This window comes from Aedes aegypti, chromosome 2 (assembly GCF_002204515.2).
Source record: "Aedes aegypti strain LVP_AGWG chromosome 2, AaegL5.0 Primary Assembly, whole genome shotgun sequence".
In the NCBI taxonomy this organism is placed as follows: domain Eukaryota; kingdom Metazoa; phylum Arthropoda; class Insecta; order Diptera; family Culicidae; genus Aedes; species Aedes aegypti.
In genome coordinates this window covers 433998937-434066709 of record NC_035108.1, presented here as the reverse complement: position 1 = coordinate 434066709, position 67773 = coordinate 433998937, and the positions used below count along the sequence as shown (strand labels likewise).

The following is a 67773-nucleotide window of genomic DNA, read 5'->3' as shown; positions in this document are numbered from 1 at the left end:
AGTATTGAGAGAAATTCTCGGAGGAATTCACGAATGAACCTACACATATGTTTTTTTTTTCATAAACTCGGCTGTATGAATCTCGTTTTTTTTTTATTTTAAGAATAAATTAATTAGCGAATTGCCAAGTGGCTTAGTAACGAAACACAATTTTATGATACTTGAGATCGCTGTACATAACTCGTTTAATATTTGGCATATTAAATTGAGTTTTTATGGAAGAATTTTTAGAATCACCTCCAGAAAACACCTTTAAATTTTGTTGAGGAATCTCTGGAGAAATTCGAGGTACAGCCAGGAGCGATTTATAGAATAATTTCAGGAATAATTGGAGAAACACGTTGGAGAAATTTCTGGAGGATTATGAATGATATCTCGAGTGGAATTCCTGTGGGAAATACGAGGAGTTTTATCCGATTACTCTAATGATAATATTCTGCTGACAATAAACTTAGTAGAACCTTTTTGAGTTTCCCAACAGATTTGATAAACCCTTCGAATAATTTATGGCAAGAAGTTTTTCAAAAGGCTGATTGTTTGATATACTCCATAAGTTTTCCAATCTATTATCATGTAATAATTATATAAATATGAGTGCTGGAGACAATCTTTTAGAATACAAACACATGATTAATTTCCGTAATATTGTATTTAGCATCGTCCAAACAGGAGGAGGCATTCCAATTGCCCCCTCTGGCTTCGCCCATGCGTGCATGACATTAAACATCATCATCAATTTTAATGAAAATGTGGTAAACATGGCGAAAACAATTTTTTGATAAATTTAAAACAGGCTAACAAAATTGGGTGCAGACAAAATCGGGTCAGTACTGTATAATTGTTTACTATGTGTTAAAAAAATTCAAAATTTGACATTTTTTGTTAAAATAGGCTATATTTAGCGTTAGCATAGTTACGGTATACTTCGTAGATTGGATACTAGCAACATTCATGCTTCTTTTTAATAATCTCATCCTGACTACTTTCAAGAACAAGGCAGGGGAGTATAACTTGTTCAAATCATAAACAAGAATACTAAAAGCATGAATATCGCTATTCCCGGCCACGCCCATCTTTACCGTAACTTGGGATAGGGAAAGGAAATGTTGATGTAGCACTTACTTAATAAGAGGCCACCGACTCAGCGACACCCTCATAAGTGCTACGGAGTTGGAGGTTGGGGAAGGTATATTGTCAGGATTCGCCTAGAAAGCTGGCGATAGACCATAAATATTTGTTGTTTTCAAATTAATCTTTTGAATGCCGGAAATCAAAAGAGAAAACAATAGCTTATTTATAGTATAAATAGTATTTCGCGAAATGCTTGTCGATTGTGCAATAATATTTTTGCTCAATAACCAGTAAAAAGCAAAACCGATCCCTCCAGGGTCATCGGATTGTATAAAATAACGATACGCGTAAAAAAATCACGCATATTGAAAAATTGTACTGTGCCCATTGAAAAACTGTACTGGGTGGTACTGTATTTTTAGATAATCGAAAAACGAAAGGAAGCGCGTTCGAACTAAACACCCTAGGATACCACAGTCGGTTTTTCTGCTCAAAATTATACGAAAAGCAGAATCGATCCCTCCAGGGTCATCGAACGGTTAAAAAGCATCCACAACCGATTGTTAGTTGCGTAACACCCGTCCGGACAGAATGCGCAATCTGAACATAATTATCAAACTCCGAAAATAACATTTTCCGTTCAAGAAACGATCAGAAGTTCCACGACGCGGACAAAAACGATCCGGAAGGCTCACAAAAGAAAAAGTATCATACTGGAACAAACTCACCGGATTTTTTTTTTTTTACTTATCTCGTTTATTTGGTAGGCTCGGGCGCCATAGGGCATAACAGAGCCGAAATCATTCAATCTTTTACATTTATTTTTTTTTACATATTATATTTTGTAATTACTTTAAAACTATGTTAGTTTGGGTAACCGAAGTACTCGCGGTTGATTCGAGGTTAGGGATTACATTTGAACAATAGGAAAGGAAAGGATTTCTTAGGGTTTCTGTTGTACTTTTATAGTGATACTTAAACTACTTAGACTACTAGCTTGATAAGGTTCGATGGGACAGGTTGTCCAGAACTGTAACGAAACTAAAAAACGTATTAAACGGGGGAGACAGCGACAAGACGAGGACAATTTGAACGGGAAAACGATAGACAGGGGGACGAACGACAATCAAACTCTGACATCAATACGTTTCAAAAACATATAGATCGCATTCATGTATTCTAAATCAAGGCTCGCCAACACTTCCCTAACAGGTTTCTGTTGTTTTCCTCGGACCCGGAGTGTTTCAGTCAGTTCAGATCTGATGCCACGGTGCTCATCGCATCTCCATACGACATGTTCAATATCCTGGTAAGCCTCGCCGCAAACACAGAGATTGCTTTCCGAGAGCCCAATACGGTAGGTATGCGCGTTTAACGAATAGTGATTGGACATAAGCCGACACATAACACGAATGAAATCACGACTCATGTCCAATCCCTTAAACCATGGATTTTTCGACACCTGTGGAAATATGGAGTGCAGCCATCTACCCATTTCTCCGTCTCTCCATTTCTGTTGCCAGCTGATCAAGGTCTCCTGACGGGCCAATGCAAAAAATTCATCGAAGGTGATTTGACGCTCGTAAACATCACCTTCTATTGCGCCCACCTTAGCCAGAGAGTCCGCTTTCTCATTGCCCGGAATGGAGCAATGAGAAGGGACCCAAGCCAGGGTAATAGTGTATGAGCGATTTGACAAAGCACTCAATGCTTGGCGTATTCCATTCAGGAAGTACGCTGAGTGCTTTACCGGTTTCATTGACCGGACAGCCTCCAGAGAACTTAGACTGTCGGTAAAAATGAAGAAATGCTCGGGTGGAAGAGAACTGATGTACTCTAAGGTGTAATGTATAGCTGCTAGTTCAGCAACATATACAGAACATGGCTTTTGAAGCATGAAGGAGGCGCTATGGGAAATGTTGTAAACACCGAAACCAGTGATATCGTCCATTTTTGATCCATCAGTGAAGAACTGTCGGTCCTCGCTGACATGCCCGAATTTACTTGCAAACATGGGAGGGATAAACTTTGAACGTAAATGATCTGGTATTCCATGGATCTCTTGCTTCATGGACAGATCGAAAACTACAGAGGAACGGTCGAAGTCAGGGAAGTCACCTCGAGTGGTATTAACCGAAGATGGACTGACCTCCAGCGTCATGTACCAGTAGTACACACTCATGAAACGAGTTTGAGGGTTATGTTCAAGCAGCTTTTCGTAGTTTTCAATAACCAATGGATTGAGAACCTCACAACGGATGAGGAACCTGAGTGTTAACTCCGCGAAACGATCTGTCAGGGGCTGTACTCCTGCAAGTACCTCTAAACTCATTGTGTGAGTCGAGTTCATGCAGCCTAGCGCGATGCGAAGACAGCGGTACTGAATCCGCTGTATCTTCAGCATATGTGTTTTCGCCGCGGATTGAAAGCAAAAGCTACCGTACTCTAAGACCGACAAGATGGTTGTTTGGTACAGCTTGATCAGATCTTCCGGATGGGCTCCCCACCATGTTCCGGTTATAGTTCGCATGAAGTTGATTCTTTTTTGGCATTTCTGTGTCAGATACACAATGTGCTTCCCCCAGGTGCATTTGGAGTCGAACCAGACCCCGAGATATTTAGAAGACATGCTATGAGAGATTGTCTTACCCATGAGTGTAAGTGGAAACTTAGCAGGTTTGTGTTTTTTAGAAAAGACAACCATCTCAGTTTTCTCCGGAGAGAATTCGATACCCAGCTTTAAGGCCCAAGTAGACAAATTGTCTAGAGTATCCTGTAAAGGTCCTTGCAGCTCGGCTGCGGTTGGTCCTGTGACAGAAACAACACAGTCGTCTGCAAGCTGTCTTAACGAACAATTTTCCATGAGACAACCATCGATGTCCCTCACGTAAAAATTATAAAGCAGGGGACTCAGACATGAGCCCTGGGGGAGACCCATGTAGCTTATTCGTGAAACTGTCAAGTCGCCATGAGCAAAACTCATATGCTTCTCTGACAACAAATTGTACAAAAAATTATTCAAAATTGATGAAAGGCCACTTGCGTGGAGTTTGTCTGAAAGGACATCAACACAAACTGAGTCAAAAGCACCCTTAATATCCAAAAATACTGAACCCATCTGCTCTTTTTGAGCAAAGGCAAGCTGAATTTCTGAAGAAAGTAGCGCAAGACAGTCGTTCGTTCCTTTGCCTCTGCGAAAACCAAACTGCGTATCTGACAGCAAGCCACTCGATTCAACCCATTTATCCAGTCGAAAGAGAATCATCTTCTCTAACAACTTGCGAAGACATGACAACATTGCGATTGGACGGTACGAATTATGATCCGACGCTGGTTTCCCAGGTTTTTGGATAGCTATCACCCTCACCTGCCTCCAATCATCCGGAATAATGTTACACTCCAGAAACTGATTAAACAAGTTCAATAAGCGCCTCTTCGCGACGTCAGGGAGGTTCTTAAGCAAATTGAACTTTATTCGATCCATTCCTGGAGCGGAATTATTACATGAAAGGAGGGCAAGTGAGAATTCAACCATCGAAAACGGTCTATCCATGACATCCCTATCATCTGGAGGGGCTCGACGAACGCGATCTACTGGAACTGAATCCGGACAAACTTTCTTGGCGAAATCGATAATCCACCGCGGACTGCTCTCTCGATCTTCATTAATCGACGACGCGTTACGCATTCTTTTTCCGACGGTCCAAAGCGTTCTTAACGAGGTCTCGCGTGATAATCCTTCCACGAAATGGCGCCAATAACCACTTTTCTTCGCTTTGACCAAGTTTTTAAACTTACGTTCAAGGGAAGAATAGTGCTCATAGTTGTGAATTGTACCACGTTTCCGGAAAATTTTAAACGCGGCGGATTTCTCGCGATAGAGTTCCGTACATTCGTCATCCCACCACGGATTGGGAGGTTTTTTACGAATCGACGGACCTAGCACAGGACGACGTTGTGCTTGAAGCGCGCTGTTGAGAATCAACTCGGATAAAAATCGATACTCTTCCAACGGAGGAAGAACTTGTACCGCATGTTCTCCATCAATGATTGTTTCAGCGTACTTTCCCCAGTCAATGTGTTTCGTGAGGTCGTATGCAAGATCAATGGATGAAGGCTGATGTGTTCCATTAGTAATTGACACTACGATCGGCAAGTGATCACTACCATGGGGATCCTGGATTACCCTCCATGAACAATCCAGTGATAGTGAGCTCGAACATATGGAGAGGTCTAAACGGCTATCCCTTGAACTTCCATCTTGCGCTGGAGGTGCAACTCGCGTAACTTCCCCAGTGTTTAGAATTGTCATATTGAAGTCGTCACAAAGGTCATATATCAACGTTGATCGGTGGTCGTCATACAGTTCCCCCCAGCCTGTTCCGTGGGAGTTGAAGTCCCCCATGAGCAACCGTGGCTCAGGCATAACTGAGCAGATGTGAGAAAGATCTCTGCGAGAGATCGCAGTTCTCGGCGGAAGATATATGGAGGCGACACTGAGGCTTTTGCCTCGGATAGTCACCTGACATGCAACGACTTCAATGCCTGTCATCGGTGGCAGATCGACTCGGTAGAACGAGTGATGCTTTTTGATCCCTAAAAGCACCCCTCCATACGAGTCGGGACGATCCAGGCGAATAATATTAAAATCATGGAAAGGAAGGGTCGCATCAGGTGTTAGCCATGTTTCTGACAACGCAAAAACATCGCACTGCAAATTACTAACTAAAAATTTAAAACTATCTAATTTAGGCATAATACTACGACAGTTCCAGTGTAGAACAGAAATCACATCTTCGACCTCGGTGGATAAATTATCCATCAAAAGATATGATCGTTGCAAGGAGGGGCATTGTTGAAGCAAGTTGCTTCAAAAGAGGAGTCACACAAGGAAGAAGACCGTTAACAATGTTCTTCACTAGGTCGGAAGCATTGAAGAAATTGAGGATGATATCCACGATGCCAGAGAGCGTGAACATTGCAGCACCCTGAGATTGCTCCTGATGCTCCATATGTGGGCTTTCTGGCTGAGAAGTCTGAAAAGTTGGGACATCTGGGATTTTTGATGTGCCCGGTAGCGACGGAAAGTCTCTTTCCTCTTGGAGTTTGTATCCAGGAGGTGAATACTTGGAGACTTTCTCGGCAGGCTTAGAATTTTTCATGGTTGGTGGGTGGTCACTGCTAGACAGATTACGAGGCTTTTTTGTGGGTCTCTGGAGCCTCACACGCTTCCTCGTTGTACCCTTGAAAACGAAGGGAACCCCTTCACCAACCTCAGAGTCAGAGCCCTGATCATCTAGAGGCAGAGAAGAGTAGATGTTCCGAGAATCAGCAGACGGAGCAGCCTTTTTTAGTATCTCAGCGAAGCTTCGCCGAGAGCGCTGCACTAAAGACCGTCGCTGATGTTGCTGCCGGCGTACGTCGGGCAGTTTTCGAGAGCATGTGGAGGCCCTTCATTGCAATAAACGCATTTTGGAGGCGCACTGCAGGCACCATCCACATGTCTCTCCCCGCAAGAAGCACAGCGGGGTTTATTGCAGCAATACTGGGCAGTGTGGCCCAGCTGCTTACAATTGGTGCAATTCATTACCTTCGGTACGTACAACCGAACAGGTAGTCGAAGTTTGCCGATTACGACGAAATCCGGCAAAGCAGATCCGGAGAAGGTCACACAGAAGGAGTCTGAATTAGAATACACCTTCTTCTCTCCCACCAGAGACACCGAGTGTAATTGCTTGCACTCCAGTAATGGGACTGCCGGAAGAGAAGGGTTTTTGAAACGACCACAACCCTGCATCAACTCTTCGCAGGTCATACTTCCTTCGGTGACAACTCCCGCGATCTCGACCCGATGGCTTGGCAGATAAACATGGTACTCTCGTGTAAAGAGCTCATAGGCCACAATCTCATTGGCCTGTTTACGGTCACTGACGGTGACGCGAAGCTTACCGGTACCTACTGTGTCAATGGAGACAACGGTAGAAAACCGCTTAGTCAGATCCTTACTGATCTGACTAGTATTCAACCGTTTGCCTTTGGGTCGGAAAAAAACAACATACGGCCCGCTAGAGTCGGGCGGGTAGGCCTTGAGGCGGGGGCACGTTGGAGATGGTACATTACTGGTGTCCATTTGAGATGCACCAGATTGAGGAGGCACACAAGTATTAGGCGCATAGTTTGTGTTCTGTTGGCTCAACACATTCGGATCCAACAGCAACGACTCTGTGAGGGGATACGATGTACCCCCGCCATCGTTACTTTCGCCCATTGCGGTAGCTCAACACCGCAAAGGGTACACAAACAAATTTAACTAACACTAATCGCAGGAATGATAATTGAACCAAATTGTAAAAGAGAAAAAAAAAACAAGCACACACAAGGGAAAGGGAGAAGAAAAAAAAACTGCAAAAAATCTAATCAATTGAGACGGAGGAGGGGGGAACAACGAAGGTTACTTATCTTTTTACTCTCTACGCAGGCGTCGTCGATGCGATGAGCGCTACTATGTTGAATGTATTGTTGTTGCTCTCTGCCTTTCTCTCTGCCAACAAACAACCACTGACGTCGACCAACGATACGAGCGCACGGCGCGGGGAACAGCCGCCGTCCACGCGGTACGCGCTGCTGGTATCGAACAAACCACTACAGGCGTCGATTACGATGCACGATCACTCACTAGGTCAAACACGTGGCGTGGTGAGCCGCAGTAAATGATGCACGGATGACGAAAACCACGTCGTCTCGCGTGGCTGATTCAGCACCAAAACTTGATTGGCCAAAAGAATACCGCTTCCAATCTGAACTTAGGCTTCTCACTGCACAGAAAATAACTTTGCACCTCGAAAAAAAAAACCACGATTGGGAAAAAAACCGAGAGAGAACCGGGAACAACGAGAACTGTCGACTGTCTCGCACGGTAGCTCGACAAAGAATGAACTCACCGGATTGATTCTCTAAATTTATGTGCTGCCTGTCACTTCCGGATGGTTCGGTGAACTTAGGGCAGCCAAAAACCAACAGTACTGAGGACACAAATCAAACAAATCACTTTTTCATTTTTCACTTTTCACTATTCCATTTCTGAATGTAAAAACTGTCCTGCTTGGGCTTCACGAAGCACTACCCAGCAAGACGCTCCAAAACAGGAAAAAAACATAAAAAACTCCAGCGACGAAAACACACGCGAAACCGTGAGCTAAATCTATCGGACGACGCAAAACCGAACTGTCCTGCTTGGGCTTCACGAAGCACTCTTTTTTATTAAAATAGGCTATATTTAATGCCTTAAGGAATCGTACACAGTTTTAATTTAAAGTTATTTCCAACATTCAGTTTAAATTTCGGATCCATCATTTCACTAAAAGCAGAGCCACCGTTGTCAAAATTGCTAACCAATCAGTGCTGCCTCACATTACTTTTAAGCTTCTGACCAACTTTGCTGAAGACACGAACATTCTAAGTTGTCAGGTTCATGAGCTAGAGCCATCTAAAATATGACCAAATTACATGCACACTAGCGCCACGTAGCGGCAAAATGGCGCATTTAAAATTTCAGCTGATGAACGCCGTAAGGCTTCTGATCAACTTTGCTGAAGACCGCAGCTTTCTAGAAAGTAAGGTTTCCAAGATATTGCGTCATTAGTGTTATAGTTTACGGGTGATGCTAAACTTTTTGAGGGGTGCTGCAATATTCAATTGAAGTGTTGCAATACTAGATTATGCGATTCCATACTTATGGCGGGTAGTGTAAGTAAGGAAAATGTGATTCTTACTAAAAATGGCAACGCTGAATACGATTCCGTTGTCAAAACTTTAATAAGTATGCTCAATTAGGCTACATTACCGAATTACTGTTAAGAATGTAAAATTCCCTCAGGAAATTGCCTACCTTTAGGCGTATTCCGTGGTTCGAGGTGTTTTTAATTTTAAAATAACTCAGAAAGTAACTGACTTGAGAGCGTTTGGCCTTCATATTCGGCGTCAGGGTCCATGATTTAAGTAAGTAACGACACTTTCAGTAATACCGAACATTGTTTACATAGGTGATCAATGTTAATATCAGCTAAATCATAAAAGCGCCTTAAATATTTCTTTTCACATGCCTAAATCTTTCAGTAAACAAAATACAATATATAGTCTCGAGCTAAAGGTGGCAGTACATGTTTTAAAAATATAAAATTTGCAACATTTGCATTTTCAAATGAAATATTAAAGAAACATTCAGAAAAATGATCAATGTTACCCCGGATTACGGTACTGCTTTTTCGCATAGAAGAAATGCTTTGCACAACTTTTTTTTAATGAAAAGAACAACCAGTGTTATATTGAACTTCAAATTCTCGATAAGCAAATGTCGGTACGAACAAGTCCTAATGATTTTACATACGCTAGATTTCCGCACAGTCGGTTTCTGCATGCATGCATAATTTATTCAGCCATCAATATATATGCATTATGGATGTATGTTCTTGTTTATGATTATAAACAGCTTAACGGCAGGTTATTAAATTTTATTGCCTCTCTCGTGTGCCGAAAAGTTGCTGCTGAAAATTGCAACCATTGCATGCTTCCATCAGCGTCTGCTTCCGATCTACTCCAGTAAAGTGACGAGGGGATTATGTTTTATGATGAGTGAAAAACTGGATTGGGGCTCGTCCTCACTTAAAGCTCCATGCACATACACATGTGAAACGTCTGATAATTTTAAGTACCCCATTTAGGACCGAGAGTGAATTATGGCCAGATTCTAATATAAAGAAGCGTGTCCTCGATGGTTTAATCCCAGAGGAAAATGACTCCGCATACGACGACACAACCAACCTAATGGCATTATTTGGTTCGGTTAGATGTCTTGGCTCAGGCAGACGAAATATGCTTCGTCATTGGAAAGACATAAATCTCGGCCCCGTTTCCGGAACAACCGGAAGATGATGAACGGGGACCAAGATGGACCAACGATATCGCAGAAGGGATTTGAGTGAAGCTTTCAATAAAAGTTTTTCACTTTCCTGTTAATTGAATTGTAACTTTATCGTTTGGCTTCATGTTGGGTGGTTTGCCAAAGAAGAAAAGGTTGGTGGAAAGTCCCGAAGGGGGTAAAAACTAAGGTTAGTTTGATGACTCACGGAACTGCTCCGTCATCTATGTTGAGGGCGTTGATGGAATAGTGATGTTGAATTGACCACTAACTGAGAGGATGCAGTTTTAGTGAGCTGCATCTTTAGAAAACGCTTGCATATGGGTTCTGAAGAAAAATGAGTATACTAAAGAATTAGGAAGAAGAATGAACATACAGAAAAAAAATCGTAAAATGTGTTATTTTTCCATCATTCAGAAAAGAGATTTTTGATAGACGTCTTGTGAACTAAGCAAAACTGAAATTGTTCTTGTAAATATTGCAAATGCATAAATTTCTTTCCGGTATTGAGAGTACAATAATACATCTTTAAAATGCAATGTCAAAATTAATATTTTTATTTTCATAATATGATAACAAATCTTAATCGATTTTTATTATTGTAGATGTTCCTTACTTAAATTCAGCATTTCAATCACTATGACATTTACAACATTGTTTCCAACTAGAAACCCTCTGAAATATTTTTTGCCCCACATTACTCTAATTGGCTTCCGCAAGTTTATCAATCATTATTCTCTTCAGTTCTTTCCGTTTCACGTTCCCCTTGCCCGTCAATGGAAGATCATCAACAAAATGCACCCCTCCTCGCAGTTTCATATGATCTCTCACACGTGCTGCCACATAGTCTGCAATCGCCTCTCCAGACACTTCACTGTCCTTATTTCGCACGACAACTGCCGTGGGCAACTCTACACTCTTGTTTTCCAGCGGCAACCCAATCACGCAAACTTGCTCCACTCCTTCCACTTGGGCAATTATCTCCTCCAGGGTTGTCGGTTGCACATGATCAATGTACTTGAAAAAGTCACCCTTTCGATCGCCAAGATGCAGAAATCCATCTTCGTCAAAGTAGCCCGTATCTCCAGACCGGAACCAACCGTCGTCGTCGAACGCCGCTTTGGTTGCTTCCTCATTTTTGAGGTATCCCTGAAGTAAAAAGAGTTAGTCACAGACTCGCATGTATGCTGATTTCAACCTTTGCGAACCCAATCTGATAAAGGTGTAAAGGTGTGGATAACAATAAAAAAGCCAAAATTGGTGTGATCTTGACTTTCCAACAGCTGACCAATGATTTAAATATCCTCAAAAACAGTCATTGGGTACGCAAAGGTTAAGATGACTTACCCCAAAGGGAATCGAGCGTTTCAGCAGTAGTTCCCCACTTTCTCCAACCCCGAGAGCATTACCATCGTCATCGACGACTCGTATTTGCATATTCGGAGACACGGTTCCCACAGCCCCCCGTTTTCGCTGAAAAAGGTCCGTTGCAATCAGGCCGCACTCCGTGGAAGCGTAGATCGTGTAGGATTTCCCTTTGGGGAGAATGGCGTCGATTGCATCTCGAACGCTGTCGGACACAAAATATCCACCGATTCCCCAAAGCGCCAAGGAAGACAGATCTGTGGTTTTGGCTCGTGGATGATGTGCTACGGCGTTGGCAAACAGCGGTTGACAGTTGATGGCAGTTATGCGGTACTTCTCCAGAAGATCAAGAACCAACTCAGGCGAGAATGACTTTCGAGTGAATACTACCACGCTGTTGTAGAACAGCGCCAAATCGTAGCAGTAAGCAACGCTGATCCAGTGAATCGATCCCAGCGCCAAAATTGTCATGTTGGAGAAGTTTCTAGAATTAAATTATTTAGTCATTTTATGTATCGATTGAGAGGTTATAACATTACTGGAAAACATATGACGACGTCCTGTTGGCATGAGATAAGCAAATTCCCTTCGGTGCACCTGTCGTACCGGATGAACATAAAATGCTCCAAATGGCTTTCGTGGTATTTTCTACTCGAAGTGGTCTGAAACGAAGAAACTTAATTGTTGAAATACATTACCTGTAATGATAAATCATTCGCTTAAAAAGATATTGCAACACTTAGTTCAGTAATGAATCATCCCTAGAAAATGTTGCCACTGTCAGACACTACTACAGTTAATTTTTACAAAAAAATTTAATACAAATCAAACAAACCTTGAACCGCTCACCATTAAATCACCAGTCAGACACGCTACCGGGTACCCCCGTTGGTTTGACCACATTTAATCTGAACATTTATTGATTTTCACCCCGCTAATTTGCACATCGTTCAAATTAAAAATGGTTTAAACGTCATTTAGCTCATGGAACGGAGTAAAGTGAAATGGAACGCAGACTTAAAACAAAACAGCGAGAGAGGTAACCAGAAAAAAGATTTTCTGTTGATTGTAGGGTAACCAGAAGTTCAAATTGAAAATGAACCCCGATGGTTTGCATTAGTGATCCTTTATATGAGAAAATAGCGGAAGTAAAATTGAATGATTTGGCAACAGACCAAAAGTGCTGAGTTTGCTCAGCGTGGTAAATTATATTGTAACACGAACATGAATCTCTCATTGCTTAAAATTGTATTATGTTTCGTTATAGATCTTTGAGCTACATTTCCAAACAAATAAACAGCCCAAAAAATTAACAACTAAATATTGCATTGACAAAAACTCAATAAAGGAAAATATTTCACATTTTTATCCTGCAAAACAAATTACTGCTCAAGAAAAGTTCAAAACAAACATAACGCATGTTCGTTTGGCTCACGTTTTGACAGTTCTCGCTGCTCGATTGGCTCACTCTTTAACAGAAATGTCAGCTTCCACGTATCTCTCTTATAAAGGATCACTAGTTTGCATGAGGTACCACGATGCTGCTTGACGAACACATTTGACAGTTTGTAAAACCGATTTGATGGTTGGTCAAATCGGTTGGCCAAAATCTAACGAGTTTGGTTTAGCTCAAATACTCGGTGAGCGGAGACAAATGTTTGACGAATCGATCGTACTGTCTCTAGGTATGTTGCACAAACATCAACGTCAGTATGTCAAATCCAAACTTCGGCGTCCCATAAACTGCCATGGCAAGTCTTACTTACTTACTTTTGACGGCGCTACGTCTTTCGAGACATGACCTGCGCCACAAAGTTACGCCAACTAACTCGATCCGTGGCTGCTAACCTCCAGTTTCTCGATCGCCCCACACTTCCAAGATCCTGCTCCATTTGGTCCAAACCATCTAGCACTTTGTGATCCTCTTCGTCTTGTACCAGCCGGATTCGAGGTAAACACATTTTTTGCGGGATTGATGTCCGGCATTCTCACAACGTGTCCTGCCCATCGTACCCTTTCAGTTTTGGCGACTTTCTGCATACTGGGTTCACCGTAGAGTTGCGCAAGCTCGTTATTCATTCTTCTCCTCCATATGCCGTTCTCACATACTCCGTTTAAAAACCCCTAGCGCTCGCAGGTCCACTTCGAGCGTTGTACACGTCTCATGCCCGTAGAGGACTGCCGGTCTTATCAAAGTCTTGTACATGGTACAATTAGTACGGAAGTGAAATTTACCAGATCGCAAGGTCTTGTGGAGTCCGTAGTAAGAACCGGCAGTGAAACGTCTTCGAATTTCTCTGCTGCAGTTGTTATCCGACGTTATCAATGACCCGAGGTAGACAAACTCATCCACCACCTCGAACTCATCCCCGTCGATCATCACGCGTCTTCCAATGCGAGCTATATCGCGCTCGGTTCCTCCAGCCAGCAGATATTTCGTCTACGACGTATTTACCTTCAACCCAACCTGGTCTGCTTCACTTTCCAGCCTGGTATACTGTTAAGAAGCCACCTGGAACGTTCTTCCGACAATTTCCACGTCAGCAAAACATATGAACTGGCTGAATTTATTGAAGATCGTGCCCAGCATGTTGAAGCCCGTTCGTTTCATAACACCTTCTAGCGCATTGCATATTGAACAGGAGGCAGGATATACCAACGCGTTGTCGAAGTCCTTTGCGTGTTTCAAATGGGTCCGATACACGCAGAAAATTCTTGCACGATTGACATAACTTTTCCGATAGTTGCTTTAACATACCTGGATACAATTGTTACAAGCATATTATCGGTGCTTCTAAACTGACAGTATGGTTTGCCCAATCGTTTTTGCTTTTGTTTCTGTCTTCCATCACATGAATATTTCAATTATATTATTGTTGAATCAGCTTTCCGCACATTATTACCTTGGAACGTTATTAGCTATACCGCAAAAAAAACGCTGATTACCTACAAGTGATGTTGGAGTAGATGTATGTTAATGCGCTCTCACTCTCAAGATAGTGGTTTGTATTCCTGCTCCCATATTTATTTACATTTTGTCGCATTTTTGCAATGTCGATAAAGAAGATTCGTGCCGGTTTTGACAACACAACATCACCAATAATACCATTGTCATGATTGTATATTAATATTGAGTCAATCATATCTATGGTTGATTCAATTATTTTGTGTAGTTAAACCAATCATACCAAATAGTTAAACCAACCATAGATATTGTTGAATCAATTTTAATGTATGGTTGACTGAAATTCAATGTAAAATATGATTGATATACCAGCAAATATGATTGACTGGACAATTCTTTTTTCTCCGTGTAATGCACCCGATATCTTCACACAGCATTATTCATCGTTGCCTTAATCAGTCTAGTCAGTTTCCCGGGAAAACCGTTCTCGTCCATAATCTTCCATAGCTCTTCGCGGTCGACGGTATCATAGGCCGCTTTGAAATCGATGAATAGGTCGTGTACAGGGACTTGATGTTAGCGACACATTTGGAGGATCTACCGCAACAAAAAGATTTGGTCTGTCGTTGATCGCCCGTCCACAAATCTGCTTGCCAGTGGCGATAGACGGCGGAAGATGATCTGGGAAAGTACTTTATAGGCTGCGTTAAGAATGATGATCGCTAGATAGTTCTCATATTCTAACTTGTCAACCTTTTTGCATATTGGGGATATTATTCCCTCCTTCCACTCCTCCGGTAGATGTTCTGTATCCCAGATCCTGGCTATCAATCGGTGCAGACAAGTGGCCAACCTGTTCAGGCCTGTTGGCACGTCTCCCTCATCCACCGTACTGATGAAGCCATTACTCCTGCTGCCTTGATTCTCATCCTCTGCACCATTTAGGTGTTCATCGTAATGCTGCTTTCACCTTTCAATCACCTAACGTTTGTCTGTCAAGACACCTCCATTCTTATCCGGGCACATTTCGGCTCGCAGCACAAATCCTTTGCGGGATGCACTGAGTTTCTTGTAGAACTTACGCGTTTCTTGAGAACGATACAGCTGTTCCATCTCTTCTCACTCCAACTCTTCCAGGCGGTGCTTTTTAACCCGGAATAGATAATTTTGCTGTCTTTGCTTCTGTTTGTATTGTTCCACGCCTTGCGCTGCATTCTTCTCGTCCAAAACTGTCTGACACTCCTCGTCGAACCAACCGTTCCGTCGATTTCCTTCCACGAACCCAATGGCACCTTCCGCTGCGTTGTTAATGGCTGCTTTGACACTACTCCAGCAGCCTCAAGAGGGGCTTCAGTGAACTCTTCCTCTTCCGGCAACGCTGCTTCAAGGCTTTGCGCGTAATCAGTTGCGACTTCGGGTAGCTTGAGTCATTCCTGATTGTACCGTGGCGGGCATCGGTACCGAATGTTGTTTAAAACGGAAAGTCTTTGGCGCACTTTAACCGCCACGAGGTAGTTGTCCGAATCGATGTTTGCGCCGCGATAAGTCCTGACGTCGATATTGTCCGAGAAGTGTCTTCCATCAATCAAAACGTAGTTGATTTGCGATTCAGTCTGTTGGGGTAATCTCCAGGTGTACCGATAAGGGAGACTTGGCTGGAAGTAGGTACTACGTACAGCCATGCTCTTGGAGGCGGCGGAATCAATCAGTCTAAGGCCGTTTTCGTTCGTAAGCGTGGTGAGCGCTGAACTTTCCTATAATCGGTCTGAATTCCTTCTCCTGGCCAACTTGAGCGTTGAGATCTCCGATAACGATTTTGACATCGTGGCTTGGGCAGCTATCGTCGCCTCTGCATTTCGTTCATCACGATAAAAACTGTGCCAAGCTCATGTCTGGTGTCGCAGTTCTGGTAGATGGTATAACCATCCCTATACGTATGTACCGTCGACCCTTTCCAGCAAACCTCTTGCAGCGCCACGAAGTCGAACTTGCGGACCTTCAATAATTCGGACAGAATGCGTACTTCCCAAGAAATTGAGAAACTTACAGTTCCATAATCCGAGTTTCCAACCGTTAGTCCATTTTCGATGCCTGGGTCTATGCCGATTGTTCCGGTGTGACTTTACATTGTATGCTTCCTGTCCTGATGATTTTTACGGCTGGCTTGTAAGGCCTGCACCAACCCCCTGTCTCGCCGGAGGACCATTGTGCATAGCACTGTTTAAAGTCCCACGCTGGCACAAGGACGATGATCAGCCGCCCCTAACATCGAGAACAGACGCTCTGATAAGCTCCACCCTCAGAAGAGAGGAGCCCCCCTTCCATGTCAGCATACGACCATAAGGTCCCACCGGGGTTGGTTACCCGATCTTCCCTACGATTACTCTTACCCCAGGCGGCACCACGGGGACGTAGGGATAGGAGTTACTGGACAAGAGGATAAGGGTCACAAATGGGGTCTATTTTATACACGGTGTCATTTTCATGTAACTTTATAACAAAAATATCGGCATGTCTCAAATTTGGACCAATGAAAGACAAGACCTTTCTCTTCCATTTGCTGCTAAAATCAAAATAATTCATCGGGGGGTCTAGGGCAATTTTTTTTTAATTTTGTTGTTTGTAATATTATGTTAAATGCACCGTAAATTACTAAATTTTGGTAAGGTGAACTGTTGAAACGGATTTAGATGAAAATGGTGCAAAAATCTAGTGCCAATATCTTGTAGATTATATTCTATACAGCTCTAAACCTAAAAATTCACAGGGCGCGGCCGAAATTTAAATTTTCGACTTGCCTCTCCTTTACTTTTATCCATTGTTGAAATTTGCATTGCAAGTTTGTCAAACAACTCTTTTCGATTTTGGTTTGTAACTGAATATTCATCTTTCTGACTTGGGATCAAACGATCGAAAGACAAAAGGTCGAAAGGACAAAAAGTCGAAAGACAAAAGGTTGGAAGACAAATGGTCGAAAATGCAAAAGGACAAAAGGACAAAAGATTGAAAGTGATTTGCATTATGGGAAATTAAATCATCTCTGAAAGAAATTTTTTGACCTTTTTACTCCTCTTTATTCGTCGATCTATTGCCCTTTCGACCTTAGATTCCAGAATATTGACAAGTTCACATTTATGCTAATGACAGATGCAATATAACATTTCATAAATCCGATATTCCAACCCAAAAGAAGTGCAATGTCGACACTATTGTCCATGTATATGTAGTGAGAATTGACAGAACATTGCTTTTGTTTGCGATGGTAAACAAACATTATTGTTGACAAATATTCTCAGATTAGCCAGTCTAGGGTTGAAAATTTCTTAAATAAAGATGAGAAAATTAATAATAATGCTGACGAATATACACTTCCTTGTTAAATTGATTGTAGAAAAACTGCAAATTATTTCATACAAACATCGATAGGTTTCATTCATAACAAATCTACCTGTGGAAGATTGGTCGTGTGATCATAACATTTCGCTTAGAGATCTCAATAAGTACTGTAATGTTCAGTTATAGCATAGTTTTATGTGAGTTGTACGGAGTTCTATTGTAATTCATAAAACAAATAAATTCAACCAGCTTTAAAAATGTTATTCAGTAACTTTAGCTAGCTTAATAACGAAATCATACGAAGCTTTAACAAATATATTAGGTGAATCATAAAAGTCTCCGATTACACCAAAAAAGAGCCAAAAACCTTTACTTTACAAACTTGTTTGCCATTGATATACAGCAGATCTCAAGTACTATGTTTCGTATAGCTATGTTGTGTTCAAAACTTATAAATGCGCCATATCGAATGGCTTTTGAATCAAAAGTTTTGATGCTAATCTTCCATCAAAATACATCGTTATGAGTTAAATCGTCGTTTGGGGCATAAATCCGAGAAACTTCATAGAATTTTTCAGATTGGTCACCTTCCAGGACTCCAGTAACCGGTTCTGTATGGACCATACTGGACCGAATTTTTCAAGGGATGTGCGCCAGTAATTGATTCCTTATCACTAAAAAATGTTATGCCAAAATATCGATCAACCGAATAGTACCGATGTGAATTACAGATACAGTATGGCCCATAAAAAAATGCGAAAATCGTCATATTATGTTTTATGGTAATTTTTACATACAAAATATGAATGAAACATAAATATTATTCATTACTTGTATTGTTTAATCTATTTAGACTCAGTTTTCGCCTTGGACATGATTTTTATCTGTTACTTTCACCTTACCAGAGAGGAATTGGAAGCATACCTTCAAATTTTGTCATGCGGACGTCGAGTTCATTATCTGTGTGATGAAAACTTCTAAAACATCAACTATGGCGTGAAATTCTTCACAAGCCTTGTCTCCAGCATACGCCCATATCAAATGATAGAACTGGTTCATACCTGGGTAATTGGAAACTTAAACATATTTTCGAAAAAACGGCTCATTTTGGAGAGCTTTGATTGAACCTTCATATAAGTGTGATAAGCTACTCCGTTTTGCTCAAAACCTATGAGCTAGTATTTATATGAGTTGTCTCTAACCGAAGGAACAAATTTTACCCTCAAAAATCTGTTATAGGCCTCCGTATTTATTTTTTATTCAACTTTAACAAACAATAAAGGCATATCAAACCCATAAGACGCAAATGCCTTCAAAACTATGACCCTGGCAAAATATTTTATTGTGATCATGAAGAACACGTTCTCTAAGAACTCCTCCATCCTCTGATACCAAACAAACTAGAATTTTCAACAATAAAGTGTGATTTTTGAAGGTGGAAAGTTTATCACCAGAGTACACGACAATCAGACGCTGTTTCTTGCTTTGGGCGGAAAAACTCTTTGAACTTATTTGCTCTATAACATTATTTAGAACAGAAAGAAAAATATGACAAAAATTGTCCTGGATAGCGAAGTTGTGTCAGAATATACTACAATAATCAGAAACTTCATTCACTATCAAAAACAATGAAAATAACGCCTGTGGATGCTACATTCACGTTCAAATAATTTTCGCATTTTTTGATGGGCCATACTGTACAAAACTGCGATGGATGTTCCGGGTTTCCGGAACTGGGTATGAATAAATAAATGATTTGAGAATCCCAGTGCACATGAATATCAATTCAACAATAGGAGGACGGTTCAGATTACTTCTTTAGTTGCGAAACTACAGGTCGTCAAAGTAAGGGTCTCTAAAGGGACATTTTTCAGATGTATCAAGTTTCCGATGGCCACAGTGACGCAATTCCGGATCTCCGGGAGGGTTTCTGAAACTAGACTTGTGTACCTTTCATTTGAGCCCAACAGAACTAAATTCGGTCCACACACTGAATTTTTCGAGCTGTTTGAATATTCGGGTCAAGAACGACGCTAAGTCACAATTTGTAGCTTTTTTTATGGACTATTGTTTCCGCAAAAATAAATGTTTCCACAAAAAAAAATGTCAGAAAACTTCAAATTGCTAGATTATTCCAATCAGAAGTTTCAAAGTCGATGATTTAAATTTTGAAATGGGTCGAAAAAGACCCAAAGTCCTTTCTACACTGAGGCAAAAAAAACTTAATTATTTCTTAAGGAATAATTATGATTTGGCGCCACAACGATTATTGTTGAAATTTGTAAGTTTTACTTATGATTTTGGTGAAGAATTTCAGTAATGAATTTCATAAGTCAATCAATGAAATTCGGTAATAAACGCAATGGTATTAACTCAAATCGTATTATCAATCGATAATGTTGTTCGCCTTTTATTTCAGGCGTGCACAAAAATTGACATGTTTTGATAACATGTAATCTGTTTTCGATTAACTTGGAGCCAACATCGAAAGCGGAGTTGTTCTTCTAGCGATTGCTATGATAAATATTTCAAGTAATTGTTGTTAAAAAATTCAAAGCTCTCACTTATGAAACTTATGAACCCATTTTCGAAATGTTTAAGCGTGCAATGAAACCATAATTTGGCTGTTTCATAAGCTTGATTTATAGAAAACCTAAGTATTTTTGCCTCAGTGTAAGGTAACGTTATATCCTAAACTCCGTAAACAAAAATTGAAAAAAAAAATTGTTCTAGACCCCCCGACCGATTATTTCCGTTTTAGTTGCAAAAGAAAGAGGACAATCCTGGCTTTTTTGTGTCAAAATTTCAGACATGCCGAATTTTTTGTTTTGAAATTGCTCTACGAAACACACCGTGACAAGTGTTTATGGGAAGGATTCGTATGTATTGAATCAAGGTTTTCACGTGTTTATACATAGATCCTAATGATCGAAGAAAACCATGAATTCGTTCTGCCAAAGCGCACCATGTTGCTCCCATTTGGTGCACCTTTGCTGATCAAGTTCACAGTTCAATGCGTGAAGAGTTCACCAGGAATCACCATCTTTTCAAATGTACATTTACCTGCTTATGGTTTTCTGCAATATAAAAATAATCACATAATCTAAAAGTTGTTTGATTTCCATCACCATCGGATAGAAAATCAGAAAAAAAAAAGTTTCATCGTGATTCGAACTCTTGCCTTCTGAGTGGTAATCTAGTGTGCTATCACTAGGTCATCTTCACTTCTTGAAGGAATGGTGATAAACTTGAATCAAGTAATGTGCAGTTTGTCTGACGGGGTTTGATGGCGATAATGCCATTTTCTGAACAACTAAAGCGCACCAAGTCCACCTGAGTTGTTCACACAGCATCAGATTAAATTAATTCGTTTTTTTAATTACGGCTTACGTGTGGTTTGATAAACATATTATATAACAAGCTAGTGCAAGTATGTATTGCATGTAAATGCCTTAACTCCATGTCTAAATGTGATTTTCAGATAAACAGTACTTAGTGCGGTGTGGCTGGATAAAATTTGAAAGAAAATAGATCAACGCCACCGCAGCTATATTTAATTTTATTTAATCAATTGCTGCCCAATTTCATTGGCCTCTGTTTCTATGAGTTTCTTGGAATGTAAGAATATAGAAGGAAGATGAAAAAATATAGCTGTAGGGTGATGTGCTAGTGTCCATCGTATTAAGCATTGATCAGTGAGAACTGCAATTTTCCCAGTATTGCAGTGAATGATGCTGATACAAACCGATGCCAAACAATTCTTTCTCAAAACGGCTTCAGCATTGTACAATAACATTTTGATAAATCTTGATCTATTTTTGTAAATAATGCAAATAAAATGCATCTTACCGTATTCTCAATCCGTCGTATCGTTTTCAACTCCGTCGCAATCAATTTCCAGATTCGTCTCTCAACTTACGGCTCACTGTGTGAATTGAGTGGTTAAAACACAACATATCAACGCTTTAATAAAATGTTTTACTAGAATATATAGATCTACGGGCATCTCCGCATTCCTTCAGCATGATAGTACTAATACTAATTTCCTTTAAAATTAATTGTTCGTCATCAAAATTCAGCCCAAACATATGAACACAATTCCCTTTGACCGTACAATTATGGCATTTGCTCACAGTACAGCGCAAACAACACAATCAAAGGAACCGTATTTTTACGTCGAGCGTCGCGCACACATTGATGCACACAAGCTTTTTTTTTCTCAGTACGACGGATTGAACTTTGTTTACATTCTCAATTATATGCGGCGGAATTATAGAACTTTTACGGCGTGTGATTGAAATGAAATCCTTCAGTGATGAAGTACGAAGGTTTTCCATAGTGAAAATAAGTGCCCGGCGAAGTAAGTAACCCACGGGGGGCGGAAAGAAACTTGTGTTGGAAAGTGGTGTGGCTCACTCGATCGCTAAGCATTTCTCTCAAATCGTGTTCGTCCATGCGATTTCGGTGAAAAAGTGTAAAGTGGATAATTGAACTGAAGTTATTTACCTAAATACAGTAGTTTTATTGCATTTTTGGTGTACAAGTGTACAAACCATAACATCTTTCACAAAATTACACTTGGATAATGGATCTATGTTGCAGGTAAGTTTCAATATCCGCCGTGGTGGAACATTTAAAGTTTGATACGACGAATTGTAGCGCTTACGACGAAGTAGAACAAAACCCTATATCTGAAAAATGAATTCCCTCTGATGACGTGCGTTGGTTTATGGTTCGCTCTGGCTGAACAAAATTACAGTTTTACGTGTCCATCCAAAGAAATTTTTTGATGTGAGATTACAAGAGACTCTTCAAATCACTTGATATTTTTATGGTAGAAAGGTAATGATTATTTGAGTCCTCTGGTGTAAAAAAGTCGATTAGGGAAAAAATGGCACTTGGTGCGGTTTAGCAGAACCCCGACCATATGGTAGTCGAAATACGCGTATCTGTTGAAGATAAGCAATTAGGCCGGAATTAAAAGGTACACGGTACTTCAATCTACTTTTTTTGTTTCTCTATTAAGATTCTGCTGAGAAAATTTGAATACATTGAAAAGAGATTAAATGAAATAGTTTGGCAACAGACCAACAGTGCTAAGTTTGCTCAGCGTCAAGAGTAATATTGTAACACGGACATGACTCTCATATTGATAAAAAGTGGTTTTTGTTTCGTAATAAGTCTTTGAGCTGCATTTTCAAACTAATAAACAGCAGAAAAAATCAATAACTAAATGTCACATAAACAATGAATTTTTTGGAAAACATTTTATATGTTTTTTCTACGCAAGACAACTTTTACCGGAATAATTTCAAGCGGATTACATTCAGCTTCCACGAATCTCTCTTATAAAGGATCACTAGCGTTTACTACCGAAAATTCAGTAAAATCAACTTTACTAGGGTAGATGCACCGGTTTTGAACAGCCTGAGAAGGACATCCTCATTTTGATCTCTCAATTCTTCTGAAGTCCTCACACTTGTAGATAATCTGCATCTTGAGAATCGAGATACAGTATCATGAGTTATGATGTACCTATTGAGGAAATGTTTAACTTTTCAAAGTGATTAAACATTCATGTGAGTTGCAATACATTTTCAAGCGAGTCCGTACAAATGACGGGTAGGATATATCAGTTTTGAACTTACTCAAATTGGTCTTCAACGCCCGTTTCATCCAGCAACTCCAGCACCGATCGCGCTCCTTCCACAATCCCATCCATTACAAACACTACCAACTCTCCTTCGATTGATTTTTCCGCAGCCTCTCTCACCAGAGCATAATTGGAAGCATCGCAAAACAGTAACCGAGATTGCGTTTGTCGCATCAAGTGAACCATTTCGCCTTCGGTGTAATGCGGGTAAAGGGCATTGTAGGGCACTGCCAAAAACTGCAGAGCAGTCGTCAACGGCATCAAATTTTCACTACCCAAGGCAGCGATCGTTACAATTTCATCGTATTTTTCACCCAGCCGAAACTTGTCGCGTAAATTTTGAGCAATCCGCACCGCTCTGATTCGAAGTTCATCCCGGGTCAGCATCCGTCCACTATCACCATCGATCTGAACCGGTTTCCCCGGATTGCGTCTCAGCAGTTCCATGACAACATCGCCAGCACTTCGACGAAGATCAAACATCGGTTCAAGCCTTGGTCCACTCCACACGCGACGATCCTCATCGTACGAAGTCATCGTGAATACTGAACGGGAGTGAGATGATGGATTTCGCGCGCTATCGGTGAATGTACTTTGCGCGAGTGCGGTTGATAATTGTGATGATGGGCCACTTTAAATACCGGCTTAACAAGTAAGATGTTAAGTGGTGGGATGGAAGCGGTATTTATATTGAAATAATGATTACGGATCACCGGCGAGCTTGCCGTTATTTGATGCATAATTTGCCAACGCGGAATAATGAATCTTCCAACTGTTTAGTGAAATACCTATGAGTAAATTTCATGAATGCTTTCAACTGTGATGATTTATTTTCCGCTATATTATTTATTAAGCAGCTAAGACGGCGTTTGACGTTTCGGAATATATACATATATATCGCCTTCTTCAACTTATCGACTTTTTGTTCGTTTTTATTTTTCGCCATTTATCAGATCGTATTGATTTGTTGGTCAGTCAATGAACTTGCCAGATATTGTTTTGATCTTATAATATCTTAAGAAGATATGATTCAATACTTCTCCGTACTATTGTTTTATATTATTTTTGATCTTCTTATCTCCTTAGCCGTTCTTAGCTGATTTTGAACGTTAGTAGTTACTTTAGAACAACAAATTATGACCTCGATCAACTTTATCCACGATTCTTTAACTAAACACTTGATAAAACACATTTTATTAGGCCTGTTTGGGTGTAAACCTTACTTATTAACGTCAGGCTACCGGTTACGCTTGTAGATATGACAGCCATTGTTCGGATGATTTCATAAGTAACCTTTACCCATTCTTTCCAATCAAAACTTGATAGATTAGTTTTGTTTCAGTTAGCTCGCATATGAATCTCATTCATAAACTTCCAAGAGTTCTCGCGGAACATTACTAAAGGACCTATCTAACATTGAGAGGCTCTCTTTGTTTACTTTCTCTTTCATCAATAACTGAGTCACATTAACCTTTCCTGTTGCGTTTTTTGTATGAAACGCTAGTCAAGGAAATTGACTCTCGATCTATAGTGAAAAACTTCCCAAAATCTCTAGTATTCCACTGTTATAATCGAAAAAGAACGAGAGAGGAGAGAATCTCTCATTTGTACATAGGTTCTTTAGTAATGTTCCGCGAGAGTTTACCGGTTACAATATAAAGTAGAATCTTTGTACTCAAAGAAGATTTATAACAACAGGAAGCAATCGTTCAACTCAAAACATGATAGGATATCAGTGTTTGGATTTCGATCAGAATAAGCCGATCGAATCATATTCGGAGAGTGTTACAGTTCGCGAACCATAACACTTCGTGGCACATCGCATTCGGAGAGCCCTATGAATGTAAACATTCACTCTCTCGTTTGGTACGTGGCACGAGAGCGTTCGAGAGTAGCAACTCTCACAGACTGCAACAGTATCGATCAATTCGGGTGATTTATGTTTTGCATAAAATTTGTAATAACGTTCATATTTACTTATAATGCAGCCTTTAACAACCTAATTACAATCTATTGGACCATTGAACATCCCTCTGGTTGCAAACATAACACAGAAAATAAAAAAATATTCGCCTCTGTTTCTTGATCAGAATGAGTATGGGTCAGCGAATGTTACAAGTGTTGACACACAGTGATCGGGGCCAACCAGTGGGTGGTGTGTGTCTGTCTTGTTTTCGTTCATGGTTCGTTATCTTTAACGAACGATAAATGTCATGCGTGTTGTATGAATGCAGGCGGATAAATGGGCTGAAAATATGGCTCGTGTGTCAATGATCGTTAAATTTTCCAAAGCCTGACCGCAAATTCTCCTGTGGACTGCTTCCTCTTCTTCTTCTTGGCGGCGGCAGCAGTGATGGCTTTGGCTTCGGACGGCATCTTCTCTCGCTCGCTCGACAGTTTGATTTGAGCGAAGCAAGACAAACGGGGGCTCCTTCGCTATCGATGTCTGTGCCTGAGAAGCACGCCCGGTCAGATCAAGCCAGAGGTGCCAGATGATTTGATAGAAAATCTGTATCCACGAGATTAAAAAACCTGTGTCCCATACAAAAATATCTGTGCCCATACAAAATGTATTGATAGAAAATCTGTGTTCCATACAAATTGAATCTGTGTCAGCATAAAAATATCTGTGTAATACAGAGAAATCTGTACATCTGGCAGCCCTGGATCAAGCCGACCTATTGCCTGCTGAGGTGCGATCCAAGCGGAGAATGAAAAGCAAATGAAGTCAACTTTTCTCTAGCACCCCTATTTATAGTTTTGCTTGAAATCAACGTTCTCTTTTGAAACAATTATTAAACTATTAGGACAGGTATGTGGGATTCAGTAAGTAAACGACAAGAACCTTTGATGTCTTGTCTTGCGATTGAGGTGCTAAACAAGGAATTTCGTTAAGCCAGCTAAAAGTTGTAAACGTTTAAAACCCAGACACCTTCGGCATGGCTTTGCTTTGTAGCCGTGGACTCTAACCACTCGGCTAAGGCAGGCCCCTTCAAATTCTAAAGATATTAAATTGAAATAAATAAGGTCGTGTATATTTTTTAGCTTGACTCCCACTAAACATAAGCAGTATGCGTAATTTTATTTTTTATGTCAAATTGAAGAGAAAACACAGAACAAGTTTTTGAAAAAGATATCTTTTCCCCAAAAGTGGGGCAAGTGAAAAGTTTGTCGTTTTGCACAATAGATTGAAAAACTAACAGTTATATTTAATTTGTTAAGGAGTCCCAGTGAACGATAACAGATTGCATATATGAGTACAAATGCTGTTCATAAACGCTTGTAGATCTGAGGATTTTATTCGTACGGAGTTTTTAGCTGACCTAGATCACCTATGCAAATTAGCATATGGCTGACATAGCTTTACACAAGCTTTGTCAAACAACTCTTATGTGTAGTCTATTTTATTATCTATTTACTATTTTAGAAATTTGATGCAAAACGAATTTCGTGGGCTTGCGTAAATACAACAAAAATTCAATCTACGTAAAATTCTTTTCACGTACCTTTCAGTTCCTCCTCATTAAGCAAAATGAGGTTTGAGTGTAGAAACAGTGGTTTCTGGGAGCCCTTATTATAGAATGCAGCCACCCGGCAGTGAACTATAAATGATGAGGCAATTTTTTATCTCGATGAACTATGTACGACGCTGAGCAAACATCCAAAGGTTCCCCACTGGCAGATATAGCGATGCTCTTATCTTGCTGATTGCTGTTTAACAATTATCAATATACTGTAGGTCAGTCATATCAGCCGAAGAGTTTTTTCCTTTAAAAATAAAAACAACCATCCTGAGCCAAACGGAAATCATTCTGATTGCTGTCGTCTAGCTCCCAACAATGACTTCGTTCGTACGATCCAAAAGGACGCATATGGAGTGGTCCCAAAATTGGGACGCTGTTCGATCCCCGCCGAAGTGCAGGCGATGTTCTGATGGAACTATTGAACCGTTCTCCGGAGAAACCCATTCTGATCGATGGCGATAGTGGCCGGGTTTTGACCCGAGGCGAGCTGCGTACCAGAGCTGTTCGGATTGCACAGAACTTGAAGAAGTTGTTCAACTGCGGTGAAAAATCGGATGAAGTCGTTACGGTTGCAGCCCTGGGTAACGAAAACCTGATTCCTCTGTTGGTGGCTCTGCAGTTTTTGGCTGTTCCATACAATACACTCTATCCGAATTATGCTGAGGATGAAATGGCTCACATGATGCGGCAGACTCAATCTCGTTTAATGTTTTGTGATTCTTCGAACTATCGTACGGTGAGCAAAGCGTCGAGGAAAGCAATCGAAGGAGATGTGGTGATTTTCTCCCTGGATCAGTTCACGGAAGGAGCACGGTCAATAGAGGATTTGTTGGTTGAAACGGGCAGTGAAGATGAATTCAAGTAAAGAGATGTGAGTTATATGAGGTCTGATTCAATAGTAATTTAGTGAATTCATTATTTCCAGACCAACATTGGTGGAAGACACGACCAAAACGATTTGGAGTATTTTCTGTTCGTCCGGTACGACTGGCTTTCCGAAGGGAATCAGCTTATCACACGCTAACAGAGCTTCGTCATTTTATCCTCAGTATTTAATTTTATAAGTCTCTCTGATGAAACCAAGCGATTAACACAGCTTTCACTTCCAGGGGTATGTCCAACTTGAGCATATTGGTCACAGGATCAGTTCACTGGATTAGCGTAGTCTACACATACGACATGGCTCTGTTCTATGACAGCGTAGTAGTATTCACTCGAAAGCCGTACTCGGAGGATCTTGTGTTCGATCTGGTGGAGAAGTATCGCATCAACGTTGTCAACGGGCCGCCTTTCTTCGCTAACGCTGTGGCAAACCATCCCCGAGTCAAAACAGCAGATCTATCCTCCATTGCGCTTTGGGGTATCGGAGGATATTATGTCTCGGACAGCGTACGGGATGCGATGGACGCAATCCTTCCGAACGGAAAGTCGTACACATTCTTCGCTTCAACCGAATGTGGCCCGATTGCAATGGATTTGGTTCAACGAAAGCGAGGAGCTGTGGGAACGGTATGTCCAAATATGAAGGTTCGGATCGTTGATGACGATGGAAAGTCGCTTGGAGTTGACGAGATTGGGGAGTTATTGGTGAAAAGAGCGGTTCCATTTATTGTAAGTTGTTTCTTTTATTATTTCTTATGTTAAGAAAAATGTAATATGCTATCATTTCCAGGGTTATTACAGAAACGCAGAAGCTACCGAATCAGTGCTCGACGAGGATGGATGGTTCCAGACCGGTGATGTGGGATACTTCGATGAGGACGGCTATCTATACATAGTCGATCGGAAAAGTGAGATATTCAAGTATATCGACCCGGTGTCCCCTTCGGAGCTGGAAGAACTTATAATGCAGGTACCGGGTGTTGAGGAAGTTTGCGTCGTAGGTGTTCCCCTGGAAAACAAGAGTGCAGAGTTACCAACGGCCGCTGTTATTAGACAACAGGGTTCAGAGGTTTCCGGCGATGATATTGCGAACTATGTGGCCGAACAAGTGAGAGACCACATGAAGCTGCGGGGAGGAGTTCACTTTGTTGAGAAGCTGCCAGTGACTAGCAAGGGAAATGTGAAACGAAAGGAGGTGAAGAACATGATAATAAATTTGTCAAAGTGAAACAAAGCTTAAAATTTGAAAATTAATTACTTCAATTCATAATAGATGCACAAGTATCACGGAAAACGGAGAGTTATAGCTGAGGGTGCAGAGCTACTTGGGCACTTTCATGATTCTCTTTGACATGGGGGGCTTTCGTCGGCCAAATTGTTAAAAAAATTTGGAGTAAGAAGCATATTGTGGCCGAATATGAGCTCAGTAGCTTTCAAAAAACCCCACTGCCGAAGTGAATCAAAAGTGCCAACAATAGGATCCGGCTCCCTATTTATCAAGATAATGAGAAATGTTAGATACTTGTGTCGATTTCCCCGGGTACAAAAAATTACGTGTTCCTGAAGGATAAAAGGTCTAAATACAAATGATTCAGGATGCAGGCGATCCATATACTGTAAAACAAGAACAATAGGGTAACGACTGTTTATTTCATTCTTAAGCCAGCGGCAAAAAGTACAGACAATAATCTTTCGAATATTCAGTTTCTCTCACTGGCCGCCGAGCGACGACACTGTTGTTTGTATTCCACTCACTGATCGCGCGACGCTGTATTCTCAAATTTCTCAAACTTCCAACACAAGGGCATGGAAGAATGGTAGTTTAGAACTGTCAAAACGTATGGAAAATAATGAAAAACGTAAATTATTAGCAATTGGAAAACTGGATCGAAAAAGCTGCGATTAGATATCAAGCGTAATGTGAATAGGGGAACTTACGTATTGTCGGCAGCCTAAGCAGCTGAACTTTTAAGAGGGCAATTTTACGCAACAATTGAGCTCAACAATTAGCAGCAGACACCTTGAGCACTCTTCATTTGTTAATTATTATACATAAAACACTATTTTATTCTCTTAGGGTCGATTTCTTCACCTTCGCTTAAGCCGTAAACCACGTTTACCCATATGATTAAACTAGGTTTAAGGCCTAAGCGGGGGTGAAGAAATCGGCCCTTAATCTTCAATTTTTCCTCACCAAAGTCACGAAGCACTTGTTCTTTTATCGGCAATGCAATTACTATTGTCGGCAACAAAAATGTTCACTTCGGCAATCCAAAACTGCGCAAAAACTAGTTTATGTATTGGTAACATTTCGTATTTGTTGACAAACCCTGAAATTAAACGTCACTCATTATGTTCTACTTGTTGAAAGGGCCAATGCAGAAAAATACAGACTACACTGAGAACAGAATTGCAGTTATAAATAGAATAGCAGAGAGTCAAATTGAATACACAACGCCACAAATTTATGCAGACTAAGGCACCGTCCACAAATTACGTAACGCTCTAGGGGTAGGGAGAGTAGGCTCAAACGTTGCGGCTCAAACACAAAATTTATATTTTTTTTTTCATGCAAATACCGTTGCGGAGGGGGGAATGGTCGAAAATTGTACATTTTAACGTTATGTCATAAATGGATGCTGCCTAATTTCATTTTCATTTATTTTATCGAATATTTTTGGTATTCAATCTCATTATGACAGCATTTCGGCTGTAAAAATTGCCATGTCATGGTCTTGCAGCAAGTGCGAATCCAGCCTAGAAGTTGCAGCGTGACGTCATGGTTAATTGATTCATAATATTGTGCTCTGCAAAAAAAATCCACGGAACACGATTATCGTATAACTTGAATTTCAGAGTTGCGTTTGAATGGGTTACATGCATGCCCCTATTCGCTACTCACACTACTGTTTATTAGGGTGCGGCTTATTTTTAAAAACCTCTCAAAACCAAAAATTCTTGTACTCTTATGAATTCAAATCGTATTAGAAGAGAAACCTCATAGTTTGAGCCAAAAATATTAAGATTTACCATAACTTCGGTAATTTCTAACCAATTTTGAAACTTTCAGCACCATTATCATAAGGGGGCAGGATCCGTCATTGATTTCAAAAGCAATTTTTTCGTTCAAAATCAAGAAAATTTACAGGAAAATGTGTTCACTGAATTCTATTCTCCAACCGAAACACAATGAACACATTTTCATCGAATAATTTATTGTTTTGAACAGAAAAACTGCTTTCGATTACGATGACGGAGCGTTGATCGTTAAAAACTAAATATATGAAAACTTTGTAGAATATCAAATTTGTGTAAAATCAAAACTAGTTTCAATAAAAAGTAGTTTACTCCAAATGTTTCCTCATTTTACTAAAATAATATCTTTGTTTGACCATAACTTCATGAATACTCAACTGATTCCAAATCTTACTTAATTAGTTTCATACTTTTCATTCGACACATTTCACTAAAAAATGATTTGACCAAGTTATTCAACAAAAACTGCACAAACCCATGTTTTCTTAACGAAAAACGTCAGTTTTTTTTTTAATTTTTGTCATAAATAATCCAAAGAAATTCGATTTTTTCTTTAAAAAATCATATTTTTGGATAGTTTTTGTTACAAAACTAAGCCAAAAACATTTTTTAGAAACATATGTTGTATGAACAGCATGGAAACAACTAATTATAACGACCATTTTAATAGCGACAAAAGCTCTCTATAGCGACATTTTTCGGTCCCTTGAAAAAGATTTTAATGTTATCACTATTCTCTATAACGACATTTCTCTATTACGACGCTCCCATGTCGTTATAACAAGCTTCGACTGTACAAATATTTGAAATAGGTTGAGTGTTATGGTCAAACAAATATGAATTTTCCAGTAAAATGAAGAAAAATTTCGAGAAAACTACTTTTAACAAAGATTTGTTTCGATTTAAGACAAATTTGATGTTCTAAAAAGTTTTCTAAAATTTAATTTTGAATATAATGATGCTAAAAGTTTTGAAATTGGTGCGAAATAACCGAAGTTATCGTGACTTCACTGAAGGCCATATTTTATAACTGAAAATTCACCTACAAGACGCATGCGCCACCCCTAAATTGTTAATAGGATAAGAGATAAAATTTAAGTAAAGTACATAATATTAAGTTTTCAGTCTGTGTGACCTGTAGTCAAAGACGGAGAATAAATAAATGTAAAAATCTAAATATTTTTGGCTCAAACTTTGCGGTTTCTCTTCTAATATGATTTGAATTCATAAGAGCACACGAATTTTTGGTTTCGAGAACTTTTGGAAAATAAGCCGCACCCTAGTGTCTATGCGCAAAAAATCGCTAACAGATAACGCGAAATTGAAAATTCTACAGGCTATTTTTACATTTTTTTTTTTACGTTCATATTATTTTCAGTGTATGAGAAAATCAGAATAGGCCCTTTGCATATTAATGCACTTATGACTTGACACAAAAACATCATCCTCTGATTGCCTGTAGAACAACAGGAGTGTTGCCAAAATAGTTTACCTATTGCAAGACGTATATTCTATATGTTTCTCAGTATATTGAATTTTATGCGCTACAATCTTCAGAAAAGGAAAGTATTGAAAGGCTCAATTATTACCAATGCATGCTTTGTTGCCTAATGCCAATGCATCAATTAGTTGTGTTCAATTTTTTTAATGAATTTAAATTGTGAATAAAAAATACACCGCAATTGAATATGGTTTTCTGGCAACCTATTCCCGTAATAAAAAGTGATTGCCGAGGAAAGCAAAGTGTATTAATTTTAATATGTGATTTAAAGCATAAAAATTCAGTATTTTCGAGTGGTTTATAGACCAATCATAAGTTTAATAGTGCATGAGTGACGGGTGCGTAGCTTTTGTGATAAATTGGTATTGGAGCGGAGAATTGGACCTTTCAAAGTGGTGAGTTTTTCTTAAGCTGTTCTTGTGTTGTTTTATTCGGCAGCTCACGAATGACGATAATTTCTTGAGCTTTTATTTTTTTCAATGATAAAACCCATGTTATATCATATTTTTGTGAAAGATGAAGTTTACATGGAAGATTATAGTTCAAGGAATTTATTGAGTACATTGAAGGTAATTCTTGTTCCGTAGATAAATTTTAACAAGGAAGATAAGTTAGTGCTGCCGAAAATACCCTCAGGGTGCCGAAGCCATCATTTATCCTATATAACTTTTAGAGTTTGGTTCATCTTCCATGGTGCTTCCTTTGCTTCAAGATTTACTACTACTGGAAAAGAGCCATCTATTGCCTTTTAAGTTTTGAATATCGCCCTATTCATATGATAGTGTGCAACATATAGTGAACATTTAAGAGTTGACTACTTTAATTTCAGGCTTGCCCTAAATGTGTTAAAGAACTACACGGGTTGAAATCAGAATCGAAAAATATCAGAAAGAGCTTATGAAGAAACACCATGATTTGGACTCAAGATATCATGAGTCAAATTGCCGTAACGGCAACACACGCGTTATGTTTTTGTTACGGATTGCTCGGAATCATGAATCACATGCCTAAAATCATGAGCCGCGCTTCCGTTTATGATCGACAAATAAAAAAATATAAATAATAAACGCTAAAGTGAGATTCGAACCAAGAACCTTCTGAATCAGATCCCATACGATACTACACTACCATTTGAACATGTTGAAATCTGGGTGCATTGGCGTAGCTAGGATGGTTTATGGACAAAAGGTCGAAAGACAAAACGTCGAAAGGACAAAAGGTCGAAAGACAAAAGGTCGAAAGGACAAAAGGTCGAAAGATATTTGCTTGGTGGGAAATTTTTCCTTCTTTGAAAAAAGATTTTCGACCTTTTGTCCCTTCATTTTTGTTCTTCGACCTTTTATCCTTTCGACGTTTTGTCTTTCGACCTTCTGTCCTTTCGACCTTTTGTCATAGATTCAGCTAGGATTTGTTCCTGGAGGGGGCCTAGGGGGGCCTAGAAAATTCTTGATTTACAGAAGTAATAATCATGATTTTCGCAAATTTCGTAGTTTGCGAAAATTTGCGTTGATTTTATCTGTTTGTGTTTTTGTCTCATATCAGCTATTATCTCTGAATATCAGTAATGCTTGTAAATTACAATTTTCATTACGGAAAATTCGACACGAATGCCACACGTATGGTAAAGTGTCCTAAATAAATATTAATATTAATAATAATAATAATTACGGAAAATATCAATTCTTTGTCTAATCCATTAAAAAAATCCTTCAAGAATTTTTCAAAAGAACTCACGATGAATATCCCTTTGAAGTTCTTGCACAAACTTTTCAAGTATCAGGGATCTCTTCATGAACTATTTCCGTACTTTTCCAGTGCAAGAACACCTTTACCAGTTTTCACTCAGTTTTTGCTGGGACTCCCACGGAATAAGTAGTTATCATTAAACAGATTTTTCCCGGAGTTTCTTTGGGCTTTATAATCTGGAATTTTTCGAAGAAACTGTATCAAATTGCTCAAAAGAAGACATCAGAATTTTAAATATTTCTACGTGCTTATCACACATAAATTTTAATTGTTGAAAATATCATTAAGTTGTTCATTAATAATGTATTAAGGATTTTCTGGAAATACTTAGGATTTCTCCAAGAAATATTACAATAAATACTACCAAAATTGTGTTCAAAAATCTCTCTGAAATTCTTAAAGTCCTGGAAAAACCTGGAAAGTCAGGGAATGTCAGGTAATCCAATTTTTGACCTGGAAAGTCAGGGAATTTCACTACAGGTCATGGAATATTATCTATCAATACTATATTACAACATCAAACGAGTTGGTTATCTGCAAATTATTGAATACCATAAATTTGTTGGACGAAATGGGTAATCAATCTTAGCTATTAACCATTAATATACTAATGTTTTGAATCGCAGAATGAACACAAAAAATTCCCCAGATATTCTGGAGATTCTTCTGAAACTCTACTTAAGTGTTCAATCTGCGATTCTTTGCAATTTGTTATGTCTAGATCATCCCCGCTATCATAAATTTAATTTTATTGACAATTTCATCGACCTTTTCCGGTGAAATTAAAATTTTAAAATTTATGTACCGAACGTTTACCGAATTCTTGTGAATCTGAAATTTTAGTGCTTTTCCTCTGCTCCAAGATTTTTAAGAATCCAGAAATTCTCTAAATAGAATTTCTGCTATGAATTTATGCTGCTATGAATTCTGCTGAAATTTTATGAGATTTCTTGAAGATACTCTTAGAAGAATCGATTATTGAATTCTTGGAGCAGTTCCTCACAGCATTGCTGGAGGCACGACCAGTTTTTATTAGAACAATAATAAATCTCTGAATGAGTTTTTAAAGCATGAATTCTTCGGGGAAGAAAACCAAGGCATAATTCATATGGAAAGTCCAAATTTTTTATTAAAATAAATAAATTGTAACAAATCTTCGTGAAAAATTATTTGAAGTACCTATTCGAAAAAAATGAATTCATTTGGAGTGAAAAAAAAATTGAGACTCTTGAAAAAATCTTCCTAAGTATTCTTGAAGAATTATTCACATTAGTTTATGGAGGAATAATGTAAGATTTTCTGTAATAGTTTATGAACTAGCATCTCCTAATATTAAACAAATACATGTAGAGAAAAACATTAAGAATTTTAAATCTTGAAGATTTTAACCGAGTATGATTAGTAAGTAGATGACTCAGGATTTTCTGGGTATCTACTCAGGTTTCACTATTTTTTGTTTCATACGAAGCTTTAAACTTTGAAAGAAAACACTCAAGTGATCAGTTTAATCATACTAGCTTTAAAAAACACGCTCTAGAAAATTATCTAACAGTTGTATTCGAGTAAAGTGAAAGCCTTTGCTAAACTGAGCGAAAGCTTTTTCTTTATACGACCTATTACGGTCCAAATAAAGACCTAAATTTTCCTTGTAGTTGCTCAAAATTTGACGGCACTTGAAGTAATACATCAAAATCTAGAATGTCGTAGAAAGTGTACTGCGATATGCCAAACTTGGTAAACAAACAAACTATATTTTTATTTTGTCTTTAAACCAAATTCAGTACTCTGAAATGTTTCTGAAAAATTACTGGGAGGTCGGGGAAAGTCAGGGAATTTTATTTTCCAAATTGAGTCGACACCCTGTAGAGGATTGCTTGAAAAATTCACAGCAAAAATGATCGATTCTCTCTTGATTTCTCCTAATATTCCACAAGGTTTTCATAAATAATGAAATAAGGTCTAACTGGGAACATGTTTTTATTGATTTCTCAGAGAAGTTTTCAACAAATCTATTTGCTTTTTTTCAAAGAAAATTGTCTAAGTGTTTCTTTAGATTTATCTAAAAATCAATTTGATATTAATCCCCGAATTCCTTACCCATATTTTTTCAATTCAATCATTTCAAAGTTTTTAGTGGAATGGATTCAGCTATTCTTTAATAAACTCTTCCGTGCAAATATTCAAAAAAAATTTCGAGAAATTTGTTCAGAGATTTCTCTTTTTTTATTATTAAAGTTTAAATTGAATTTGGAAAAATATTGAACTCTTATCGGGAAACTCAAGAATTAATCGTAGAATTTTTAGAACTTTCTGACGTTCTGACGATGTTACTCACAGAAAAAGCTTTGGCGTTTTTTGTAGGATTAACTACTAAAAATCTTGTTAATTTTTATCGTCTTTATAATAGAGAATGGTTTATGTTAAAACAGATGGAATTTTTATGACGGTGTTTGTATCTTACATTTAAGAAAATGTTTTGCATGAACTCCGAAGCTTTAACATGGCAGATTAATCTAAAAACTTTTAACTATTGTGGTAGAACTGTAAAAGTTGTTTATATCAAGAACACTGCTAAAAATGTTTTATAACAAAATTCATAATTTAAACCTTTGAGTAAGTTTTTGCATAACTTTGAAAATTCGTTGAGGAATTCCTGATGGATTTTCAGAAATCAGGAGCCATTCGTATAAGAACTCTGAAAAATTTTAAAACTCCTGGAATTCATTTTTCTCCTTTAGATTCTTTACAATGTTGCTTTTTGGAGTACGAATTTTTGTACGAAGGTGCCTAAGAATACGTCATGTGAAGGAAGGAGAAACAACAAAATGTTAAATCAGATCGAAACAACCAAAGATAAGTGATTATCTATTTTTTTTTCTCTAGAGGTGAATTAATGGGCTGGATAAATAAACAATATACTGCAGAATAATTGAAATCGCTCGAATCACATTAAAAAAAAAAATTCTCAGGGAGCTCCTTCAGAATCTTTATAATTAAGCCAAAAAGCCTCTAGGGATTCCGCCTTGAAAATGTACAAGAATTCAATTCCAGAATATATATTTTTTGCAGAATTTATAAAACAATTTCTGAAACATTGTTTTAAGGAAGATCTTCACAAATTTCTTCATGAATTTCTTAATTAATCCCTGCCCAGTTATTTTTCTAAATTGCTTATTTTGGAAGTAAAAATATGCCTGGGATTTTTCAATAAATTTCTTCTGGAGATTCGAAGCCAAAAGACATTCCAAAAATACTTTTCGTATACAATTCCTGCAGAATCTGGGGATTTGAAGTAGAATTTACAAAACAAAAAAAAAACAAAGGAGAATTTGTAACGCAATTTACAATGCATTTTAAAAATATTTCTGAAGGACTTATAATGAACTTTGCGAAAAAGTTTTTAATGACTTTTTTGGGAAAACTAGGGTCATTTACGGCTTCGGAACCATTGGACTATTATCGGCAACCAAATTTCAAATGCCAGATACACAGATTTTTTTCTTCAAAACACATCAATGAAAACATTCAGATGTTTCTTTGTTTTGTCAGCTTCCCGTAGACGAGACTAGACGAACAAATTCACCATAGATGCCATCAATTCAAATGAGCACGCCTCAAAGTGTGACTGATTTGGAGGTTTGCCTACAGTTCTTATGGAAAATCTGCCGAAGAGAATATTTAAGGCTGCCGACATTAGTCACACGGATATTGGTTGTTCGAAGCGTTATAAATAAGTTTCCAAGAAGGTTTTAACAAGTCTATCGGTGTGAATTGATAGAGGATTGAGCAGCGCATACATGTAAACAGGCAAAAACGTAATTTGTCTGCTGATGTTCGAGAAAATTGCAAAAGAAGTGCGACATCGGTTTGGACTGCCAAGAATACGTAAATTCCCCTATATGAAGGAATTTGACAGAATCAACGATTATTTTGAAAAAAAAATGTTAGGGCAAAGTTTGAACTTTTTCAAGGTTTAGCAATTTTTAGCAAATCTCAATATTATTTGACTACTTTCTAAAAGATTTGAAGCAAAAGGTATAAACCACTCTTCGATATACATTAACGAATTTGATCACTGAAATTCTTGAGACTGTAAAAAACTTACTTGGTAAAACGTAGTTTAGAGATAAATTAAAAAGTTCATTCATACGAAATTATTAAAAAAAAATGAAGCGAAAACCCAGAAAGAACATATTGCTGGAATAAAAAATTATGGCCGTTTTATACTTTTTTTTTTTTTGAAGCCTTAGGTAAGTTCGAAATTCTTTGAAGAGATATGTTTTGAATTAGGCCTTGTTTTTCGCCAATAATTGCAGCTATTTGACGTCTTAGAAGTTCCTTTAGTAATTTTGCCTATTTATTTCTTTGCCGAGACCTTTTTTATCAATGAATTTCTTTAAAGAAATCTTATGGGGACAATCATCATCACCGGACACCTCGATCAGGACAAGGACACAGAAAATCGTAATTCAGGTAAAAGGCTACACTATGCTAGAACATTTGAAACAGTATGGTTTGCCCAACTCAGAAAATACGAATTTAAGGAACCGATTTTCTAGGATACTGACACTTTTTAGTATCACAGTATTTTGAAACGGAGATGTCGAGTGACAGTAGGACGATTAATTTTTCGATGGTCGCACATTTCAACGAATTCAGAACCGCCACACTAATGCTGTGAACGACAATCTGGGTTTTCCCACTATTATTGAACAAAATAAAAGAACGTAACTACTGAAGAATGTTTATCAATAGATTCAGAATATTTTACTTCACTTTAGAATTATGTAAACATTTTTCATTCAAAATTCTGGAGGGGGCCTGGAAGACTCTGGGGGGGCCTGGCCCCCCTGGCCCCCCCTGTTCCTACGCCAATGTCTGAGTGATCGAAACGAATGAAATGATGCAATGCATCCTGTTTAGTGTTGTCAGTCTGGATGTTACGCTTAGAAGGAATCATGATTATGACTCCAGGAACCATGATTTGTGGTTCTGGTATTATATAGTGCACAATTTTTTTTCAGGCTTGTCTTAACAAAACTAGACAAGTATTATTTTCCGCCCTAAACCTACAAGTCAATCGAAGAAGTCACCAAAAAATGCCCTGCCACCAAAAGCTAAAGTTTTCCCACCCTCCATTTGTATTCAACTTCGTTCATGTCCCGTTCATCCCCATCGAGCCAAGCTCGGAAACGAAAATGACATCGCTTTAGTTGGCTGGCGCTGAGCATTTAGAACGAAATTGTGCAGAAAAGACAGAAAGCTTCGCTAAATCCCCGGCACGAAATCCCGAAAATCCCCGTGCAAACAAACAAAGCAATAAAACTGCGAGGAGGGGAAGTCCTTTTTTCTGGTGAAGGGGGGTCGGATTCTGGATGTGTTCAATCGCTAAGGTGTAGGTAGTTTTCCGAACACAGAATCTTGTGGAATTCGAAATTGCGTTCCTTCGGATTTGGAGAGCCCAGTGAAAGACAAAGGATTGAAAGGAATTTCACCTCCAGGCTCTCCACAAGTTGGCTTCGAGGTGACCCTTCGGAAGGGACGAAACTTGTGGCGCAAAGGCCAAACAAAGACTCAACAATTGTGTATGGGGGATTCGAAGATTCTTTTTTCTCGGTGACACGCCAAAATCGAAGGGGACGGAAAACTATTTTCCGAAATAGACATGAACTCGTTTCGATCCAATGTGTGGCAAAATGTTGTGAAGTTTTACGACATGCCCGGTGGCAAGTTGCAACGAACGATGACGATGACTACAGCGCTAGGGGAAGAGAAGCCGAACTTCAGTGAAAGTCTTTGGGGGTTTTCTTCGGAAAATGGTTGTTTTCGTCTTGTCGATGGCTTTGTTTGTACACTTTCGGATGAAACATGGCTCAAACGAAGGCTCAAAGAATTTAGAAGGGAATGTTGACATCAACTGGCAGTTTTAGCTCATATCCGTAGTTCTGTCGTTACCGACGATTAGCCTCGGGGCGTTTCGTTTCCTGCCTCATCGCATACATATGTGCTTGCTACGGATAGTTTAATCCTGCTAGATATAGTTTTATGAAACTTTATTTTCGGAAAACATGTTCTGTTAGCAAAGTTTGTGATGAGCAGTGGCTCCAATCTTTTTCTTAATAGAAAGTAAATTCTATAGAGATAATCTAGTTGTGAAAAAGTCTTTTTGCAATTTCTCATCGTAATAGGCTGTTTTTCATCACGCCAATCTGTCATGAAACGGCCTACTTTCAAGCTCTGAAGTATGTAGTGCGGAAATAGTCATTACGCAACTGAAACCAGTGCTGTAATGATTCATTGCGCAACGCTTTATCATAACACAATAATTTTTCAGAAATTGTAAAATAATGGTGAATGCATTCCAATATAATTTCTGATACCCTCAAGTGGTCTTCTACGAAATTGCAAAAAATGTTGTACGTAACTCGTTCCAGAACTCGATTTTTCGGCAAGCCTCGTAGGATAAATTTACGACTCATGTTGTAAAAATCATCATTCTGCAACTTGTTCCGTAAACTACTATTTTACCACCGGTAAAAGAAATACGTGTATCTATCAAAATATAAGCAAATAGAACGAAATTAAAAGGTACAATACTCAAGTCTAACTTTTTTTTTCGCTTTAATAAGTAAAGTTAATTCGAAGTTGATTTTTTGTATTAAGCATTTACATCGATTGTTTTTTGAATTTTTGAGTTCAATATAAATACGTGTTTTCGAATACAATATCAAAATTGAATTTGCTTCCCGAACATTTATTGCCATACATAATGCCACCCTTTCACTGCTTAATGCTAATGAATTTCACCCACTCCCTCAGCTTTGTCCTGTGCTCTATCTCAATCTCATCTGCCTACGCAAATCTAAACTGGAGAAAGCAATCACACAACCCCCGGGGCTCACACTTGTTTTGATGATTTGAAATAATTCATAGAACCCGTACCTCTCAGCCGGAAAGGAGGAACCCTATGGGAGCCTGTGCGGTTAGGAAAATCTTTTCGTATATTAACACCCCCTCCACTCACTCATCACCTCACAGTTCTCACACACTAAGGACTGTGTCGAAATAGTAGTTTACGGAACAAGTTGCAGAATGATGATTTTTACAGCACGTGTCATAAATTTATCCTATGAGGCTTGCCGAGTAGGATAATTACGACGAGCGCTGTAAAAATCGAGTTCTGCAACGAGTTACGTACAACATTTTTTGCAATTTCGTAGAAGACCACTTGAGGGTATCAGAAATTATATCGCGATGCATTTACCATCATTTAACAATTTCTGAAAAATTGTTGTGTAATGATTCATTATGTAACTCAAAACAGACGCGTAATGAGAAAGCGTTGCGCAATGAATCATTACAGCACTGGATTTAGTTGCGTAATGACTATTTCCGCACTGCAGGAAAGTAGGCCGTTTCATGACATATTGGCAAACAGCCTATTACGATGAAAAATAGCAAAAAAAAAACTTTGTTCAGCCCAAAACTGCTGAAAACGTTGAATTCTTGGTGAAATCTCTGGAGGAACTCTTTATGAAATCCCTGAAAGAAATCCTGTTGCTTTTCCTTGAAGAACTCCTGATATAATCTCTGGAAGAATTATAGGTAGCATTTCTGAAGAAACTTCTGATGGAATCTCTAGAGGAACTCTACTGGAACAATTCCAGATAGATTTCTGATGGAACTCCTGCTAAAATCATTTGAGGGGCTCTTTATGACATCCCTAGAAGACATCTTGATGGAATCCTTGAGGAACTCCTCGTGTAATCTCTTGAGGAACTCCTGATATAATATCTGGAGAAATTCCAGATGGAATCTCTGAATGGACTCTTGATAAAATCCCTGAATGTTGCAAATTTATTTTCGATCCAATCCTTAGGTTCCGGATAGCGAACTTCCTCTTATCACCAGAAGCAATCGTACAGGCAATAAAAATCTCCGACAAAAACACCCAGATTAATTATTTGATAAAATAATATTTTCTCCTCGGTCGTCGCTCGGTTTACCGGATTCTCAACGGAACACGGTTCTGAAACTCAGCCAGAACACACGAGGAAAGGGTGCTGCGAAGGGAAATGAACGATTTATGAAATATTCATTTCTGTTCCGTGTTTCGGTCTTCGTTCGCTCATGGATTATTTGGGGATGGTGTGCTTCCCAAATATTTGCCCCTTGTATTTTGTACGTTGATGATGCTGGCTTTGTGCGGGCTGGTTGATTAGTGAGGAAAGGATTGATGTTGGTATCAGATAATGAAAATATGTTTCATTCTATGTTCACAGCAGTGTGCCCTCTTATCGGGTGTTAATATGAATTACAAGTGAAGTGTTATTAATTTTGTGAAGCACACAGTTGAGATCCAAGGGAAGCCAGCTTGCTGTGCTTCACCTTTTGTGATGAACTTCTAAACGGTTTTACATGGAGAATATGATGAACGATTCACAATACTTTGTTGAATAAATGGTTTAAAGTGTACCGGAGAAGTAATAAACAAGAACTTCAATTTAAACTACGCCAAAGTGATGAACTGTCGTGCCTATTATGGAAGTGCTTGGAATTTTGTCACTAAATTTTCAATTTGTGGCCCGTGCACGGCCACGAAGCGGAGACGTTGAACGGTGAACATGGATGAGCTAAGGACAATATTCAATGAGAGACTATCAAAAACGGTGTGCGACGTAGATGCAAGAATCATGAGTTATACTGGCAGACTTCAGTGGGCTGATCACTGGTCGCACGACGCAGTGGAAGCATGCCCATGACAACCATATATCGATACACAGTGTACTTCGTAGCCAGGATGTCCCGGGCGATAAGTGAATATCGCCCACTGTCAGTTACTATGGTTTGATTATCAATTTTTGATATTGTCAAATCAGCTAATAATGTGCCAAAAAGTTGAAGCATTCAACATTTCGAGTGTTTTGGAAGGAGAGCAAACATTAAAAGGCATCCTGCAAGCCTCCAAATAAGCAATCAGTGATTTGATTGCGACTCTTGCTCGATTATGGATCATAAACAATAAACAATAAAGCTTCGCATTCTGATTGCACTCTCGATTCAAATTACCCGAAAATGAGTAAAACACAACACATGGAGATGTTGACTACGCTAAAAGTCGTCCCGTGCCATGGGCCTGAGTGGAAGAGAACCTGAGAACTCTAAGCTGCAGAAGTAACGCCCGAAGCTGAAGAAGACCGAGCTCTAAAAACAAAGCGTGGCTACGTTTTCGACATAGAGTTGTACATATTGGGCGGTATGAATAAAAAGCGTATGCAAAATGGTAAAGAATGATAATTGTATTAAAAACGACTACTTCATAATTTCTCAATAGTAGTGGAGTATAACGACATGCACTAAACAAATGGCACGGGTATACCACAAAAGATCAAAGAAAACTGGTCGCAGTGGTTCATCCCGAACAGAAACAGAAAAATGCTGATGCTGCACATTAAGAAAATTCTATTCAGTGTGCAGAGTGATGCTGCACATTCCATTCAGAATGACACTTAAAATCAATTAAATCTCGCATATATGCCAAATTTGTCGCACGACAAATCATGTGAAACTATGAATATTACTACATTCCAGCTATACGTCGCCTAATGGATCTAGGACACTAATTCATGTAAATTATGTAATTTTACACAATTTGAAGTATAAATTTACGATAAATCTAGCATTTCCTTTATGTGCATGTGAATTTTATAATGATTTGACATCAAGGATTTTTCTGAGAATTTTGGAATTTTAGCTAGAAATCTGTATCCAATGAAGAAATCTTCAGATTACAGAAATTGTGGAATTATGAAGTTCCTAACATTTTTAAGATTCCAGTACTGAGAAATAGCGGTAGAATTTTGAACTTCCTCTGTGAATAAAAAAAAACAGCATGTTGAACTCCGATGATGGATAGTTCTTAGTATTTCTGTCGTATTCTCGTTATTTCCTGGAACTCTTAGAAATAAAAAAAATTCTCACAATAGTAGTTGAATCAAGGATTTTCTTTTACATTTTTACATTCAAATATTCAGAGGTTTATACTATTATTGAAGATTTCCTCTGAAATCCCAACGGAACTGGAAATCAGAGAAATCTAAAGTTTACAAGAGTTCCAAAGATTCGGACCAGAGTTTGTAGGAATCTCTTTGAAATCTCAGGGATTCTTACAGAAATACCGTCTTGAAGATACCCAAATAATTCAAAAAGATTCATAGACAGATCAAATCGTAGGCCTCGTGGCCGTGCGGTTAGAGTCGTCAGGCATTTAAGCGCATCGTGTCATGGGGTGTGGGTTCGATCCCGCTTCAGTCATTGAAACTTTTCGTCAGAAATGTTTCTCGGCTGAGCCACTGGAGCATGCTTGTTCATTGTCTAATGTTAAGTTACAGTCTGTGCAGCTAAATTGCTAAAGACGGTGTCCGTGTCTTAAAAAAAAAATATCGGATTTACCCAAAAGCAGTGATGGCATTTTCCTCAGTGCGAGAAAGAGCAGTGCGTTTCCCTGCACACACTCTCGTTTTTAAAGTGAGAGCACTCTCATATGGTTCAATTCACCACACGCTAAGCCTGCTCAACGCAGCGCATGTGTTAAAACTACACAGAATTAGGCAACCAATGCAGGACTCTCTGGCTGAGTAAAAATTCTGTGTAAGTCGCACTCATGCTATGTGTAACCGATGTGTTGGCCATTGGCTGTGCGCGGATCGATGGAAACGGAAATGTCAGTCATCTCCCGCACGGCAGCAAACAGTTGGCCGTTGGTAAGATGGGAAGTTTTCTGGGATTTTTTCAGCGAAAAGGCTGAAGATGGTTGCAAATGCGGAAGTTTTTTCCCCATTTGCTTCCGCTTCGGCTATTCGAATGAAAAAATCTCTGAAAACTTCAAAATTTGAATGTAATTTCAATGTTTTCAGAAGCAAAAACAAAAATGGAAGCGTATTCCGCATTTCAAGCGTTCCTCCTCTGTGCGCATTTCACTCATTCGGTTTGTTTACCACCGTTGCACAAAACTGTGTACAGCCCCCTTTGCACAGAATCTGTGCTGCATGAAGGGAGGCCGATTTTGTGTACTCGGCACTCATTTTTGAGCGGATAAAGTTTAGCGTGTACGCGGCACGAGCGGCACGAGAGCGTCCAAGAGCAGCAACTTTCACAGACTGCAATAGTATCGATCAATTCGGGTGATTTATGTTTTGCTTAAAGTTGGTAATAACTTTCATATTTTCTGGTAATGCAGCCTTCAACAACCTAATTAAAATCTATTGTATCATTGAACACTCTTTTGGTTTGTTCTTGATCAGAATGAAATTGGGTCAGCAAATGTTACAAGTGTTGACGCACAGTGATCGGCGCCAAACAGTGGGTGGTGTGTGTCTGTCATGTTTTCGTTCATGGCTCGTTATCTTCCACGAACGATAAATGTCATGCAGGTTGTATGAATGCAGACGTATAAATGGGATTAAATTATGGCTCGTATGTCTATGATCGTTAAATTTTCCAAAGCCTGATCAATATTCATATTTGCGATTGGAAATAATAGAACTTGTGTTCATCTAATTGTTGAAGACTTTTATAACTTCTTATTTACCAATCAAAACGTCAATTAATGAAGAGTAATATGACGCTATGACCACTTCAGGGCTGATAGCGGCTAAGTGTATAAAAATATGCACTCTAGTATCCTCATGTCAGAAAAACGTGACTGAATAGGAACCACGTTTTAATAAAGATTCCTAAGAAAATTCAAAACAACATCTCTCAAATAAGCTAAATATTTCTGTGAAAATTTTTCGTGACGTTGCGCTTAATATTAGAATAAGTATTTTATTATTCTTTCCGAAATTTCATCAGAATGTAATTTAGGTATTTGATGGAAATTTCATTCAGCTATTTATTCAAACATTTCTTCAAGAGTTCTTTAAGCTATTCCTTCACAAATTTTAAAGGAATCATTTCCATAATTTTGTTCGAGATACGTTTACGAATTCGTCCAGAAATTCTTCCAAGAATACCCTCAGATATTAATCAAAAGATTTCACCAAAAATACGTTCCAAAATTCCAAGACATTCAGCGATTCCTCCATAGATTTCAGAAATTACTCCAGAGATTTTCTCGGGGATTTTTTAGGATCTTAACTCATGTTTATTCAGAATTTCTTCAATTTTCCAAATAGAAATTTGTCCAAAGCTACTTTGAGTGATTTCTACCAAGTTTCATTTAGGAATTCTTCAACAGATTATTTTTTCTAGATAATTCATCCAGGATTTCTCTTGGAATATCTCCAAGGAAATACTTTGGGTTTTTTTTTTCAGAAATATTATGGGAAATTTCTGAAAATAAAATTTTGGAAGGTATTTCCAAACTAAATCCAGGAGATGTCACTGATCATGATAAAAAAACATGCTAACTTACTACAAGAGAGAAATCTTTTGAAAATTTTCGAATTTCTTCTGAACTCTTAGGAAAATCTTGAATAATTCTCACGATAAATTGAAGCATCCATGGGAGAATTTACGTCGAAAAATATTTAATAAATCTTCGAAAAAACTCGTAACTTCAGGAAAAAAAAAATATGAGAAATCCCCGGGTCAATTTGTTACGGAAATCATGAAAGATTTCATAATTGATATTGTGGAATAATCCCTGAAACAATTGAAGAAGCAATTCCTAGGATAATCTCTGGAGTAATTCTTGAAGAAGCGGTTCTAAAAAGATTGAAAGCATCACTGAAAAAAAAAACGACATGACAGCTTTTCGAGGAATTCTTGTATGATCCGTCTGAAAAATTTCTACATGAATTTCTTCAACCCTTTGTGATTTTTTCTGGAAGTAGTCCTGTAGGAATAATTCTATATTTATTATTCTGAAGGGTTGGTAGCTATCGCTTCTGTTTCATAAGCAGAAGGTCATGGGTTCAAATCCAAGCCAGTCCCTTCCCTCGTACTTTGTAGTTAAATCTTTCACTTGCTTCTGTCTTCCACTCCTAATCTATCACAGTTGATCTATCACAGGTCATAGCATTTGCTAGAACCAGAAACGGGCAAAACAATCGTTTCCATACGCTTCCATTGTACCATCATTATAGCACGTCTTTCCTTACACCTTATACATAGGCAGTCTGCTAACCAAACAGCAAGCTCTTCTGGCATAAAATTATTCCAGCCCTACACCTCCCCGCATCAACTGACGTAGATGCAGGGGTTTATCCGGTCTACTGTGGACTAGTTTAATGCAAATTCTCCCCCTTCCGCTCATCCCCCCCCTTGTGTAAGTGCAACTGATCTGGCGATATTGGAGTAGCTAATCAATCTCAAGCTCAAGCTCAATTTATTATTCTGAAAGTCATACTGAAGAAAACGTTAGAAGATTTTTTGAAAGAATCTTTCTAGAAAATTCTGTAAAACTTTTGGATGAATTTGCGGAGTAATTCAATTGTTGGACTGCTGAAGGATTTCTTGGAGCATATCTTGAGAATTCATTTAACAATTTTCAAGACAAATTCCTGGGATATTCGTTAGAGTAATCTTAATAACGATTTATGGAGAGATCCCTGAAGAATTCTTTGTACGTATTCCTGAAGGAAACTCTAGATGATTCACTAGTAGAAATCCTGATAATTTTCATGAGGAATTCCTCTGGAATCCCCAGAATACATCGGAATGTATCTCAATACGAAAATTGAAAAAAAAGTGACTTCAGATATTGTTAGTGTAAAAAAGAGACTATAGAGATCTTTGATCGCGTTATAGTAAAATGCTTTGGTATTTGATAAAGAATGTATAAAATATTGAGTAAAAACATTCGTTTTGAAAGGCATGGGCTTGGTTCATAATATGGCTTAAAATGAAAAAGGGCCGCGGATATTCGATAATTAACAGAATAATGTATATTTGAATCCAAAAATACTATGTTCTGTTTAAAACAGGGCCCCCTACATTCTATCAATTCAGGTCCCGTTAAAACCCGTATATAGTTTTGTTTGCTTAAACCGAATATCTATCGCAATGAGAAATTTTCATCATGATTTTGGGGCCCCTCGGGAAGAATTGGTAGAGAGATCTCAAGAATAATTTCTGGAGAGGTGCCTGTATAAGACCCTGAAAGTATTGTTAATAAACTCACTTTAATAAGTCCTGAAGTTTTTGCTTTGGGAATATGAAACGAAAATCTTGAAGAGCATGTTGAACTTTGTAATATTCTCTGAAGGTTTCTCAAGAATAACTTTCAGGAATGCTCACTGAAATTTGTTCCATAGATATGGTTGGCCATATATATTTTTATGAAATCATCCATTAATTCATTCAAAAATACCGTTTACCATTTTTTACCATTTCTTTTTCTAACGGTTAAAGAAGTTTATTGTAGAAAATATTACAGTTAGTCCCAGGATTTACACTATATATATATAGTCTCAATCGTTCTTCTCACGAGCCAGAACAAGCTGTACTAGGCATGAAAAGCCTTATTGTGTCTTACATCCTCCATAAGAATAAGTTCGAATGACGTTACAAAGCATTGATCGAGTTTGTATGTATATTTAGTTTATTTTTCAAGCTTTCTGCTGATCTTATATTTTGATTGTTTCTTATTGGATTGTGGGTAGGGCAAACCTTTGACTGTCCTACCCAGGTGTTTTTGTTCGTAGTACATGTCCTACCTGTCTTGCCCACTCCCGCGCCACTGTAAGAAACGAAGCTGAATGATTTACTTTGAAAAGGCATCGAGTTGTAGTCCACAACCGAAAGTAGCTTCATCATCGCAATCAACGAAATCGCCCACTAATTCCCAACATTCAAGCCTTCATCGTAGACCAAGGCTCCCTCGGGAATGTCAGCTTTGATTCGCTTCCCGGCAATTTCCGTCGGTATCAAATTGTTTCGCCGCCGTAAACTTCTTACTATTGAACCAACAAAAAAAGAACACCGAAAGCAGTATAAGGAGTATCAACAATCGCATCAAATTTCATTTTCTTATAAACCGCCCAATTTACCAGAAACAAACCCACCCCATAGATTTCCTCTGTGAAACAATTGGAAAGTAAATCTGCTCAGCTTTCCTTTTTTTGGTTGGTCCTCGGGTGCGGTTTATCAGTACTCAGCAGAATGGCAAAGCTGATGGTATCTTTCCGAGTGGGTATGAACATACACTTCAAGCTCAGTTTGCGAACTAGATCGGGGATTCCTAAATTGATTCGTGAAATAAATCAGTTTGTAAAACGAGGGTTTACCTTTTACAATCTACTTGTTAGAAGCTCATTTTTATTGTTTCAAGAAATTATGTTTTCAAAGTTTGTGTGAGCATGTTTTTGATTTATATCCTTAATCATGCCCATATGTGTGCAAGTTAAGGTATTCCAACAATTTCTTTTAGTTTGAGATCTGAAGACTAAGTCCATTCCAGAGTATTCTGGAATTTAGGGCAAATTGGACCAATAATAAGTGGTAATATTTCATAGATTAATCACTTCTCAACAAAAATACAAAGCTAAAAATGAAAAAAAAAAACACATTAACTTATCATTCTCACAAAAATTTCCGTATGAATAATATTAACTCAACTTCGTAAAAAAAAGTTACGTAAATTGAAATTACGTAGAAAAAGACTCTGGAAAATGAGACTTCGTAATTTTGTGTACCTCCGATGTAGGTGGGTGACATGGAATAGGCAACAACAGCTCTTCCTGCTCCGGTTTGTGCGTCATTTGTGCTCGAGGGCTGTTTGTGGCAGATTGCGGTGCGGAATGAAAATGGCTTCAAATCATAGGCGAGCGAGCGAGCGAAAGAAAAACGGTTTCATGAATTGCTGCAAGTTCCTCCCACCATTTCCCAAGCGGGAAAAAAGGCAGTCTCTTGCGCTATGCGTCCTTGATAAGAAGATTGTTTCTGATGCGAGCGCCGACTCGGCATGTTGGGAGCAGAATGATACACCTGAAGAAATTACACCAACTCCCAGCCCGATGTGGTCTCGTTTTGTCGTTCCTAATTATTTCCTAGCTTCGAGGCAACTGCCTACTTCACAATGGACGACAACTGGAAGGATCGCCTACACGGTGCGCCGAGATGCCGGGAGAAGGCTCCCACATTAGGGTGGTTCAAATAATAAGTAAGTTTTAAAATCCCATCTCCCATATCTCCCTTACAATCTGTATGATGAAAACAAAGTTCAGTCAAATTTGATTGGACTCCTAAAATTCACCAAATAATTAATAAATTGGGCCTGCACTTCACGGCAAATCCTATCTCCTGACAATAGACTGAATTGTGACATCGGGTTCGATCCTCAGAAGCCAGACGCCGATCGCGCATTCCCGACGCGAAATAGTCACAATTCTTATGCTCTCCTACTCGATCGCACTATCCACGGACGCATGCTATACTTTCTTAATCTCATAGGCCGCGGCCCGTAAGTACACGAAGCCGAACTCTCTGATGGGTTCGTGTCTAGCCACTAATTCTCTTCTTGTTATGCAGCCCACATACGCTCAGACGGTTTGACCAACATTGACTCCGCCTCCTAGGTTGGTGCTATGTTTGACCGTGTGTGAAACATGTTTGACGGTTGACGAATCGGTCGGCCAAAATCAAACGAGTTTGATTTCATTCAAACCGCTGGTGTGTGGAGGCATGTGTTTGACGAACTAATCGTACCATCTGTAGGGATGTTGCATCAACAAGTTGTCAAAGTTCAGTTTGTTTATGCGCTGCTAGTCATAAGCTAGAACAGAGATTTATCCAAGAATTTCTACAGGATTTCCGTCAAAAAATCCTCTCGGGATTTTTTCAGAATGCCAATCTATCTATCTATATAAATAAAAATGGAATGGTGTTTGTATGTCACGAAATGGCTTACGAACGGGTCAGCGAATTTGGATGATTCTTTCTCCATTTTGTTCGTCAAGGGTTCCGACGTGTTTGTGTGTATAAAAGTTTCAGGACATTTACCGAGAAAGCCAGAAAAACGAGAGTGAACGGAACTGTAATTTTGTATGGGACGAATCGTAGCGGTTTTCAACAGCCTACTTGATGGCAAGACGAAGTTTGCCGGGACCACTAGTAAGAAATATATTCAGAAATCATTCCAGGGCTTCCTCCAAACGTGTCTCCAGGGGTTCTTGTATAAATTCTGGCAAGATTTCCTCCAGTGATTATTTCGGAATTTTATACAAGGATTAAGAAATATCTCCAAAAAATCTTCCAGGAATGATTCAGAAAATCCACTTTTTTCCAGAAACTACTCCAGGGATTTTTCCTTTTATTTTTACTTATAGGGTTTACTTTAGGAATCGCTTAAGAAAAGTTTCAAAAATTCCTGTAGAGATTCTTTTGAAAATAACGTCAGGATTTCGTTTAGAAATTTCTTCAGATATCCTTTCAGAATAATTTCCAAGGTTCTCCTAAAACTTCCTGCGGAATTTCATTCAGGAATGCCTCTAGGGACACCGGGGTTTCTCAGGAAATTCCTTCAGAGATCGTACCACAAAATTCAGAAATTTGTACCATTGCACAGTGGGACGGATTGGGGTTTTAGGAGGAAAGATGGAACTCACGCCTTCAATTGTGATTTTACGTAAAAATGATGTTCTACAAAGTTGTTTCTATTATAAAAACAATTTTTTTGGTCGGAACGAAAATTAGGGTGGCCCTTTGCAAAAAAAGATAACCATCAAAACTTTTTTATTTTAAGGAATATTGAAATAGTTTGTTCTACAAAGTTGAAGATCGGAAAATTTTAAGCTGATTTAACAAAAAAAGTTTTTTCCTAGCTCAAAAATTGACCGTTTTAGAGCATTTTTCGCTATTGATGTAGGGTGGCCCTTCAAAAATAGGTTTTTGTGTGTTTTTTTTAGATTTCTCAGCAATGTTGTCTTCCCTTCATCTTTAGAGCCGATTGAGACGCATGTTTTGAGGTCTGTACAATTTTGTAGGTGATAGTTATAAACATTTTTCATATAAAACAAACGTCTCTTTTCAGCAATAAAAATAAGGAGAAAAGTCTTTTGAAAATAAATTCTAAATTTACCACACGGTTGAATTTCCCGGCATGGCTCCTCCCAAACATCCAAGTACTTCTGTTTTGGGATTTGTCAGGTTTTTTGGCAAACATTCTGATTGGAAGTTACGAATGCTTAATTGCTGCAAATCCGTTTACAAGTAATTTGTCCACCGTATGAGATATATCGTATCTGAAACGGTATATTACTAAAGTACGATTCCTGATTATGACGCTGACTTTCAAGCCTAGATTAAGGAGAATAACTAAATGCATTATTTGATCATGTTTAGATGTTTTGACTAATGAAGGCTATAATTTAGAGATAGTTAATTTGAGAGTTCTTTTAAAAATCTGTTATTAACGGTTATTAACATATGAACCAGTCATATCGTTAGCAAACAGATCCACCGAAGAATACTACGATTTTTATTCACATTTTCAAGCTATCGTCATGTCAACACATTTTTTTTTCTTGTTTTCCCAGCTAAACCAACATATAGAAAATGTTTTTTTTTGTTATTAAGAAGTCTTTAACTTTTCATCAGAAAAAATTGTATCAATATTCTTTTATTTTGGCAATGCGTCCCCGCTGGAACAGATCATACTTCTCAGGTTATTGTTGTTAAGAGAACTTCCACAGTTTTTAACTGAGAGCTTTCTTTGCCATTTTTGTCATTTTGCATTCGTGTATCGTATGTATTAGTATCGATGATACTTTATGTCCAAGGGAGTAAATTAAATTTTCATTACGAAAACACTCTTGTATCTATTTGTTTCCATTAGCTATATCTTTTATTTTTGCGTTTCAATTAGCTCGAAAAGTGATGGGAAGACAGTTTTGCTGAGAAACTTGAAATAATAAAAATAAAACACAACAACCAATTTTTGATGGGCCACCCTACATCAATAGCGAAAAATGCTCTAAAACGGTCAATTTTTGAGCTAGGAAAAAACTTTTTTTGTCAAATTAGCTTAAAATTTTCCGATCTTCAACTTTGTAGAACAAACTATTTCAATATTCCTTAAAATAAAAAAGTTTTGATGGTTATCTTTTTTTACATAGGGCCACCCTAATTTTCGTTCCGACCAAAAAAATTGTTTTTATAATAGAAACAACTTTGTAGAACATCATTTTTACGTAAAATCACAATTGAAGGCGTGAGTTCCATCTTTCCTCCTAAAACCCCAATCCGTCCCACTGTGCATTGTCCTACAGCATTTTTATAAAGAAATCCTAGAGGATTTCCTCTAGGATTTTTTCCAGCTATTCCTCCTAGAATTATTATTGGGATCCTTTCAGGGTTTCTTTGTGATTCTTCTTGGGATTCCTACCCTAATCTGTTTAGAAATTCATCCACGAAACTCGCAAGGGATTCATCTAGAAAATCTTTCAGAAAATCCTCCAGGAATATTTGCAGGGATTTCGTGCGGTGTTCTTGAAGAAATTCCTTCGGAGAAGTATCTCAAGGGATTGCACAAAAAATATCTTCAAGTAATTATTGAGTTCTTAGTTGCAATTCATCTTCATTCATATTTCTAGAACAATCGCACTATGGAATCTTACAAAAATTCTTCCGGAAAAGTTTTCAGGAGAAATTCCTGATGGAATCTTTGGAGGAATTCCGGAAGAAATACCTAGAGGAATTTGTGCTTAAATAAATTAATTTGAGTAATTTAAGAAAAATGCGAAGTAGTTCATAGAGGAATATTTTAAAAACGCTGGAGAATTTCATAAAAGAATTTCGGATGATTCATTGAAGGAATTTTGGGGGAAAGTTCTGGAAGGATCCCCGAAAGAACTCTTTGAAGTATCACAGTAAGAATCCCATGAAAAAAACATAGGAAAATACCTGAAAAAATTGCTTTAGAAATTTTTACTAGTATTCTGCAAGGAATCTCTATAACAATTTAAATTCTGAAAGGCTTTGAAATCCCTTGATAGGTCTTGACAGTTTTTGAAGATGTTTCCGAAGAAACGCCTAAAAAAAAGCATGAACAAAATTTTGTAACTACCGTAATCCGGGGTATCATTGATCAGCAGGGTAACATTGATCGTAATGACTCATGTCATCAAAAGTTCGTATTATCATTTATTTATGAAACATTTCCAAATCATGAATGGAGCTTCTCTTTCTTATATTTATGAGCTAATAAAATCTAATATTTCTGCGAAAATTGCGTTTGCCTTATGCGTAAATTTGTCAACTTTTCGAAATAATGATTTTAATTGTTAAGGATGACACTACCGAAGATTCATGTCTCACGTAAGTTCTGCAAACGATATAAGTAAGGAAAATGTGATTCTTACTAAAAATGGCAACGCTCAAAACGATTCCATTGTCAAAACTTTAATAAGTATGCTCAATTAGGCTACATTACCGAATTACTATTAAGAATGTAAAATTCCCTTAGGAAATTGCCTACCTTTAGGCGTATTCCGTGGTTCGAGGTGTTTTTAATTTTAAAATAACTCAAAAACTAACTGACTTGTAAGCGTTTGGCCTTCATATTCCTCGTCAGGGTCCATGATTTAAGTAAGTACCCAAGTAACCACCAAGCTGTAAATGCATGCATTATTTTTGCTCTACAGTGCAATAAAATGTATGCGATATAAAGCTTTTTTGTCTCATAGTCACCTTTAAAGTAGATTTAAAGTTGAAAAAGGCCCCACAATAGTTGATTCATAGCTACATCGGCAAGCCACATGTCAGCACTTTGTAATGCACTATTAGTGCATGTCAATAAATTGCTCTTGATAAAGTAGAATAAATGCATATGTTGTATAAGAAACTTAAGAATGTACAATAAAAGCATCATGGCATCTAGCAGAAAAAAAAATTAAACGATTCGAAACCAAAAATATATTCACTCCATATATTTTCAGTTTTCATTATCAAGTTATCAAGTTATGTTATTGGTTACAGAGCCGTGATTCCATTTGAAGCAGAGAACTTGCAGTTATTAAACATCATCAATATTATTTAACATTTACCTGCATTGAGATTCGAACCTACGTCGTTCCTGAGTATCGATGAAACCGGCTTGCGCGCTAATGCTCTCGTCCGTTGGGGCTACAAACCAGAGGCAAGAAATTGCTCAATTTAAATTATGCCTTTTTCTCAACTGGTATTGTTTGGATATCAAAACATAAACCGTTCCATATCCCTTTCGGGACGAACCAGCACAATTGTGCTGTTCGGCACCCATGACATTGAATGATTCTTTTAGCCAATAAATCATTGTTTTACTAAACTTTTTTGAATTCGATTATTGAATTATCATTGACACTTGTAATCAAGCACAAAAGCTTTTGTTTACATCGTGTTTAGAAAACACAAGCTCAGGGTAAACAAAATGTAAACAAACACCGTAAGAATTGAAAAAGTTTTATCTGTCGCAACTTTTCAACTATTCGTTTTTTCTAGGTATGCACAGATACGAATCGAGAGTGAAAGAGTCATTCTTTGAAATGGTGAAGACTAAATGAGAATTCATTCACACAGCAAAGATTTCTGGAGGGACAAAGTGGGACCAGCACAATAGGCCAGGAGAAGTGGATGAACTTGTCATTCATTTTTCTGTCAAATCTCATACAAAATCTACTTTTTCTTTGACAGAAATTCACTCTAGGTGAACCACTTCCCCTGGCCTATTGTGCTGGTGCCGGCACTTACCCGGTCGATGTTCGTTGTGGACTTTCAATTTTCATTTTCAGTATTTTGATCAAGTTAAGCGGCTGAATCTGGTTCCAATGTCCACAACAGTGCATAGTATTGCATTGAAACATGAATGAGTGATTAAATACGAATCATAAAAATTATGTACCGTACAAAAACTATGTAACAGAAACTCATAGCTTTGGTTTCAAACTTTTTTTTATGTAAGTCCATATCTGAAATAGATTGCAAATCACATTTAGTGTCTTAAATCTCCTATAGCAATGTTTAAGAAACAGTAAAATGTTTGAGGAACGTTCAAAAATTACGTCAATCATTTAGGGGAATGGAGGTGTACGAAAGTGTGATAGTGCATGTACTAGGGGCTTGGAAAAAAAAACGTGATAGTGAGCATAGGAAGAATTTAGATAGACTTAAAAACAATGGACGTAATATTTGAATGTCCCCTTGTTGCTTTGATAATCTGTCAATATCATGTTGAAACGATAATCCATTTTGGTGTTCTACAATGCATGCTGGTTCAATATCTGCTGTAATATTTATGAAGTTAGATAACCGGAGCTAAAAATCTTTACTTACTATTTGTTTCTGAACTACAGAGTCTTTAAAATGGCATACTATTGATGTATGCAGCCCATGCTGGAATTACTCGCAAAAATGTTGTTTGTGATGTTGATGAACGAAATGCGTTTTAAACTGGGAAACTTTAAACTTTGCAGTACTATAAATACTCAACTAAACTACTAAGGGATGGTACACAAGTTATGTCACGCTAAATTTCGACTTTTTTGAACAACGCAAATCGCGGGACACCCTGTCAGACCTAGTTGCCAATCGAACATTATTTGTATTGGATGTGTATTTTACACTCATTTCTAGCCTAAGTCATAATCTAAATGCTCTATTCAGTCAAACAATTAAATTCGACGCTGTAATCTCATGTTGAAAATTGGACGTCTGGACACTTTAGGGTAATATGAGCACCGAGGCAGGGCGTATACTATCGGATTTTATTCCAGATGCCGAGAGTATACCCGAGAAAAATACAAAGACTGACAAGGACAGCCATTTAAATTGGGGCGGCTATACATTCCATCGATTGCAGAATGTCTGAGAAATCTGTATTAATCATGTACCAGATTCCGAAAATCATGCCGCTACCGCAAACGTGCAAATACTCAGCAATACCATGCTGAGGGTCGTAGGTTAGAGTCCAGCTGGTCCAGGATATTTTCGTGAAGGAAATTTTCTTGACTTCCCTGAGCGTAGAGTATTATCGTACCTGTCATACGATATGCACATGCAAAATTGGCAGGTTGAAAAAAAGAGCTGTCATTTAATAACTTTAATAACCGCCTTGGGGACGGACCAGCACAATTGTGCTGGTCTGAATTTGACCCTAAAAAGTTCATGGATTGTTAGAATAGCCAAAATAAAGAAAGTTTTGTTCTACGAGATGATGAGTTTATAAGGTAAATTTTGAAATAATCACTCAAATGTGGTCCGTCCCGAAAGGGATATTGTTTTGATTTTCATTAAGCGTAGCTATTCGATGAATTAAAACCACCCCTACATCGCCGCATTATTTCATTATTATTTATGTGCCACAATGAACCGTTGCACGAGTTCACTAATTTGACGTTTGAGCGGTGCCGAATTCACTCGTTGCCATGGTCACGTATATAATACGGCACCGCTCAAACGTCAAATAGTGAACTCGTGCATAGGTCCATACATTCTGGACTGCATAACAACACTTCTTGTCATTCTGTTGTGCAGTTTGTTTCATTGATTATACATCTATCACCGTTTTTGCAAGAAAAGGTAAGTTTATTCACCCCTATTCTGGTTTACGACCGTATCTGTCTTTCGAACGAATGTATCTATTCGAATGTATTCGAAAATGGTATTCTTGTTTTCGTTCGTATCCGTATCGACCACGATTCGTATGCGAAAAAGTGTTGCCGTATCAGCACTCTTTCGAACCAATTCTAAGCTGTCAAAAAAAGTAAACAGAATGTTTTTTTCTTTTATTTGCCATTACTCAAAACTTCGTCGTTTGTGGTTCCTGAATAACATTGTGGCCGGAGATCCGGATTTTTAGGCATTTAAGTGATTGAACGGGATGGAAACATTGATGCTGGTCGCTGTGGGAGACGAGGATGAGATGGAGCATAGGAGACGGCTATGATCCAATTTCCGGGAGCAGATCAATGTTGTTGAAATGCCTGATTCAGAGTAAGTTCAGTAGATAACGATTGTTCTGATTCTAATGCCGAACATTCCAATTCATTTCAGGTTTACCAACAACTTTCATTCAATTAGGCGGCATATCAGCCAACCTTGAAGAAATCAAGGATAAATTCTTCCTCGAAAACAAGTGGGTCTCAATGGTGCACGGGCCTGTTGATTCTTTACGTTTTGATGCGGGAAAGGGCTTCGTTCTGGAAAGAGAAAATTCCCAATGGTGGAGAAGGTTCAGATGTCGGGCGAAAAAATACGCCGGACCTCCTCCAGCGGTTATTGACTGTCCTCTTCCGGAAAACACTACTTGATTTAAGCCTAGGAGTGCCTTTGGCGTCGAAACAAAACGAGGAGTATTGGCAGACACCCTTGATGTTTCATGGTGAAATTATGGACATAAATTATGACAAAATACAAAATAATTAAATAAGGGTAGTACATCACAAAACGTTGTAGTTTTAGTTTTCTAGTTGGAATTAAATGATGTACGGTTAACTCTCCCTTCCTCGATGCTCCGTATCTCGATATCGATTTAGAGAACCATGGTAAAAGTTGGTTTTCATGGCTAACTCGATGGTCCCTTGGATCGCTGTTGCACTGTTTTAGTGTTCTGTAAAGCGAAGTATGCACTTCAACAGAAAAGTAATCGCCTATCTCGATGCGTGGGAAATTTCTTGCAAGTAATACTCAAGAAATGCATTTTTCTTTGATCGCAGTACGCAGTTGAAAAGAAATGTCAATTCAAATGGAGGTCACTGTAGGAAATTTCTTGGGCAGAAATTTTTACTTTTCTTGAGCGGAACAGCATACTTAGCTTAAGTCGATACCTCGATGGTCCCTTCAAAATCGAGCTAGGGAGAGTTGTCTGTGGTACTAAACTTGGTCTCTTATGTACTTCCTATCCAGTACTTCAAGTCTTACAGAAATTTTATTTTATTTTATTTTATTGATGTACAAGGGGGTCAGGGGCCAAGTCTCCAGCATAAGTTTGAAAACTCATACCGTCCATAATACACCGAGGGATTTGGAGTTTTGGAAGTAGGCAACGCAACATCTTTGACCAGAAGGTTCTTTAAGTTTTGCTTTTACTCTAGACTTCCCCTACACGTATGAATGATGCAAGGTCGAAAGAACATGAATCAGTCATACATATAACGGTAGTGAAGTGTTTTGCCTAAGGATATGTGAAAGGAGGGATTTTGTGTGGTGTTTTGTAAATCGCTCTGTGGAACAAATTTGTTATTAGTTAAATAATAAGTTCATTTGATTTACCTTTCAATTAGTATTCAATGATTACAGAAACTTTATACTTAACAAAGGCGTGGAGTGCAGCAAGCTAGGTGGGCGGATCAAGTGCGCATCGATTTGGCGAGCGTGGGGCAGAACCGAGAATGGAGAGATGCGACCGTAAACCGACGTTTTCTCGGCCATTACGCTGCCATGATAAGAGATGCCTTTCCTCTTCGATGAATTATTCCTCGATGCGGGTTAGATATGAAAACAAGGATAAAGAAAGAATGAATGTTAGTGATTGTTACATGCTTGATGGCAGTATTGGCGTACATTGAAGTCATACAAAATTCGCTCTTTGGATTCCCACGATAACAATCCCTGAAACTAATGATAAACAACAAAAAAAGAATCCGAAAGAGCGAGAACCTTGATGTTTCAATGTATGACAATCCAGCTTTATTGCATGTAAGAAGTTCTTGGTGATATTCTCACAACGGCCATTCAGAATGGATCGACGGATGTAAATAAAAGATCATTAAGATAAAATTAACGCGACGACATGTTAGTAAGCTCAAAACGATTATTGTATTTGCAACTGTTAATTTAAATAGTTAAGCTAAGGGTCAGTCATTGTATATAACTTTATAGATAAGCAGAAGTAAATCACGAACGCGAATCCATCCCATCTTCAAATGCACAACACTTCATTCTGGAACTTTAGAACGTCCATGTTGTAACTTGTTCACACAAGAAATCTGCCTCGACCGAGTTGGCAGAACGCGCCCATACCCCTTTCTGAACCAAAGGACAGAGAACGAATACCATGATACCTTAACTACAAATACAAAAGCTACTTCTATGTTATTTCCACTACTACGCTCACAGTAATTATGTTATGATCATTAGAATAAAAACGATAGAGGTTACTACTACATAATACTACTCAAAGAACGCTAATGTCGCCAGTGTTGGTGTGATAAATGCAAAGTAGTGCAAGAATGCTTAGAGAATTAAATTTGTTATAAATTACAGCATTTTGTTCAACAATATTATATTATATTATAAAAAGATAGTTAAAAAATGAAACATTTCAGTAACAACAGTGCCATCGGTTTTCTAATTATTATACATATATCAGTAACACTACTAAACCATCTCTAATACCGCTACAACCTACCTTACTAAATAACGCAAGACCGTAAAATGCCGTAATTCAGAACATTTTGCAATATTTCTCAAAAATCGTAAATTATTGTTAATGATAATTTTGATTGGAATTATGATGCATTACCAGCATATACAAATAGCGGTATGGGTAAATTTCAAATTCTTAAATTTCAACAAATTTTGGACCAAATACGCTTACGGATTTAGGCGATGCGCTGAATTACGGCACCTTACGGTATTACTAAGGTAATAATTACTACATTGTTAGTAAACCTAACATAAATGCCTATTTTCAATGACCTGTGAGACGCAGAGACCACCCGCACCCACTCTTGCGCCTCGTGGTCTACTGAAAAAGATTTATGTATATTGAACTAATACTACTATTAGAAATAGTGCTACTGAAGAAGGTGATCGTTGGTTTCCCAGTCTTGTTAGTGATTTGAGTGTTAGTAGAGACTGGTAGTAGGCCCTGCCGGTCCCTCCAGCATTACGCGTAGTTATCTGGTGTTAGATCATGCGACAGTAACTAAACTCATGCTGAAGGTGTGATAAATCAAGTGTTAAATATATTTAAGCATTGAAACACATGTCATTATTTAACTTAAAACTATTAGACTAGCTTACATTTTATAAGTTATAATTACGATAAATTTTCGCGATCAATATATTAGCATTAGAGTAATTTTTCACAATATCAACAATATGTAATCACTTGATGAATCACCGTCAATCCCATCACCTATGAACAGGGAACTTCAAGTGTTACAGAAATTTAAGAATAATTATGAAATAAATGCATCTTGATTGATTCAAGGTGCCTACTACCTGAAAAAACCTGGAATTCTCAGGGAATTCAACAACAATCAGGGAAATTTTTTTTCAATTAATAATGCATAGTAGAATATGTTCTTCACGTGGCAAAAAATCTTTTAAATCCATCAAAACGCCAATTACGTTGTTGAGTTTTTTAATTTCTAATCTTTTTTATTTATTCGGCATAAAATATGTTTAAACAATGAAGCAGAACTTAAGATTGCTAAGTTAGTGAAGGCTAGTACAGTTCTCAGTTCCAGTTGGGTGTCGTTCATGAGCATATATTGTCGCACCGCCACCAAACCGGATCGCGCCAGTGAGACTCGCGATGCGCCTCAACTCGCGCGATTTTGAAATCAGTTTTTTAGTGTGGCGCTGCATTCTTACGATTTTTATGAACACAGCGCACTATTCACATATTAGCTGCGACGCACGGGGCCCGAGAAAACAATAATTATAAATAAATGTTGGTCTCGATTTCTACCGGATACATAATAAAACATGGTTGAGAACATTCCAATTTTTTCGCCTATTCTACAAAAGTTACAACAAGTACGAAAAATAGTACATTTCTCAGATAAGCAGATCTCGTTTTAGAGTCTTGTTCGCTTTTTTAATGTAAGTCTCTAAAAAGTCTTTTATTCAAAATGGTATCTAAAGTAACTTTTAGGCCTTAACCTACATGCAGTGAATACTGGTGCAAAACTCTTAAGGCTCCAGATAAACCTTCAAAGACTATTACGCGATTATTCCACAAGTTCCTAATGATAGTTTTCTCAGATCCCGAGAGATGGTTCAGGATCTCTAAGGATTTCACAAAAGATTTCTTCTGGAATACTTTCAGGGATGCTACCAGCGCAGCGATTTCTCAAAGGATGCTTAGAGGAATTTCTTCAGAGTTTGATCCAGAAAATCCTAGAGCACTCAAACGCTTCTGCCGTGTTGAATGAAAAAGCCCACTGTGTAATTCTCACAGAGATTACTCTGAAAAAATCCTAGCAGGATTTTCTCCACATCTTTTTTCTACTGGTTCTTTGACCGGCTTTTCCAACTATTGATTCTCGGAGATTTCCCGTGGATCCTACAGGAGTTTTTCCACGACGGTTTATTCCAGAGTTTTTGAAAATAAAAACGTTTCGGCATTTTTCCAAGAAATCCTACAATAATTTTCACGCATTTCTCTAAAAACTCTTTCAAGCATTATTCGATGAAATCTATTATAAACTCTACGAAGAGTTCCTCAATAAATTTGATCTGGTATTGCTCATTAAGTTTCTCTAGCATATTTTATCAGAATATTATTGCTACGATTTAAATAAAATTTTTAAAATCTAAATGGATTCTTCACAATTTCATTTAAGGTTCCATACCAGTTTGTTCTGTCACCATTCAACCGCCCCTCGGTTGCAGCGATGGAAAAAAGCCGAGTGGAAGTGCAATTGGGTTAAATGGACAAAGTTGATGTGAAATTTGCGAAAAAAAAAAGTTACACGTCTTCTCGGCGAGAATCTCTAGTGAACAGAGAGTCGTGAGTTCGATTCTCACCGTGAAGCCGTGTAATTTTTTTTTCGCAAATTTCACATCAATATGTCAATTTAATCCAATTGCGAAGTATATGTAATGTTTAGTACTACGGTAGTTGTTCAAACACAAAGGCAAAGTTGGAAAAACTGTTGGTGGAATATCTGAAGAATTTGTGAAGAAAACCATTTCTTGATGATCTTGAAGATAATTTTGGTTCTCCTATATTTCTTGTACTGTTTCTTAGATATTTCCTTAGTAATTGAAGAAAATCGTAATGAAATTATAAATGAACTACTCGATGATGTTTCAAACTAACAATTGGAATTTATATGTAATAATACGTACTTATGAGGACCTTCTTGGAGAAATGTTTCGTAGAATTGTCAAACCAATCTCTAGCGGAATACTTCAAGAGATTTTTTTAAATAATTTGATAGAGATTCTTCGAGAAATTGTCTGGAAGGATAAAAAATCCTAAAGATACTTTACCCGGGCAGATGGAAAAACCAAAATCACATCTCGAAACGAACAAATTATGAACGCATATCTCAATTTGATATTGAAAAGATGTTCGAACATTTTATAAATCTCGGCGCTATAGCTCAACATCTGAAAATATGTAAACAAGATCAAAATGAGTTCTTTGACATTTTATAAAACACATTCGATAGCAAACTGAAGAGTGTGACGTCAGGACAACCTCAAGGAGCAAAATTTAGTCTCAGACAGCGAAGAGAATGATGCTCTTATTTCCTCCACCTTCCATATGGTCGGGATTCTACTAAACCGCACCAAGTACCAAATCCATTATTTTGCGATATTTAACTTAAGTCCACTCACCTGGGAATAGATCGCGAATTACTCTTTTCAATATTTTATCGCTCACAAATGACTAACAGGGTCCAATCAGTAAGTCAAGATAGAATATGCATGAAAATCATAATATATTTTCCATGTAATTAGATTTGATTTCAAATTAAAAGGCACTTGGTTCGCTCTGGCTGAACAAAAATTGAAGAAAATGGTTTTCAGTTCGGTATGGCTGAATGCGTTTCATGATTTCTAGCAATACAAGAAAAAAATTTGATGTGGGTAATGTCTATTACATTACCGCGAGGTTGACGTAGAACTACGATGATTAATAATTTGATTTGTCATGTGTATGAATTTGTAAGTGTACTAGTTTTGTGTTGTTATTGATCGGTTGAAGTTTTCAGAAGTTAACTCTTTTTGGACTCATTTTGGTAGTCCTGAAAAGAACCATTTGTCGTTCTGTGGTTCCGAGAACCAGTTTTTGGTGTTCCAGGAATAATGCCAGATGATTGAATTTGTTTGTTTGGTCGTTGGTTGGGTGATCGGTTTCTGGCTCCAGCTGTAGTTCGCCAAACTCCTCCAGTAGATTAGATGTTTGATAGCTCGGGTGCTTCGATCGTGAGAATCGATAGTATCGGTCCAGTGCTTTGGTCTGTAGCAATATCCATTGCATGAGCATGTAGGCTCTGTACATTGATACTCATCAATATGCAGGCATGGCCGCTATGATCCAGTATTTCACGCAGTTCGTCTCAAAGCGTCACTAATCGATGATTGCCTAAGCGCTGCAGCTCATTCCTTAAGTCAACCCTCTTGAGAGAATTGCTGCCTTTGGCGTGATGGGACTTGAAAAAAAGTAGAGTTTGTCAAAAATAGTCCTTGCCATGAAGTAACCCGCGACAAACCAACATATACCAATTGTTGATCCTGGTTTTTGTCATAGTCGTACACGACCTCAGGGAAAGTTCCACCTTGCGACTTATGAACAGTAAAAGCACAGGCACTAACCATCGAGAACTGAATGCGTTGCATTTGATTATGCCGCACAGTTTGAGAGTAAAATAAAAATTCTCTATACAGGAGTGAAATTGGAATTTCAAAACCAAGAGCGTTACGTTGGCATGAAATATTTTGAACTCTTATAACTGTTTGCTGGTTTAACGAAATTCCTTGAATGGCACCTCAATTGAAAGGCAAGACATCAAAGGGTCATGTCGTTTACTTACTGAATCCCACATACCTGTCCAAATAGTTGAATTACTGTTTTAAAAGAGAACGTTGATTTCAAGCAAATTTATAAATAGGGGTGCTAGAGAAAATTTGACGTCATTTGCTTTCCATTCTCCGCTTGGACCGCATCTCAGCAGGCAATAGATCGTCTGGCTCTGACCGGGCATGCTTCTCAGGCACAGACATCGATAGCGAAGGACCTCCCCGTTTGTCTTGCTTCGCTCAAATCAAACTGTCGAGCGAGCGAGAGAAGATGCCGTCCGAAGCCAATGTCATCACCGCTGCCACCGCCAAGAAGAAGAAGAAGGGGAAGCAGTCCACAGGAAAATTTGCGGTCGAACTGTGAACACGGTCGGGCAAGTCATTCTCGCTTTGTGCTTCACCGCTTGTTTGCGTTCACCCAGCCATCGTCATCGCCGCCATCATCAGATTTTGACTTAAGCCCGGTGATCCACTACCTGTTACTGTTGTGCGCCATCCACGCCACGAAACTTTCGGTTCGTCGTATAAGCAAATAACTTGCTCAAATTTATACATTTGAGTTGAGGATTCCCCGTTTGACCTTGGCAATCAACTGATAACATCCCGCAGTGTTATTTATCTGTAAGAGCATCAAAGCTACCAAAGCCATCGGCCCTTTTCAGGGCCATCAAATTAGTGGAAAAGAGTTAAAAGAGAAATATTTCCGACTTTATATATGACTTCTAATATTCCTAAAACAATTTCACAGCTTCATACAAAATTTCATTTGTCATGAATAATTTATGACTCAACATTTTGAGACTGTAATCGCGGACGCTGCTGCAGTGCCGTCGGGGTGAGTGCTCAACATTCCACAACAATTGTAAAATAGAGTGGCATTTCCAACAGCGTCTTTGATGTTCCATATTTTAAGGGAACACTTTGATTAGGAAAATTATCACATGCAACAAAATTGCGACATATTTAGAATGCTTTTGAAAAGACATTCTCATTGAACAATTGTAATAATTTTGGCACCCATGGATCAGAAATTTACCGTCATAATAAAGAAAACTATTTATTAGCAGGCTTCTAGCAGCGAGGTACTTCTCGCTAAGCAAGTTCGGAGGAGCTCTTACCAGCTCGAAAGCGGAAATGGAATGAAACTGAATCCAACGAAGGCAGCATGTTTTATAACCTTGGAATAGCAGATGATGCTCCTTCCTTTTGTGCTCTTCGCTTTCTGATCGACCAATCTGGGAAATGGGTATGTGCCAATAATGTGTTGGGCTTGGAATTACTTGAAAATTTCGGAGAATACTAATACGTGAGAAATTGGTCGAACATGAATTGTTGGAATGATTGACATTCCCTAAATATTCAATACGAGCTATTGATAATTAATAGTTTTCTTTATTATGACGGTAAATTTCTGATCCATGGGTGCCAAAATTATTACAATTGTTCAATGAGAATGTCTTTTCAAAAGCATTCTTAATATGTCGCAATTTTGTTACATGTGATAATTTTGCTAATCAAAGTGTTCCCATAAAATATGGAACATCAAAGACGCTGTTGGAAATGGCACTCTATTTTACAATCGTTGTGGAATGTTGAGCACTCACCCCGACGGCACTGCAGCAGCGTCCGCGAGTACAATCTCAAATGGTTGAGTAATAAATTATTGATGACAAATGAAATTTTGTATGTAGCTGTGAAATTCATTTAGGAATATAAGAAGTCATATATAAAGCCGGAAATATTTCTCTTTTAACTCTTTTCCACTAATTTGATGGCCCTGAAAAGAACCGATGGCTTTGTTAGCTTCGATGTTGTTACGGATAAATAACACTGCTCGGACCAGCAAAACTCAGGGGGCTTCTGATATTTGCTCCTAACGGGATTACTTCTTGACCACCAATGATGATTTCATCACGAGTCGAAATTTTGAAGCGCGGGTCAACAGCTCCTCGGCCGATGAAATTTGCGGCGGCGATGACGATGGCTGGGTGAACGCAAACAAGCGGTGAACCACAAAGCGAGAATGACTCGCCCGACCGTGTTCACAGTTCGACCGCAAATTCACCTGTGGACTGCTTCCTCTTCTTCTTCTAGGCGGCGGCAGCGGTGATGGCTTTAGCTTCGGACGGCATCTTCTCTCGCTCGCTCGACAGTTTGATTTGAGCGAAGCAAGACAAACGGGGGCGTCCTTCGCTATCGATGTCTGTGCCTGAGAAGCATGCCCGGTCAGAGCAAGCCGATCTGTCGCCTGCTGTGATGCGAGCCAATCGGAGAGTGAAAAGCAAATGACGTCAAATTTTCTCTAGCCACCCCTATTTATAGATTTGCTTGAAATCAACGTTCTATTTTAAAACAGTTATTAAACTATTTGGACAGGTATGTGGGATTCAGTAAGTAAACGACATGAAGCTTTGATGTCTTATCTTCCGATTGAGGTGCTAATCAAGAAAATTCGTTAAGCCAGCGAGAAGTTATAAACGTTTAAAATATTTCATGCTAGCGTAACGCTCTTGGTTTTGAAATTCCAATTTCACTCCTGTATTCGTGATCAAACGTCAACATCCCACCGCAAAATCGCTAGTGTTTGGAGGTGATTTTAACCTCCAACTTTCCAAATAACCTCCAAATCATCACCTCCAAGTTAGTTCTAATACCCTCCGTTATATGAAATGTGGTGGCGCGTCGATCGTCGCAAGTTTATCGTTAAACAGTCAATAGAGAAGAAAGACGTACTTCTACGTCAAAAAAGAAGACAAACGGTTCGTTTCATCGCCTTGCATTATGAAATGCATGTTACAAATGTTTATACACTACGAATGGAAAGGATTTGTAATTTCCCATAGAACTGGCCCACAATGTTATGTTGGGGACCTATGTGAACAATAAATTTGTACAAGGCACCCAAAAACGTATTCTGTCTGTATTTCTTTGGGTGGATTATTTTACCAAAAATTATGTTACATTAAGATTCTCACGCGTTCAAAGATTCGAAAGGGACAACAATGATATAGTTGAGAAATGTGATGATCGAAGAAAACCATGAATATGTTCTGCCAGAGCGCACCAAGTTACTCGCATTTAGAGTACCTTGCCTGAATAAGTTCACAATTCTTTACGGAAATGGATACCAGGAATGGCATGAAAATCTCATTGTAT

The 67773-nt window shown here is 38.4% G+C and overlaps 2 protein-coding genes and 2 long non-coding RNA genes across 5 annotated transcripts; 2 read left to right on the top strand and 2 right to left on the bottom strand.

Annotated features, from left to right (window-relative positions):
* Nucleotides 1–10522: 10522 nt before the first annotated feature.
* Nucleotides 10523–23866, bottom strand: LOC5575580 (probable 4-coumarate--CoA ligase 1). Its single transcript, XM_001662010.2, has 4 exons — nucleotides 23243–23866; nucleotides 11893–12015; nucleotides 11336–11837; nucleotides 10523–11137 (listed from the first exon to the last, which is right to left on the bottom strand). Exons 1-4 carry the CDS (start codon nucleotides 23782–23784, stop codon nucleotides 10691–10693), a joined length of 1614 nt encoding a protein of 537 aa, XP_001662060.1. The 5' UTR covers nucleotides 23785–23866; the 3' UTR covers nucleotides 10523–10690.
* A 3138-nt stretch (nucleotides 23867–27004) lies between these two features.
* On the top strand, nucleotides 27005–28887 carry LOC5575581 (4-coumarate--CoA ligase 1). The gene is made up of 4 exons (XM_001662009.2): nucleotides 27005–27632; nucleotides 27697–27819; nucleotides 27881–28382; nucleotides 28444–28887. Exons 1-4 carry the CDS (start codon nucleotides 27181–27183, stop codon nucleotides 28879–28881), a joined length of 1515 nt encoding a protein of 504 aa, XP_001662059.1. The 5' UTR covers nucleotides 27005–27180; the 3' UTR covers nucleotides 28882–28887.
* LOC110677108 lies at nucleotides 28444–29908 on the bottom strand. 2 transcript variants are annotated; one of them, XR_002500952.1, is made up of 2 exons: nucleotides 29848–29908; nucleotides 28444–28662 (listed from the first exon to the last, which is right to left on the bottom strand). It is a non-coding gene; the product is annotated as an uncharacterized LOC110677108 (long non-coding RNA). The 2 variants fall into 2 exon arrangements; XR_002500953.1 differs by lacking the exon at nucleotides 29848–29908 and adding an exon at nucleotides 29592–29751.
* A 27541-nt stretch (nucleotides 29909–57449) lies between these two features.
* On the top strand, nucleotides 57450–58300 carry LOC5575577. Its single transcript, XR_002500950.1, has 2 exons — nucleotides 57450–57846; nucleotides 57907–58300. It is a non-coding gene; the product is annotated as an uncharacterized LOC5575577 (long non-coding RNA).
* Nucleotides 58301–67773: the final 9473 nt, after the last annotated feature.

Coding starts and splice junctions, on each gene's coding strand:
- LOC5575580 (XM_001662010.2), bottom strand. CDS start 23,784: ATGACTTCGTACGATGAGGATCGTCGCGTGTGGAGTGGACCAAGGCTT. Junction 12,016..23,242: donor GGCGTTGAAGACCAATTTGA/GTAAGTTCAAAA, acceptor TCTTCGTTTCAG/ACCACTTCGAGTAGAAAATA. Junction 11,138..11,335: donor AACGCTCGATTCCCTTTGGG/GTAAGTCATCTT, acceptor TTTTTACTTCAG/GGATACCTCAAAAATGAGGA.
- LOC5575581 (XM_001662009.2), top strand. CDS start 27,181: ATGGAACTATTGAACCGTTCTCCGGAGAAACCCATTCTGATCGATGGC. Junction 27,633..27,696: donor GGCAGTGAAGATGAATTCAA/GTAAAGAGATGT, acceptor CATTATTTCCAG/ACCAACATTGGTGGAAGACA. Junction 27,820..27,880: donor GCTTCGTCATTTTATCCTCA/GTATTTAATTTT, acceptor TTTCACTTCCAG/GGGTATGTCCAACTTGAGCA.